The sequence below is a fragment of the Orbicella franksi genome, chromosome 5 (assembly GCF_964199315.1).
Source record: "Orbicella franksi chromosome 5, jaOrbFran1.1, whole genome shotgun sequence".
Lineage (NCBI taxonomy): Eukaryota > Metazoa > Cnidaria > Anthozoa > Scleractinia > Merulinidae > Orbicella > Orbicella franksi.
The window spans coordinates 23,310,319-23,382,407 of record NC_138149.1 but is presented as its reverse complement, the minus strand read 5'-3'; the positions used below and the strand labels follow the sequence as shown (position 1 = coordinate 23,382,407).

General features: G+C 39.6%; 2 protein-coding genes and 1 pseudogene across 2 annotated transcripts; 1 reads left to right on the top strand and 2 right to left on the bottom strand.

Moving 5' to 3' along the window:
* Positions 1-20,651: 20,651 nt before the first annotated feature.
* LOC145486875 (uncharacterized) lies at positions 20,652-39,201 on the bottom strand (annotated as a pseudogene).
* An 8,098-nt stretch (positions 39,202-47,299) lies between these two features.
* LOC145486874 (uncharacterized) lies at positions 47,300-51,485 on the bottom strand. The gene is made up of 5 exons (XM_081465588.1): positions 51,315-51,485; positions 50,261-50,344; positions 47,842-47,928; positions 47,590-47,677; positions 47,300-47,352 (listed from the first exon to the last, which is right to left on the bottom strand). The coding sequence occupies exons 1-5, from the start codon at positions 51,483-51,485 to the stop codon at positions 47,300-47,302; spliced, it is 483 nt and encodes a 160-aa protein (XP_081321714.1).
* An 807-nt stretch (positions 51,486-52,292) lies between these two features.
* LOC145487335 (uncharacterized) lies at positions 52,293-54,935 on the top strand. Its single transcript, XM_081466098.1, has 2 exons — positions 52,293-54,670; positions 54,786-54,935. The coding sequence occupies exon 1, from the start codon at positions 52,680-52,682 to the stop codon at positions 54,588-54,590; it is 1,911 nt and encodes a 636-aa protein (XP_081322224.1). The 5' UTR covers positions 52,293-52,679; the 3' UTR covers positions 54,591-54,670; positions 54,786-54,935.
* The last annotated feature ends 17,154 nt before the right edge of the window (positions 54,936-72,089 follow it).

Genomic DNA, 72,089 nt, shown 5'->3' with positions numbered 1-72,089 from the left:
GGTATCATTGTATGATCTAAATAAAGTAAGCAGATTAAAAGGACGGAATACAGTGACATTTTTGTCCAAGATAACGTTGAGTACTCGAGCTAAAAGTTTGAAATTTTCTTTTGTTTTTAACCTCCCGTAAGCGACCACTTGACAGATAATAGAGCGAAGATTGGATAAGGTGTTGTAACATTATCGCATTCCTGGGTAGCACAAGAGAGGGAAATTTCTCAGTGGGAAGTACCGGATTTTTTTCTCGTAATTGACTTTTAAAATGAATAAAACATTTAAAACATGGATAAAGTATATGCCGTTACCTTATGCTAATGAGACAAAATCTTGACACGCTCGTAAGGGACCACCTCCCGTAAGCGCTTGCGGGAGGTTCAACTGTGTGAGCTCACTTTTAAACATCGCAAGCGTTCACACGATACTATCTATCCAAATACATCTGGGACCTAAAGGACAGCAATACCGATTTCTAAATCAAGTGGTCCATCGTCCCGCCTGCGAGTTCCTACAGAGAAAACCTGTTACGCTACAATTTGTATCTCACAGAGAAGCCTTGCGTTCTATCCGCTGACAGATCTAAACTACTAAACAAGAGATCCAGCTGAGCTGAAAACAATGTGCAGACATGAAAACAAATTTTGTGCAGCCAAACTGAAGCACGATCGCACTACCTGCCCTCCACGAGTTAGTTTGGAATCTTTTTCCGACCGCCACTTACTCAGGGCACAGTCTGATGACCGCTTCTTGCGTGAAACTCGAGAAGCAGAGAGCGTACAACTTTCTATGTTAAATTAGTATAATATATAAGGTATACATAAAATACCTTTCAACCCCTATCATAACAACATCAGGAAGAGGAAATGCTGCTGGGTCAGTGGTAAGGTCAAAGTCGTCTACTGAGGAGAAGATGCTTGGGATGTGAACCTCGACAGGTGCCGGAGACTCCCCGAAACCAAATCCCTTGAAGTTAACCCCAGACTCCGGTGAAGACATGGGTATGGGTTTATTACAAATCTCCATGTGGAGCAGAGCTCCATCAACTACAGCAACATCTTCCATGGGAGCCACGCGCCTTCCTGGTCGTAAGTATAGAGCAAAATTCTCTGCAAACAAATTCAGTGATTCCACCCAGTCGTAAACGGCAACCATGCTCTCTCCAGCGCGGAAAAAACGAGACACATTTCCCTCCACGGAATGCTTAACCAACACCTTCACTCGTTCAGTATTTTCTGCTGGTTCTAAAGGTACTCTATTTTCTCGCGTCTTTCGAAGAGCTTCTAGTCGTTGGACGTCTTCAATTTCTTGCCGCAAGCATTTGTCTTTATCTTCCTTGTCGTCCAGGATTTCGACTTTGTATTCCTTTTTCTCCTTGTTGTCAACAGCGGCATATTTCTGTCTCCATAGTTTTCCCCTCTCATCTTGTCGTTGTGGGTTTGTTTTGGGCAAGGAGGAGGGGACGGGTTGCGTTGAAAGGTCTTCAGTTTCTTCATTGGCTAATGAAAAAGTTTACTTTCTTTTTGAGGCGAGATAGATTCTCGCTTGGGTCAGCTTGTGAACTTCAAAGTACTGTTGCACTGTGAAGGGATATTTCACACCCTGATCATCACTTAGTTGAGATATATTTTGGAGTTTAAAGTTAGCTAAATTGAACTGCATCTCGCTTGCAGGTCCATGGCTAGATTCGCCTCCAGGAAAAAAAAAGCTGTTTGGCACGAGCAATAACTTCGAATTTGTTCGCTGATGCCTTGATGTCAATCTGTCTGGTGCCACCGCCTTTAGCCGTGCGCACTGCCACATAGCGCGAGTCTTTGTAGCTGTAGTGTAACCAGCCAATTTGAACACGACGAGACTTATCGCTTTTTTCTTCTCTTTTTTTGATGGCGATCCCTCTTCACTCTCCTTGGTACTTTTATGCGAAGAGCTGCGCCTCTTTTTCTTATTTTCCTTCTCCTCTCGTAACCGCTCTACCAGTCTTCGTTTCTTTTCTTCAATATCGCCTTTTTGAGAAGACTCGTCACTAGTCTTGCCTAAACGACGCTTGCAAAACGCCTTGAGCGAGAATACGTCCCCTTTTGCTCTTAACCCCAAATCAACAAGCAGAGATTCAGGGCTATGAAAAGCAGCCATACAGTCCATCTAAAAATAAAGCACGATAGGGAAATAAGTATATAAAGGGCAGCTAACAAGAATACAAAACAAATCTTTTTTGAACTCTTTGTAAATTATTTTCTCTCTGGGATAAAGATTGCTTCTCATTAGCATTTTTTTAAAGTCTTCTGTTGACAGGAATTTTCGTACAACATTATTCGTTTATGTCTTTAAAATTTGAGTTCCATTGCATCCAAAACAGACGCGATATAAGCATTTTAAGATATGTAACGCGATATAAGCGTTTTAAAAGGTGTAGGACAAACGAAATTTTGCCTTATGAATTTAATGATAGCTAGGTGTCCCTCACGACCTTTACTATAGAGTTTGGATAGAAAGTAGTCCACGCCCTCCCTCCCTCCCTCCCTCCCTGGAAAGTAAGGGAAGTGCGTAAAGAGGGTAAAAAGGAAAATCAACATTTTGTGCTTACCTTTTCACGAGTAAATGCGTCAAGTACCTCTTGATCAACATCTCTACTTCTTAGAAATCCCAGCACCTAAATAATAAAATTTTAACATCTTGTCCAACAATAAGCAAAGCTTGTTGTCATTTTAAAGTATTACTTCACAGCTACTGAAGAGAGCTTCTCCTGGCTCAATAACATTGATGGTGGAAAGATGGACAGAGTTAGATCTTACCCTTGCGAGCCAGGGTCTGCTCCGGAATTTGGGGATGGGAAAAGAAACAGTAGGGAAGGGAGAGAAAGAAAGAAAGGGAAAAGGCAAAGACACGTATCTCTTAGATTTGCTCATGCTACCCTTCCTGATCTGGAGGAGTTAAGAGTACTATAGCAAGAAAACGATGATTTGACATAAAACTGACCCGCAAAAGAAACTCAGGCGTGCAGTGACCAGTCTTCTTTCTTGTCTTTCGTTCGACCTAGCCTGCGTGACAGGGACCGAAATGAGAGGAAGAGGAAAAATGCCCATCGAGATCTGCCTCCTACACAGGTTCTTTGAAAAATATTTCGCGCGAGCCAAGTCGCTGATGGGAAGGGCAAACAACTGGTTCACGCGAGCGAGGGTCGAGGCTGATGGGAAGCCAATAGAATTAATCTAAATTTATTTAATTACATTGTGCCCCAAATTTGAACTTTTTAGCTCGGTCTCATTAAGAACTTTCATTCCAAAAAATTCGACTGAAAAGGTTGATAGAGAGAGCAAACAGTGGAGCACCAACCGCTAGAAAACCCGAGTAATACACAATGGCTCGGGCAACCGGTGGCTAAATGTCAATATTTTTTTTTTTTTTTTGCTTTGATTGAAATTAAAAACAAACGTCAGTGATAGACATGATATAAAACCAACGCATTTTATTTAATAAACTTGAATTTTATGTTACCCCACATGCACGTTCAGCGCAGAAAATACAAAATCTTTTTTAAAACACGTTTACTACAGATTTTGTATCTGAATGCACTCTATCATTTGGCTTTGGTTTCATCAGAGAAAGATGTAAGCTTTTCGAGTTTTTAGCGTTTTCGTTTACAGATCATGTGGCTTTCCAAATATGGTCAAAACTGTCAAAAGTGAAAGCAGCCTAGCTTCAATACAACAAGCATGACAAAAAACTAACCTCAGAATTGACAGGGAACCCAAGATATGATGTTTAGAAGTCATCCACAGAAACTATTTGTGTTGTGCTTTTTCCTTTGTTTTGCATTTAGTTTGGTTAAAAGATCAAAATGCAACAAATTGAGATGCATGTGAAAATTCTTGTTTCTGACTTCGTGTTTTCAGCTCAAGAGTGTATTCTGCACTGGATTGATTTCCTGAACAGGAGCTACATTCCAGACTTCATTGTGCAAGTTCCATTGTTTAAGGCGTAATCATTTTCACACGTCTCGTTGCACCGGAAGAAAGCCCTAAGGGACATTTTCATAGATCGAAACCAAAATTTCGAAGAGTGAGGCTATAATATTGCCCATTAATTAGGCGACAAAACCATGCCGGGAAGTCTTTATTCTTTCCCATTTCAAAAGTTATGCCTATTTTAACAAAGAGGACGATTGTTCTATAAACGCGTACCGGACAAGTAATCATTTTTCCCGTCACGGTTTTTAGAGTTAGGTGTGAAGAAAACAGTGATGTTCATCGCTTTCTTGTGGACAAATCCAACCGGAAACGATTGGCGATTTACAAGCCTCGGTGCTCGGAGAGAATTATTTTCTTTTCTTCAAGTGTATATATTTGTGTAATCTACGACCCTTAAGCTTTCAGAGAATGTATAGCTTGCTGGCGTTTTCGGAAAACGCATGCAGTCTTACAACCACGCGCAGTAAAAACCGGCACTCAATCTGCAGGAAAACATCAAATTGATCGAGCAGTTTCAAACGGTTTTCTTCCAGACTGAAACTTTTTTTGGCACTGTGGACAACAGGTAATTCAACTTGTTTTCAAAAGCGTATACGATCACAGGAATTATCGATTGTTATCGATTTTTGCCAATCGAAAGCAATTGATAAAGAAATTTTTATGTGAGTTATCGACTAACTGTACTGTTATCGATTGCCGATATCAATCGGTAGCAATCGGCGATTAATTTCGATTGAATCGATTGATTTCAGATATCGATTTTTATCGATTGACTACGCCTGGTGTTGTTTGATACTAAAATCTCGCGCACAGTGTGAAGACAATGGAAGCTTTTTAAAGATTATTTTAAAGCAGGAGCCATGCATTACCCTGATGATGGTGATGGGCTCCTGGTTAAAGAAAAAATACGGCCAAGAATAATCCCCAGTTTAGATGATGACCGCAAAAAACACTTACAATAGTAGGTTATAAAGTGACATGTTACAACATGTTATCACTTATTGGACGAACACAACAGTGGAAGATGAACGCAGAAAAGCGATTGCGTGACATTGGTTAAGTTACAACATGACATGTTACCACGATTTGACGAAAAAACAGCTTTTATCCTCAGTCTGCGTTTTGTACCTAGTCTGCAGTCTGCAGTCTGCATTTTGAACCTAGTCTGCATTTTGTTCCCGGTCTGCAGTCTCTAGTCTGCAGTCTGCAGTCTGCAGTCTGCATTTTGTACTGACTGGTTGAAAATTAACCGCCTTTGAATCTGGATGACCGAACTTTGAATTTCTCTTATCTTGAAGAGCAAGACAAGATGAAGCCCTTGGACAACGAAAAAGCCTCACAAAGCTTTTTCAGTCTCTCCAGAGAAAGTAGCCTGCGACTGAACAAGCGCACGTTTGGGGTCAATACCAAAACCGTGAGAATTCGTACCGCTAAAAAGAAGCACGCCGTTCAGAACCGTTTCCCAGCTACTTGGACTGGAGACTAACTTTGACCAGAATACCTGTGTAGATGTTTATGTCCTTATCTTGACAGTGTAATAAAAAATAAAGGGTAAACACTTACAGCTGACAATCCGCGTCCGTCTGAATCTTCATCCATAGTCTGCTGATAGTGTGGAGCAACGTCTGATAAAACACTTCGCACCGGTCTCGCAAGTAAATTGATACATCTCTTTTTAAAATGGCCAGATCTCACGTTACAAGTCGCTTATTAACTCGAAAATTCGCATTATAAGTCAAGATCCCGTGTTATTAACTAGAGATCTCGTGTTGCAAGTCGAGATCTCGCGTTACTAAGTCAAGATCTCGCGTAACTAAGTCGAGATCTTGTGTTACTAAGTCGAGATCTCGTGTTATAAGTCGAGATCTCGTGTTATAAGTCGAGATCTCGCGTTACTAAGTCGAGATCTCGTGTTATAAGTCGAGATCTCGCGTTACTAAGTCGAGATCTCGTGTTATAAGTCGAGATCTCGCGTTACTAAGTCGAGATCTCCGGTTTTAAGCCGAGATCTCGCATTACTAAGTCAAGATCTCGTCTTGTAAGTCGAGATCTCGTGTTACTGAGACTCAAACGAAATCTACAGTAATATTTTGGCTATAAAAAAATTTACTCTGTCGAAATGGCCCTTACGGGCCACCCTACTTACGGGCCACCGTAGCTATCTCTGCAATTTTTTTATTTCCACTCCGGAAACCGCAAAAAAAAAAAAAAAAGTCAATTAATTTTCACCGGAAGAATGAACTTTGGCAGCTCAGATTTCTCGGGAAAATTGTAAATCTTTTTCATAATAACATGAAGGCGCGATATCCGTTGTTGATAAAGTTTCGCCGAAAAAAAAAACTGTCGAAGTTTATGTCTACTAAGGACACACACTCGATTCTAAGTGATCTTGCTTTGGCAATCTGGTCTTTGACGATGATGGTAAACGGGCAAACGCCTTCGTGTTGTTTCGCTGTCCGCTTCAATCAGAAACGTTTGTAATATTTAACTCTTCCCATATGCAGTCGGCGACACGACAAGTACGTCTTGATTCATTAACATACTTTCAACTGCTATTTCCTGCTCCCTCTTTAGTTTGAACTTTGTTAAAACATCAGTAACACGCGAACTCAACGCTCCCTCTGACTCTAAATGCGGACGACTTGTTTTTTATTGTGCGGTAAATTACCGACTCCATGGGGATATAATGGCTCCTCATCAAACATAATAGATTGACAGTTTTCTCGCCTTTCCCGCTTTTCGACCAATGGTATTTCACTTTGCTCAGACGAAGCAGAAATGAAAAAATTACAGAGATCAGGGTAGGCTCACTTTCTTGGCGCCTCTTCACCAGACTCCTTCTGCCGTATCGCTTTGCCCTTCGCCGCTCGCTCTTGTGAATCAAAGGGGAGCCTTCACGCAGGCTACATCTCAACGCACCACAGGGTCAGCAGACAGCCATGTGTTCTTTAGCTTTCTTCGCCCTTTTGCACGTTGGGGAGATTACCGTTAACGAAAGGGATCATACTAATCTTATTAGGCTTCCTCAACTGGAACGTTTAGTAAACGACAAAAGACAGGTGATAGCCCTGCAGCTCACGATTTTGAACAACAGACATAGTACCAAAGGGCGCCCCTTGACGATTTACAACTACAAAGAAGGCTCTTGTTGTCCGGTCCAAGCCATACTGGATTTCGTTTCTGCACGAGGATCGTTAAATGGTCCTCTCTTTTGCTGGCCGGACGGAGCGCCCATCTCTAGATCCTTTTTTGTACAACTTAATCGAGCACTAAGATTTTGCAATCTTGATCCTGCTGTGTACAAATCACACAGTTTCCGAATAGTCGCAGCGACTTGGGCCGCTGCCAAAGGTTTTTCAGACTAACAGATTCGCCAGTTGGGCCGATGGAAATCCAATGCATTTTTTCAGTATATTCGTGTACCTAGTCTCTCAACTCAAGTAGGATTTTCTTATTTTTGGACCACACGCAGGTGCTGTGGCTATTCATAAGTTTAACACTTAAGCACTGGTCTCTTTTTAGGGGGCGGGGAGGGGGGGGGGGTCAACAGTCTACGGGTTGGGCGGGGCCTCCATTCTGAAGGCTTGTGGCCTTTTTTCTCGTGCCCTCACCTTTGCAAGAGCTTAAGAAATAATAATTCGTTAATAATGTATTTCGTATTAGTTTTAATGAATAAATCGACCAATCTGCGTGGCCAAAATTTATCCCAACAAAGACTTGTCTGGTTTCCATTTCTTGCTCTAGCAAACAAAGCTCGACTGCTGACCTAAAAAATTTACATATGTGAAGCTTTATAGTTATAATTTTGGAAACAAGGAAAGAAGACATAAATGTAAAAATTAAACAATAATCATTATAAAAGTAATCGCAAAGAATAAAAGCCTAATCTAAACAAACTGAGCTAACTAACTATTTCAATAGAAATAAATGAAAGCAAAAGTACTGCCTTTAGGTACGCCGTGTCGTTCATTCACTCAAAACTGAAGTTACTTAGCCTTGTCTTAAATTCACCTAATGTTTTAGGTACTCTAATATCACTTGGAAGGTCATTCCACAACGAGGCATCGCTATAAGAGAAACTTTTACCAACATAATCGGTGCGAAGTTGAGGAAGAGCCAGCCTCATTTCACTATTTCTTAATCTATAACTAGTTATATCATTGCGAAAGATGAATTAATTTGATAAATAGTCAGGTGTCTCACCATTTAAAGTTTTGAACATCATAACGCCTCTGGCAAAAAGCCTCTGATTCCCTAAGTTTTTCCAATTAGGTCTGCGGAACAGGTCTGTAGCACTAGAATCATAAGGGGCGGACAATGCAACAATATACGAGCCGCACGGTTTTGCAGCTTCTGGAGTTTTTCGACGAGACTTGTAATGCAGCATCCCCATACTGGCTTTACCAAACCATTGAAGATGATCAAAAGAGTGTAGAATGGTACGAAATTTCTAATGCGCTTTATTAAGCCTAAAGCTGAAGAAATTTTCTTACAAACACTTTCAATGTGGATATTCCAGCTTAGGTTTTCATCGATGTATACACCGAGAGATTTTGTTGAACACACCTGCTCAATGAGGAAATATTAATAGTAAGAGACGGGCTGTCTGACAAGTAAACTCGCTTTTGCCTTGAGGTTAACATTGAGAATTCGGTCTTAATCAAGTTCAATGTGAGCTTACTAGAAGGCAGCCAGCTACTAACAGATTTTAAATCTTTCTTAAGACAATCATTAATTTCGTTTAAATCTTTGCCTGTGTAAGTAATGCTGGTATCGTCAGAATACATTCGAGGATCGGAAAAATTAAGGCACTGCGGTAAATCATTTATATAGAGTAAGAATATAAGCGAGCCTAGAATCGCGCCTTGAGGCATACCGCATTTAAGGAACTTTGGCGTCGATTTAGAACAATCGATTTGGCAGGTTTGTGTTCGGTCTTCTAAAAAGGAGCGAAACAAACGCAAAGCTAGTCCACGAATTCCGTCCGAACGAAGCTTGAATAAGAGAGCCTTGTCGCTGATGTAAACACTCGCATGTGGCTCGTGTTCGCACATTCTTCATCCCTTAAATTCTTAGTGTATAGTACCATGTTTGAAATAAAATATGTTTTTACACGTAAAAAGGTTCATTTTAAATTCATCAAACCATCAGACTGATTTAGTTAACTTATCGTGAACATTTACGGTTCGAACATTACGAAAGTCAGTACACCTTTAGAAACACATTGGACTCACCATGCATGACAGCAAAAAGAAAATGCATTAATTGCGTTCTAGATTTTTTTTTTTTTTTGTAACTGCTGGATTAATCTGTATATTCATCTGTTTGGTACATTGTATCTTCTATCATCTTTCTTCAACATTTCAGTATTCTTCAGGCCTTTTTCCCCCTCCCTGAATAGCAATTTTTGTCAATTCCTTGATCTCCGCTAGCAAGCTGAAGATGTCATCCGATGTTTCGTGATCACTCGGTTGCTTAGACTGTTCACCTTCCCGTCTAGTCGATTGTTTCGCCTGCTCGCCTTGAGGCTTCTTCTGTTGTCTATCTAAACCTGTGACGACTCTTCTCAACTCTTGGACTTCCGCTAGCAAGCTAAAAATGTCGTCTGGTGTATCCCGTTTACTCTGTTGCTCAGACTGTTCCTTTTCCTGTTCACTCAATTGCTTAGAGTGATTACCTTCCCATTCGGTCGGCTGCCCAGGCTGGTCACAGTGACTCGGTTGCTTAGATTGTTCACATTCCCGTTCAATCGGGCCAGATTGGTCACCTTGACTCGATTGTTCATACTGTTCGCCTTCCCGTCCACTCGGCTGCGTAGATTGATAATAGTCTAAGAAAAGAAAAAAAAAACAGTTTAACTTCACCAAATTGAAGTCCTTGCGTTCTGCATGCCTTATGCTTTCACAGGGATAAATATATCATCCATATTACCACGTGTCTACTCATGCATACAGACAATTGCATCAGCATAGGAAGTAAAAAGCAGTAAAAGTGAAACCTCAATCCTCTCAAGATATTACTATGAGTTTGCTCCGGAGTTTGCAATCAGTACAAACGTGAATGCAAGTCGAAAACTTTTAGATGTAAATGGTTTCCTATTACCTTGCATAAGGCTGGGGCGCCTGAAGTTTGAATTGACCAATCAGGATGCAGCAGGCGGGAAAAAATACGCTGTCCTGACGTCAATGTATGCCGAACAGGAGAGCCATTGCAGTCGGGCAACGTTTCTCGTTGAAGAAGGCATACAATATTCACGAAAAGGGATTTATAATTCTAGAAACCATATTAGATTTTAAAAAGTGAAACATAATTTACGAAACATTTTGTGTCTCCAAGCTTTTAATTTGGCGCTAAAAATGACCACACCCTTAGGCAACATTCTTATCGCTAGTTGACATCGCTGTAACACTGGTAAAGAAGGCTTGTGTCAATCGATTCCACCATCAAAATATTCACTTTAACATAGTTCAATAATACCAGCACAATGCTTAGCGGGACCGTGATTTCGTCTGATTCATTAGCAACCAGATGCACCTACGTACGACGGCAAATCTCGCGATTTTCTAAAATTATCCAGTTTATCAATCGGTGTCATAACTATAAACTCAAACTTGAATAATACGCAGTCGTGGTTTAATTTCCCTCTAGTAGAATAAAGTAGATTCTGGTCATTTGACGCTGTTGTTTGCAGAGGTTGGCTAAGAAATCTACCGAGGAGTAGAAGCAATGTAATAGAGCCGTTATACTGTTCATCTATTTCTGCATTTACATGCCAAGAGTAATTTGACACAGAAGTATACTCCCCTGAAGGAGAAAATCCTAATGCATCACAAAAACAGCTACATAACAACTGAGAAAGCAGTATCTGCCTTTTCTTTTTCGTTTTTTTTTTTTTACCTTTTTTTTTTTTTTTTTTTTTTTTTTGTAGAGTAAGGCTTTAGCGAGTTAATTACTTCGAATCTTTATTTCATGAAGAAAACACGTGAGCTGTAAATGCTATCGCATTAGTTTTAAATAGCAGTATCCCTGCTCACTATAGCTAGGCGTTAGTTTTCGCGCGGTAAAGGAGTCACGTGTTTAGGAAAAGGCAATGTGTTTTCCGTTCCGAACAAGGTCGAACTTCGGTTTATAGTCTCAGTTCAATGTTGTAGTTTCCTCGGTTGTCTTGAGAGTTAATTTTAAAAAAGTTAGTTTCTCCATTTTCCATTTCCAGTTGCTTTTGTTATTTAGAGCGGTTTTCAATTGAGTGTCGTAAAACCAAAACCAAACCAATTACTTACCAATTAGACTACTCGTCCAATCCCAAACCATAGTAAAAACCAAAACCGAAACCAAAGTAATTGCCCGATTACTTTCAACACTCAATTGAAAACCGCTCTATTTCCGAATTAAATTGAGTTCATCATTTGAATAGTTTGGTGGGAATAAGAAAAAATCTCATAGATAAGGATAGCGAACGCAAAACCGCCCTTGCTTCACTGAGAACTGGATGACACTTTAAGAAACATCCAAATGTCCTTGAATTACGTAAATTTGTATTCCTTGTTCAATTGAAAACTTGTTATCCTATTTTCATTAAAAAGCCATTTCTAAAAATAATATATCGTGAATTACAGCGTACCTCTATTAACTGGGTGATTCAGTACCAACTTTACCGTAGCAAAAAACTGCAAAGAGAAATCAATTCTATTAATCACCGGAGGAAGAATATTCACATACCAAGCAGCTTATCTGCAATCCTTTTATGTCCAATGTTAATAAGGGCACAGGCAAGACGTCCCACCGTAGCCTCTCCCCCGTTTTGTTCTTTCCATATTTCTAAGATATGATGAGCCCTTTCTCGACAGGTTCTGTAATCTTGCTCTACATAGTCAACTATTCCTGTTTTAATTCCAAGCTTTATTGCAAGATTGCGCCAGCAGGTTCCTACGTCGTCCTTTATGTTCACAATTTGGTCTGATGAAATCGGTTCCTTTGGTATCTTGAGGGGTTTAGCTGAAGAAATTAAGCATGTATATGTAAGAACGATTTCTCTCATTCTCCATCACATCCCACCAGCTAACTAACTGTTAATTACCCATTAGAAAATGGTGTACCACCGAGGCTTTCCAGTAAGGGACAAACCATTGGGGAAGACACAACTAAAAAAAATTCATACAAGTTTAGGTGCCTGAAAAAAAAAGTCGTGCAAAGAAGAAGTGGAGGTAAAAAAATTCCTCCAGAGTGAATCTCACTGTACTCGCCTGGAGGGCACCTTGGCAGCCACCTTTTACTTCAGTTTTCTGGGTCCTGGTGGAGTCCCTATTCACCAGATTTTCTCTACAATTAGGAAAACGGACGGCTGATACATTTTGGTGCGGCGACCTCATTATGGATACTGGTAGCCATGGCTTAAAAGTGATAGAAACATGTGCTATAAACAGCAATCCTGCTTGATTCATGTTTTGAAAGCCTCAACATATGGGAATGATTTCACAACTGAAATGTATAATTGAAGATGTGGACACAGACGTGCACATCAGTTTCAATCTATTTAAGATTTGATTGGCAAAGTTAAAGACGCATTATCATTCAAGTGCGATCGCTACATCCAATTTATCGGCTGAAAATCGTGTAAAATGCAACAAAGACGCGATGATTTAGCAAAATTACATTATTATACCCCCAGAACACCCTAGTGCAATGGAGCTTTCGGCTGCTAAAAGTGTATGGCTGCTCAATAACATTGATATTTCCTTAAACATCACATAAGAAATGCAATGCAGGACCATTTTAGCCAATAGCACTACATATCCGCAATTTTCAACTTGGATGTGTCTGATAGTTCGCTATGTTTCGCAAGAAGTTCAAATTTGGACAATAAAGCAAAAACACTCTGTGTAACAGTATATATTAAATATTGGTTTGAAGCCTGTTCCAAGCATTCAGATTGTTGAGAGCGTCAAGATTAAGATTGCGGCAGTGGAAAATCACCTCCCCCCACCCCCCCCCCCCAAAAAAAAAAAGAAAAAAAAATCGTGCAAGGGTCTTGACCCCGAAAAAAAATCCTGCAAAGGCAGGGGACGTGAAAAAAAAATTGTGCGGGCCGCAAAAGTCCCACCCCACCCATCACTTTTCTAATGGTCTGTCCCTAATTTATCTTACGCTCCCAAAACTAGAACCAACTATGACATGGCATTTTTAATATACGATTTCAGAGTGAAAAAATTTGGAATCATACTGGCGATGATGTTAAGCCCCTAGCTCTTAAGCAATTAAAAAATAAGTTAAAAACTAGTTATCTTGAAAATTATTAATTATTATTAAACGAGCTATTTGCCTGCAGTAAATATGGCTGCACGGAGACTATTGTTGACAACAGTAGTGTTAAAACTGTACTAAAATAATAAGTTTTGCTAGATTCGGACTAACTATGTAGCGAAATAAACAAATTCTCAGCCCAGCGAATGTATTGATAAAAGTCATTATATTTGTTACCAAGACAGAAATTATACGTAAGAAGTAAAACAATGACAGAAAACACCAATTGAGCTGTCTCTGTTTATGATGAGAAGCTGTATCTTTGTAAAAATGCTCAAACAACATTTACATGCGGTGTAGTAACGCTCGCCGGTTTGCTTACTAGCGATCTTCGGTCATCTTAGCAAAGTGAACCACAACAGTGTCGTATCAAGCTCACTAGACGAATGATCAGTGGAAAGCTTGCTCTGATATTCTCTCCCGCACTCGGAATAGAACCAGTGGAGTAGTCTAGTCTTTCCAAATTTGACGCTAGTTTGGGTAATCTTGCTGCAAGCGGCTGCAGACTGTAAATAACTGTAGCTCCTTTCAAATACAACTCAGCATTTCTCATTTTTATCCGCAAGCATTGAGCCCCTTTTTTTTCGTAATTTCCATTGGAAGAGTGCACGTTTTCATATGCCACAATGCGGCTGGATTCCTCTAGACTACAAACCTTTAGATCCTTATTTAAAAGATTAAACTAAAACGTGAAATTTGAAGGGATCGTTCTTCTCTCGAAAGCATCTCGAAACCGAAAGATTAGCTAAGTGAAGTTTAGTTTGTGATTGACAGCTGTTGTTTCGTTAGCCAATCAAATTATTTGAACAATTCTAACAAGGATTGTGATTGGCTTATTTTAGCGCGCTTTATCAGAGAACAAATGCACGCTGACGCCACTTTTCCTCCTTTGGAAAATAAAGTTTGGTTTGAAAATTCAGCAGAATGCGTGGGGAAATCATTGGATTTTTTATCATAAAACAAATAAAGAAGCCTCGACTGTGCTCTGTTCTGTTATAAAGCACTGAGGAAGCGGTAGAGCACGAGCGAAGTAGGGAGAAACACTCGACTATACGTCACGTGTTTCCCCCTAAACTTCTTTTTTGCGCTACCGCTTCCTGTATGCTTTACAGAGCACAGTCGAGACATTTATTAAATGTGTGTGTATGTGTACTTGTATGTGTTCCCGTGAATTTATTTGTACTATTTGCCTGACCTTAAAACTATTTCGATTACAGTCCTAAGAAAATACGCGCGCTGATTGGTAAGAAATCGTGTTTCTATTTAACAATTAGATTATGAGCTCGAAATTTCTATCGCGTGATAGCTGACGAGGGCGCAGCCCGAGTCAAGTATCACGCATAGAAATCGAGAGCGAATAATCTAATTGTTTTAGTTTAAATCTACTAGTCGTTCAAACCGTTATCTAAATACTCTTCACAGACACTTCGAAGACGCCAAGAAGCGGTCATCAGTTTGTTGACAAGGGCACACTGCTACGCTACTCACCATCTATCACAGAATAGATAGTGAGTAGCGTTGCTAATCAGAGAACGGCATTCGGGATAAGACATCAGTAGATTTATACTAAAACTCGAAAGAAACACAGAACTAGCACGAGCTGTTGACGTAATCATGGCGCGAGCAAAGAGAATTTACACTTTGATAATCAGTTAACAAGTTGTTTTCCTTTTTTTCACCGCGGTGTTTTCTGAAAGAAATAGAAAACATGTTCACCGTGTTTCTATCGAGTCATCGAAACATTCGTGAAAGTTTGGGAGAACTCGAAAACGCTGTGGAAACACTCACCTGCGGATCGTGTTTCCACAGCATTTCTCGTTCTCCCAAACTTCCACTCGTGTTTCTATAACTCGATAGAAACACGGTACATGTTTTCTATTTCTTAAAGATTATCTTAAGAGTGCCTGCGTGTAAAAATCAGACAAATTCTTAATTTCGCGGCAAGGGTCGAAAATTCGATTTCGCTTATATCCTTATGGTAGATAGGCTAGGGTATGACAAAAACTACTGGATAGTTTTTTTTGGTAAAATATCCTTTTATTTCAAAGAAATATGCAAATTACCAAATTCCGTTAACATCGTCATTTGACGCGCCATTTTATTAAACAAGTTTGAAAGCCTCGCATGCAAAACCAAATTATTCTTCCGTCTTTAAAACACTCAAATAGTTTTGTGCAATGTTTAAATGTGTACTGGGTTGATTTGAGGAAATGCTGCGTTATTTTTTGGATGCAAAATAATTAAATTTCGAAGACAAGTATTTCTTTCACTTAAAAGTACTTCGTGAATATAATTAATTTTCACTATGTGCGAAACCTTCAAATGGATTAAGCTTCTGGTGGTTGAATCGTAGAAGGATGGTCTACAGATTCCTGTAAAAATTTCTTTGGGCAAATGATTGTGAGCGACGCGGCAGCCTTTCAAAGTACGTTAAAAATGCAAATATTTCGCCTTCCGTCGTCAAATTTCAATTTACGGGTCAGACATATGTTTTAGCATGCGCCACATGTCTTGAACTATATTAAGTTGAAATAGACACAGAGCTGATAATTTCGAAATGTTCTAACCTTATTTGCTGTAAAAGGCAAGTCCAAAAGCCGATTTAATGTGTTTCTCTCACCATTCGTCGCATATAAAGCAGCAAAGTTTCCTTCTGTTTACACAATGTCCGATGAACATCACCAACTGTCATCGTATTTATGGCCGAATACCATGAATCTTTGACCATCTTTCGGCACATATGATCGCCACTGCATCTAAGTCAACAACGACTAAGTCATTTGTGGATAGTTGCTTACCTTGCGCTACAACAAAATAATATTACATTTGAACGATTGCTGCTTGAATCCTTGAATCCTCGCAGCGCTCCGTTATCTGTTCGTCACGCAATGCTGTCGTTCCATTTAAGGGGGTAGGGGTAGGGCAATTTCTATCCTGATGCGTAACCACTTTGGAGCACACAATCTTGTTGAGTAGGAAGAAAGTAAATAAAGGAATAAAAATAATGACTAGTTTACCTTTGTCTCCTGAGTTGTCTCCTGTTTTCATCTCTTACCTGCATTGCGTAACACTGAGGCGCTAAACTCGTACCTAGGTCTTTTCGCGCTGTGCAAATTTTTTTGGTTACTTTTCTCAAACATTTTGAGCACAATCCGAAAATTCACCCGAGTGTCTAAATTTCGCCGCTTCCACAAAACCAAACAATTCTCTATTTTCCAATTGCCCATAATCCACTCTGTTTGCCCCCCAAATTTTGCAAAAACTATTGTTGTGAAATGCTCTTGGGAGGTGTGCATATTCCCTAGTCTCCTCTGCAACCGTTTTATGGGATGTCACGCAACGCTCCCCCCAAAAAACGGCTGCAGAGGAAACTACATATTCCCAAGAGCATTTCACAACAATAGCTTATGCAAAATTTGGGGGGGCAAACAGAGTGGATTATGGGCAATTGGAAAATAGAGAATGCAAACACAAAACGTAGTCGTAAGATTTTTTTACATCTTGGCTGAATTTGTCTTCGAATACTTTAGCGACAGTCGGAGAATTTTATCGCCTTTGGCAAAGTTTTTTCTCAAATTGCTTTTCGCAACATGATCGTACCGTTACCCCGGTCTTACACGTGCTCGTGCTCCCCTCCCGCTCCCACACGTTTTTTTGACACGACAAATCTTTACAACCCCCCCCCCCCCCCCACTCCGGTTCGCGGTTTTTCTTGCACGTCCGATGTCGTCCGATCTTCGCACGGAAACATAATGTCGCAAACAGGTCGCAAATTAATGTCTGAACCGTTTTGTGAGATTCCGCCGTAACAACAAAGAGCTGAGGAAGGACAGCCACTGACGAAAGACAAAGGAGATATTGGACTAGACCGGGAAGAACTAGCGCGTTGTGGGACTACTTTGTGAGTGACGTGGTATTACGTGAACATTTATTTCACACATGCCCAATCCCATGTCCAACTCGTTTTTATCGTTTTCGAACGTTTTAGTTTGGACAGGCGAAAAAAATTGGAAAATTAAACACTAGTGTGGGCGAAAATAATTCGCTTCGTTTTGTTCGAGATAAAAATGCATTAGTGTGGCCTGTGCCTGAGTTACAGTTCTTTCGGGGGTCTTCGTCTCATTATCTAGGCAACTCTCTCCCGTATTAAACACAAAGGAGATTCTCTATTCCTGAGTGATAATAGGGGTTTCTCAAGGAAAACTTGTCGCTGCATCGTGGATGAGGCATGTAGGCCTCAACTGTTTATCTTAATTGAAGACAGTATTTGAGTTTGCGTTTCAAAGTGACGCGTTACAACTACAGCCACCAACTAATTTCGTCAGAAGATCTATGTAGGGCTTCTTTCGTTTAACGTTGATTGTTGAGATGTCAAGCTGATAAAAATTACATATGTCTTGAAGCATCTGCACAGAAAACTTTGCGAATTTAGAGCAAGCTGCGATTTCACAAACGTTATGCGTATCGTACATGATCGGATGCTGAGGTGATATTTCTGCCATGACTTCGTTACTCAAGTCTTGTATGTTCTGTTCGCGAATTTTATTCAGTTCTTCGGGCGTGTTCAGTCTTCATCGTCCTCAGATTCGTCAACTTGAACAACTTTCTTTGAAGCAAGGCGTGCGAAAAAACTTGCAACTTGCTGAGAAGTTAAATAACTTGAAGCATCAAATCTAGAAGAGCCATCTGCGTTTCTTAATTTTTTTCATTGACTTGGAAACATTGGAGGGATCAGCTTTCTTTCCAGTCTGTTCGCCGATTTTGAATACTTCTGTAAGGTATTGTTTCTGGTTTTCAGTCACTCGTGTTCTTTGAGTACCGGAGGATTTCAACGCCCAGCCCACTGACAACGATGAACGGAAATCCGCTGCCTTAGCTGTACCAGTATCCTCTACAGGATTATCAACAGTGGCCACACCCTGTTCTAGCATTGATGCATAGGACATCATTGCCTTGTCGAGAAGCGTTAGGCTCTCAAGAGCATACTTGTGCCTTCCAACGTCAAGATGATGTTCAAGGGACGAAAATCTTTGAAATGATTTTACGCATTCCTCTTCAGGACATGCAAACAGTTTACAGTGACACTCGACGTCGTCCCCACTTTGTTCATCCGAAGCTTCCCCAACACCAGATGCCAATTTTTCCTTTCCTTGCTGGGTTTGGGGTGATTTTCTCCTTGCTGTAATCACAGTAAATGTAGCCTTTGGATCTCTGGCCTCCTTTAATGTGGTTAGCATTGGTACAGAGTAGTGTTCTGGGAAATCAAACTGACTCCACGGCAGGAATTTACCTGGGCCAACCGCATATCACCTCCAAACTCTCATTCCCTCATTGCCATATTCAATGTTATTGATAAAGCTAACACCTTCCCATTTCACAGGGACTGACTTGGGAATATTCTGTGTGTCGCATAGCATAACCCTTACTTCAGGCATGCCACCCGAGGACTCTACGGCATTCTTCATTTGCTCTGGAGTCTCGACATCTTGGCCAGAATTTAGATATATTCTCATATGATTCTTAATTGCGGCTGCTTTGCGGTCGCAAGACCCTTTGCCCCCTTGTGGATCCGAGAAGTCTAGTCTGACGTGGATGTCGTACTTCTTAGCTACCTGCTGAATTGCCAGTAGTGTGAAAGCACTGTAGTAGCATCAGGCATTGTCCTCTCTGAAATAAACACTATTTACATTGGGCATTGTACTCTTGAGTTCTTTCAGGACGTCATCGATGATGGCCAAAACTGTGACGCTGTCTTGGTTACAGCTTTGAAAAACGTGAACAAATGACGGCATTTGAGGTTGACCTTCGACTATTCTCGTAGCAGTGGTTATGTGCCATGAAATACCTCGCTTTCCAAACCAATCAGTTTGACTTTCGCGATATTTTCTTGGGAGGTATTTCATGGCCCAATCTAAGACCAAAAGCACCGAATAAGCATATAGATTCTTTACGACATCCAGTCGCGCTTCATCTTGGTTGATTGATCTGAGTAAATGAGCCTTCCATTCTTCGATTCTTTTCTTAGCGAGAGAAACTACATATTTCATCTCACTTTCTCATCGCTTGAGATCTCAGCATTTTCCAAGGCAGACTCAACTTCGTGGACTACTTTGGAAACACCTCACATCGATCACATGCCAGGTCGTACTCATGATCACAGGGGCTGACGTAATCAGGATCAGCCTGACAGCTAAGGGCGTAGGCCCTACAATGATCTGGAACTCTGGAACTTGGCGATACATGCACCTAGAAACAAACCATATCAAAGGAATATTTATTCGACTTATTTCCACTGACAAAACAAGTATGTTTCTTTGTTTTTTGTTTTTTTCTTTTGAACTTACTAATATGTTGCAGCACAATATTGGCCAATTTCATTTACAGTACTTACAGGTATTAACCATCGAAGGAAATCGAAAAGAGGGATGATTATGAAACACATTTGGCTCTCCATTGTCACAAGACATGTCGAAACTATATCATGTCTTTGTAGCTTTACAAGATACAATGTTTATTTGTTGCTTGTGGCCTGAGGTCATGAAAAAAAAAAAAAACAGTCTTCAATCCTCCATTTTAATTTCACTTTAATTATTTCATGACGTCTAAATTGACTAATTCTTTGCGTCAAAACACGGTTATTTATGGCAGTATTAAGAATCACAGATTAACAGTGATGTCAAACTGTCCTTGGGTGACAAATGAAAGTTAAAGAAATTTTAAGCACCTCGTAATGATCTGTTCTTTTTAAAAATGTAGAAAAAAACCTTGGAAGAGTTTGTTCTGCACCGCCTCCATCTCCCATCCCGCCAGCCCCTTCTGCTTCTCCAAGGGTAAAAACTGGCGTCTTAGTCCTAAACGTTTGCTTTTAGTTAAACGTTGTATGTTGATATTATATGTTGATGTCATCCATAACATGTACAACCGAGAAGACTCATAAACTTTCGTTATATGCGATGTGTTTAGCTTAATAATGTATCATATTTTTAGCAGTCCTACCTTAAAATCGCCTTTAACTGAGATAGCGTTTTGTCTGCTTTAATTTTTCACATTGGCTTTTTGCCCAGGACAGACCTTTTCCATAGTCGCCCAGATTCTCAATGACAGCTGCCAATTCATCAAAAGCCTTTGCACCCTCAGCTGAGACATAGTCAAGTCCTTCCAAAGACTTGCGCACAGAAGCAGAACATACTTTAAGAATCCTACACAGCGTAGAGCGGCTCATCGGGACAAAGCCAGTCTCATGGCAGTAACTCTGGTACTGTTGGACAATCTGTTCCGGAATCATTGTTCTCACCACGTTTGGGATTTTTATCTCCGTGTTCGATGACAACTTTAGGGTTTTCTCACCGAATGGAAAATCTTGCATCACATATGAACTAGTGATGAATGCTAAGAAGTGGTTTCAGCTAGAGGAACGGTGGCGCCTCTACCATGAAGTAGGATATGATGCCGAGCGATGTTGAATCTGTATCTAGACAGATTTGGTAGCCACGTTTTCAGTACTTTGAAAGTGACCTTATCAGCCATAATCGACAATAACTGCCTGCGCGTACTCCAGGGCCCTGCGCTCTGATAGCATTCGACAAGGACCCCAAACAACGTCGAGTCAATGTCAATTGCGTCTTCGTTAGTCGATTTTAAGCAATCAAGTAACATCTCTGCGCTATTAGGCGCAATTTCTTCTAAAGCTGCAAACACGACCTGCCTCGCTTTGCGCCTGTGGAACCGTTTTGTTCTTTCTGCAGCTTCTTCCCAAGGTGTAACCATTACATGACGGATGGGACTAATGTCTCTGGAGGCCAAAAACAAATTAAGTTTCTCTCTTGATGTATTCGTCTCAAAATTATCTCTAGATGGAGTTGTAAAACTTTCAGACGGCTGATAGAAACTTTGTTGGTGTTTCAGCATCTCTTATTGCACCTTGAGGTGTATGTAATATTGGACTTACGTTCTCAGGGTTGCAGGTTACCTCATCATCATCCTACAAATAGAAAATAACTTACTTTTATTACCTTCACAATTACAGCAAGGGAGACATTGAGGCGTAGTTCGCAACCACAAAGCACAACGGGAACATGGTGCGAACTTAAGGGGCACGAACGCAAACAACATACCAGCAAGTATTATATATTATAGAAATAAAAAACGCGCCCGAGTGCATTGTTGAGTTATATAAGCACGCGGGAATTTTTAAGAACACGAGAGAAGTGCATAGAGAAGCACGAGGCGCAGCCGAGTGCTTCTCGCACTTCTCGAGTGTTCTTAAAAATTCCCAAGTGTTTATATAACTCAACAATGCACGAAGGGCAAGTTTTTTTATTTCTTTTATAAAATGTAAACCACCACATTAACATAAAGACATATTAAACAAGAAAAGGATTGCGAATTTTAATTAATCAAAATAAGTATTCTCCTTACATGTACATGCTTTCTTTTTATTGGCTTAAATGCTGAATGAAAAGTAAAACCGTTCCCTTTGTGGTAAGAAACAAACGTTTTCTAAAAAAAGTCAGAACGGTTCTAAAGAAATTATTACAGCAAAAAGAATCTTCCAAAGCTGAAGCAGTTCCCCAGTTCACTGACTTTTGCTCTGAGGAGGATAAAGATTGATTTGCATTGAACCGATTGTGCAAGAATTGAACATGCCGCCAAGCATCTCGCTGTGGATCGTTGTGGTGGATGATCGGCTGTGCGTTTCAACCACTCTGCCTGATACTTCTGCTGCTTTTGGCTGACTAAAAGGCTCATCGCATTGTGGAGATTTCTGTTTTGTCTGGTCGGCCCCTTGTAGAGCAGTAGACAAGACATCACTACATTTCCTGAGCTGGATAGACGACGGACGAGAATTGTAATGCTGAAGACTATTCGGGTTTCTGTGTCCCGAAATGTGGCAGATGTGGCGATCTGACAAACCGGCTTGAGACCACAAGGTTATCGCTGTCGCCCGAACACAGTGATTTGTGTAAACTTTGGAAAGCTTGGCCTTTGTACTTATTTCTTTCATCATGTTTCCAAGAGTGTTGACACCAAGCGGGCGGTTTTCGTACCAGATTTCGGGTGTGATGGCGGATTCATTCCAGTCGCGTCGAGGTTGCTGAAATAAGGCTTCGCATTTCGGATTCAGCTTGGAGATATACAAGCTCAGCGCTCGGTAGCCGTCGTTCTCACTCTCTGTTTCGTACATACGAGCCGTCTTCTCAAAGCTGGATCGGTCTTGAAGTCCACCGGGATAGTTTTTGGTGGTCTCGTCGTGGGTCATAGTAACGTAGCGCTTGCCTTGCTCGTCTACTTCAAATGCAAAACTCGTCGGCTTCAAATTTCTCTGCCCTTCACGACTTCTTCTACACCAGTAGAGAACAACATGGAACCACACGTTTCTCAGCAAAGACCATGGATTTGCAAGGCTTAATACTGGACCAGCTTTCAATTTCTGCAAGTCGTCAACTGATATGGCCTCTTTGTGCTGCACATTTTCCTTCCCTTGCCGTTTCAGGCTCTTAATTTTGGCGTTCAGCATACGGTTGGAATTTGAAAACGTTGAAGAATTTAGCTTCAAACTTCTGTTATAAGGTGGGTTGTTCAAATGCCTCTCTATTGCATTTCTGAACGTAATTAAGGACGACTTGCTGTACTCTTCACCCGTTTTGCTTCGTGCTTCTGTATAAAACTGTGACAGACTGTTGTCAAGTTGTTCGTCGCTCATTTCCTCTAGTTTTGGCAGCACAGGAACTTTTTGTGCACCCCATTCTAGGAAAAGAAAACATTTTTTCCAACTCAGCCTTTAAGTGTTGCAAGCGTATTTCGAGTGGTTAACTGTTAAATGATATACGCAACAGCTGCTAGAAAACATTTAATTGTATAAACAAGTGAAATGTTGCTTTTTGTTGACAAAGATGTAGATAAGCCAGTATAACTCATTATTTAGGAAGCATTGTAATATGCTTTTTTCGTCATTCTGCCTTTTAAATTAAAACAGGTTTTAAGTTTTAGTGTTTGAGATGTGTATTGGATTGTAGTCATGTTTACGTAAATTCATACCTTTGAAAGCGTTTACTGCCCAATTTGTCGAGCTCTACGTAGACTTTACTTGCGTTTCCACCAAAAGCCGGTTTCTCTCCGCTTCTGTCAGTTCTGCAAACCGTTTTTTCTTTGGAACAGGTGCCTCATTTTGAGACTCCTTAACGCTGCTACTTTTCTCGGCGTTCAGGAATTCGAACCCGAGTTGAAACCGTGGAAATTCTTCAGCCATAATGGCGGACGGACTAGCTGATTCTCAAATTTTGTCCAGGGCAAAATTTTCGTGACATAGCTTGCGTGCATATGTTGAGTTATAATGCACGCGCGTGACGTAAGCAGAGTGCTTTATGGAGCTATAATGAACTCGAACTGACCAATCACCGCGCGCAATTACTCGAACATTTTATAAATATATATATATATATAGAGAGAGAGAGAGAGAGAGAGAGAGAGAGAGAGAGAGAGAGAGAGAGAGAGAGAGAGAGAGATAGATAATAAACAATGGTAGCAAGACTTCAATTCATCGTTTTATTGCGACAACGCTGTTTCGTATGGTCAAAGGATGACCACACTCATCAGGCAATATCAACGAATGACCGTTAAATTTCACACACTGGCAATTAAAAGCTAACTTTAGGTTGCTATGAGATATAAAAACAATTGCTATGATATGGAAAAACAGATGCTATATAACATTGAAAAACTGGCAATAAAAAAATAATAATAATAATAAAATAAAATAAAATAATAATAAAATAAAAAAATAATAATAAAATAATAATAATAAAAAGTAAAATAAGAATAAAAACATGAAGCAGTTGCTATGGGATTTAAAATCTGAAATCTCGTGTTGCTAAAAGATTGCGTTACTTGCTCACAAAGTTCTTGAGTAGGTATCTGTTTCTGTGGGGGCACGCACTTGCTAGTTCGTTTCGCTTGTTCAAAGTACACAAACTCTTCTTACAGATGATGACGAATTTTTCAAAAAGACATAAATTACATTTGTTAGTAATGTTGTTATAAGGTCTGCACTGCTTAATGATTCTCCACTTGATGGTAAAAGGTTTGTTGTTGTCTTTGAGTGTCCAAATATGTTTAGATAGCTCAGTTTCGTTTCTCTTGTTTTGGTGTCGAAAGGATGCTGTGTGATTCCTGTAGCGCTCTTTAAAATTTGTGGCGAGGCCCACGTATGATTCTGATGACGTTTGTGTTGTGATTGTGGCTTGGTAAACTACATTTTGTGTGAGGCATTTTCCGTCCAGCGGGCATTTATCCTTTTTTCTGCAGTTGCATTCTTTGGCGTTTGTTTGTGTTTGCGACTGGTGGTAATCTGATAGTAGTGCTTTGTTGTGTGACGAGATGATACTCTTCATGTTAGGCACGCAGGAGTAGCTGAGCTTCAGTGTGTGCTTGTTGAAGATCTTGTGTAGGGGGTGTCCGTTAGGGAAGCATCTGTCAATGATGTTTAGGAACTTCCTTCCCAGGTTAGTTTTCACGTTAGCATTCCATGGGGGGGGGGGGGGGGGGGTTGTACCATACGATTTTTCTTTGGCGATTTCTGTTGCGCTTTGGCTGTGGTTTATACGTGAGCTTGTGATTGTAGCCGCTCTCGTCAAGCGCTTTCTGGTACGGCGGAATCGCTTCGTCGAAAACTTTCTGGCTAGATGAGATGCTGGTCAGTCGTTTGTTGATGTTTTCTGGAATGTTCTTCAGTAGTGCGGGTGGGTGATTACTTTGTCGGTGAACGTAGAGGATTTTGTTGTTGGGTTTCATGAAGGGTTTGTAAGATCCACTTGTAAGGTCTAGGGTTACGTCTAGGAAGTTTATGGTTTTTTTGTTTGCTTCGATGGTGATTTTGAGGCCATTTGACTTGAAAATTTCACTGACTTCTTGTTTCGTTTTCTCGATTTGTTTAGGTGTTGCTTTGCACACTGCCAGACCATCGTCACGGTAGAGACCAACTTGGCCTTTAAGTTTCGGTGTGATGAGGGACAACATGTAGGTGCCGACGAGTTCGCATGTCTCGGCTCCATCATATGAGCCCATCGTCACGTCAAATAAGTTGCTGGTGTTTTTCTTTTCCCATGCCGTGTTCTGGTGATACAACAGTGATTTTTTCGCGTGTGTGATGATGTGGCGGTCTTGCGGAGTGATGTGCGTGAATTGGGATGCATAGTCAAGTGCCTTTTTCAGAAGCTGCTCGGAAATGGATGGGTAGAAGTCACATACATCGAAAGTTATGAACGCGTGTTGGGATTTGTTTGGGATTGCTTGAAACCATTCGATGACATTTGAGGTACTTCTCCATAGATTCGCTTTTGTTACTTTGATTATTTCTTTGTTTATGTTGTCTAAAATGTGCTTGCTGATTATGCCGATCTCTGATTTTGTGGGATTTATGAGTCTGCATGTTGGGTTGTTTGTGAAATCATGCTTGTGGTCTTTTAATGTTATGGAATGCTAACGTGAAAACTAGCCTGGGAAGGAAGTTCCTAAAAATCATTGACAGATGCTTCCCTAACGGACACCCCCTACACAAGATCTTCAACAAGCACACACTGAAGCTCAGCTACTCCTGCGTGCCTAACATGAAGAGTATCATCTCGTCACACAACAAAGCACTACTATCAGATTACCACCAGTCGCAAACACAAACAAACGCCAAAGAATGCAACTGCAGAAAAAAGGATAAATGCCCGCTGGACGGAAAATGCCTCACACAAAATGTAGTTTACCAAGCCACAATCACAACACAAACGTCATCAGAATCATACGTGGGCCTCGCCACAAATTTTAAAGAGCGCTACAGGAATCACACAGCATCCTTTCGACACCAAAACAAGAGAAACGAAACTGAGCTATCTAAACATATTTGGACACTCAAAGACAACAACAAACCTTTTACCATCAAGTGGAGAATCATTAAGCAGTGCAGACCTTATAGCAACATTACTAACAAATGTAATTTATGTCTTTTTGAAAAATTCGTCATCATCTGTAAGAAGAGTTTGTGTACTTTGAACAAGCGAAACGAACTAGCAAGTGCGTGCCCCCACAGAAACAGATACCTACTCAAGAACTTTGTGAGCAAGTAACGCAATCTTTTAGCAACACGAGATTTCAGATTTTAAATCCCATAGCAACTGCTTCATGTTTTTATTCTTATTTTACTTTTTATTATTATTATTATTATTTTATTTTTTTTTAATTTTATTATTATTTTATTTTATTTTATTAGTATTTTTTTTTTTTATTGCCAGTTTTTCAATGTTATATAGCATCTGTTTTTCCATATCATAGCAACTGTTTTTATATCTCATAGCAACCTAAAGTTAGCTTTTAATTGCCAGTGTGTGAAATTTAACGGTCATTCGTTGATATTGCCTGATGAGTGTGGTCATCCTTTGACCATACGAAACAGCGTTGTCGCAATAAAACGATGAATTGAAGTCTTGCTACCATTGTTTATTATCTACACTGCTCCTCTCAGAGTCGAGCGCTCTATAAATTTATTCTGTTCAAGTTTAAGAAGTTTATATATATATATATATATATATATATATATATATATATATATATATATATAAAGTTAAGATGCTTCGAGCCAACAGGGATGCCACGCGCCAGAAGGATCCAAAAGGATTCGTAGTCCAAACCTCGAGTAATGAAATTTGTAGGCAATTGTGGAAAACGAGGACGGACAACTTCGAGCGAAAAAAATATATATATACAGTAAAAAATCTAAGAAATCTAAAAAAAAGTTTTAAAAATTTAATAAAAATAAACGTTTCGGTCAAAGACCTTCATCAGTTGCAGTGCAAGTGAATAATAAATTACAATAACCTTAAATAAGTTTACAGTATAAAAAATGACATCATATTACAAAGATGATTACATAACAGGGCGTGGTAACACATGAAAACGAAAAAATTAACCAATGATAAACAATCGGTGATTACTAAGCGAGATACTATGACAATGCGGTACAAAACTCAAAAGACACAAACCAAATAAGAATAAATAATCGAATATAATACAAATAAGATTAATATCAAAAAAGTAACGCGATTCGTCGAGTCAGCCGAAAGTGTGAAGGGACCCGCGTGTAAAATATTCAATGTTCAAAAAAGGCGGTCCCAAAATCCCCAAACAAAGCCCTTGAAACTATGCCGCGGCAAGGCACAACAGGCGCCCTAAACAGGGCCCTTAAACAACAATAATGTAATAAATTCCCCGATGGGGGCCCCTGAGAAAACCTAGCGCTAACAAAGCTAACAAGATCCAAGGTCAGGGCCTTTGAACACCTGAACTAAGATAACCGCCAAATTTGCAAGTTATTTTTGCGCTAATTGTAGTTTATTCATTTTTTCGAGTGGAATTCCTGACGCTTTGTTGAATCAAACTCTTTCCAAAGTTTTCAAACAGGCAAGAGCTATAAGATACGATTGAAACTTTCCTGTGATTCAAAAAATATCATTTATTTGGCTTCGTGTAAGAAATGTAACTTACAATACATTGGCTCTACAACAACAGATTTTAGAGTTAGATTTCGCAACCACAAGTCTGCTATGCTGACCAAGAAAAAGACTTGTGAGGTAGCGGTGCATTTCAACAGAACACCGCACGACTTAAACGACTTTTCCTTCCAGTGTATTGATCAAGTGCAGATAGATGCAAACAATACAAGTAACATCGAAAAGCTTTTAATCACTAAAGAGGCATATTGGAGTGCACAGTTGTTCTCTCTGGCACCTTTTGGCTTGAACAAGCGTCAGGAATTCCACTCGAAAAAAAAGAATAAACTACAATTAGCGCAAAAATAACTTGCAAATTTGGCGGTTATCTTAGTTCAGGTGTTCAAAGGCCCTGACCTTGGATCTTGTTAGCTTTGTTAGCGCTAGGTTTTCTCAGGGGCCCCCATCGGGGAATTTATTACATTATTGTTGTTTAAGGGCCCTGTTTAGGGCGCCTGTTGTGCCTTGCCGCGGCATAGTTTCAAGGGCTTTGTTTGGGGATTTTGGGACCGCCTTTTTTGAACATTGAATATTTTACACGCGGGTCCCTTCACACTTTCGGCTGACTCGACGAATCGCGTTACTTTTTTGATATTAATCTTATTTGTATTATATTCGATTATTTATTCTTATTTGGTTTGTGTCTTTTGAGTTTTGTACCGCATTGTCATAGTATCTCGCTTAGTAATCACCGATTGTTTATCATTGGTTAATTTTTTCGTTTTCATGTGTTACCACGCCCTGTTATGTAATCATCTTTGTAATATGATGTCATTTTTTATACTGTAAACTTATTTAAGGTTATTGTAATTTATTATTCACTTGCACTGCAACTGATGAAGGTCTTTGACCGAAACGTTTATTTTTATTAAATTTTTAAAACTTTTTTTTAGATTTCTTAGATTTTTTACTGTATATATATTTTTTTTTCGCTCGAAGTTGTCCGTCCTCGTTTTCCACAATTGCCTATATATATATATATATATATATATATATATATATATATATATATATATATATATATATATATATATATATATATATATATGTCTGGATTTATGAAAACGGTGTTAAAGACTGAATCAGGTGTTTTTTTATTTTTTTTTTTTCATTTCTTTGTTTTTTTTTCTGCTTTCGCTATGACAGCAGCTTGTAAATCTTACTTAGCATGAAATGTAGAAACTCCTTGCCGCATGTTTCATTTTCTTAGGTATTTTTTTCATTATTTATCGACCCCCCCCCCCCCTCCCCACCTTTTTCAATTTGCGTTAAGTTTAGCCCAGGCTACACTCGTCTGAATTCAGTTCGCGCGGTGACTCTGACAAGGAGCGACCGATTAGCGTTCTGTATTTGCTGTCTAAAGGAAGTCTGCCCGAGGACATCATTAAGTCCAGTGAAGGCCCAAGTCTAACGATTTGCTAGTAAGCGTCGTCCATTATCGTACCTGAGGCGGGCCTGAGGACATGTGTAAACTGTACGGGTCACATTTAGTCCCGTAACAGAAAGCCGTTTGCCCTGTGGCGATAATGTCGTGCTTGCTTTAGACAGCAAAAATCTATCGCCACATCAATTTGGGGCTTAGACGTGCAATGGACTAAACATTTCTAGCTGCTGTCGGCGTCATTTGCTTTGAACTTTGATGTAGCTAAAGACTTAGAAAAAAAATCTGTTGAAATCTGGATGTGCCATTCCGCGCACGACAAAATTGAAGTACATCCGGGACATTGCTATTTGCGAGCAAAACATGGCCACGAGGAGAGAGAAGAACATGAGTTCAAGCGCTGATCGTGAGTAGAATTTCCTTGTTTTATCAATTTTAGGCGTTCTCGGCTTAGCTAAGTATCAGAACTGTCTGTGATTCGCTAGCGCGGAAGAAATTTATTTGCGTGGCTTCCGGGCGATAATTGACGTAACGACAACATGTTGAGCGTTCGCTTACTGCTAACTATGGCCTAGTTTGTCTGAAGTTCAATCGATTCTCGATGTAGGAAGCTCTTGTTCAGTCCATTTAGGACGATGCAGGCCTTTAGAAAGCGATAGATTAGTTCTCCGCCGCGGTTTTGATATCTGTACGTTCGTGTTGATTTAGACTCCAATTTCATGTTAAAAGCACTCTTAATTAAATTGTACAAGTCATGATTCAACGAAAAGACGGTGAATTTAGTCTTCCTGGCCTCAAAAGGTATACAGGAGAGTTATTTGCTGCTATTTGAGCTACGATAAGCCTCGTGGAAAGCTAGCTCTAGGACAGAATTGTAGCAAGTTAGATTATCAGTGAGAAGTCAAATTCTATGGCTATGTTTTTGCGAATCCGGTCAGATATTGAAATGAAATGTCACGTAACGGCTACTTTTTGGCTGAAATATAGAGGTAAATAACCGATTCCACTGCTTACCATGCTCTTGTTAGCGTGACTGGCTAATTTAACCCACAGTAAAGACATAGTGAGGTCATTTAGGTGAAATCGCAGAGGTTAAGCCTGTCTAAATTAGTGCCGCGGCGAACCAAATGATCAATTTAAGCTCTAATTTAGTTTTGTTTGGCTCGTTCGACTCATTTGCAGCGACTTTAAAGGCTTGTATAGGCATGGTATGGACTCTATTAAGAGTACACGAGATAGATAGCACTCTCGGTGCGACATGGCCATATTTATGCACATTTTCTAACCATTTTTTCAAAAACATGCTCGCTATTTTGGTGCAAAGTCTTTAACACGGTTTTCATAAATTCAGACATAAAATACAGCAGCAAGATGGTGTTAATTGTAGCGAATCCTATTCCTGGAATTAAACTCGCACCTTTTGTTGAGTCCATGAGGTGTGAGGGTGCATAATTGAGCACACCAAAAGGCCTCTCTTGTGAGCAAACGGTCATCAAGACTATTATTATTGACACTAAGATTACACAACTGTTCAATAATTAAAAATTCGAAATCTGCCAGAGCATGAGGCTCTTTGTTAAAATGAATAGCAACTTCACAAGTACGTTTTTTGGTGATCATAGAAGACTTGTGGTTGCGGAAACGAATTTTAAATTCGTTACTTGTGGAACCAACATATTACACATTGCATTTCTTGCACGTAACCAAGTAGATGACATTTTTAGATTTACAATTAAGAATCTGCGTAATAGGATACGTCCTGCTAGTACTAGTGCTAGTAAAGCAATTAGATTCCTTTAAATAATTGCGACATAGATCACATTTGGCTGTGCATTTAAAGCAACCCCGTTGATTATCGGGCGTGCGATGTTGCTCACGAGGCTTACTGCTCAAGATTTCTTTGATGTTTTTAGTTCTACGAAAAGCAGGAATGATGGATCCTACCGGAAAAATCTTTTTAAGAGATGGTGAATCATAAATAAGGTGCTTGTGTTTCCTAATATTCTACCAATACTGGGTAAGCGAGGGTTGAAATCAAGCACAAGTGGAAAAATTTGTTTGGACTCCTTAGGCTGGGGTTGAAGCAATGTTTGTCTAGGAATAGACTGGGCTTTCCCAAACTGTTGTGAAACCAAATTAGGGTTATAATCCCGGTTATATAGATAACCCTTATACTCAGAAGAGCGTTTACTAAATGCCTCATCAGTAGAACAATACCTTCGGATCCTGGTAGCTACTCCATAGGGAATGGCCCTGGTAACATGGGCAGGGTGTGCGCTATTCCGTAGCAAGTAAATATGATTATCCGTGGGTTTGGAGTAGATATCAGTCTGGATGAAACCGTCCACCAGATTGAGAGTAAGATCTAGTACGTTAAGTGAAGTGGGAGAAGAAACTAGAGTAAATTTAATGGTGGAGTACAAAGAATTAATATAATGCGTGAACTCATCGAGTTTAGCAGGCCCTTGGGTCCAAAGATCAAAAATGTACCTCCACCATAGGTTGGGTCAGGAGCCATAATCGGGGACGAAGACCGTAAGCGCGCGCCATTTCTAGTATTGGGGTCGTCCCCATGATATGGGACAATAATTCTATTTTTAGAACAAATTGCGCCATCGCCTGCGGCACACGCGCGTACATGCTGCGAGAATTGTTGCGGATGTCGCGCGGGGGAAATGGCGTCCGAAATTCCCGAAATTTTTTATGTTTTTGGCTCACAACTCAACGCATTTACGTCTGTTGGAATTTTGCTAAAGTATTTTCGTCGTAAGCTGCTCCAGTTTGAGTGAAGTAAGACAGTGTCGAATTTAGGTATGTTCGGCTGTAAGCTTATATATATCGCTGACCAAGTTGTGTTCCGACGGATGCTTCTTTTACATGAGCTGCATATTACTCCACTTTAAATTTCACATATGTTGAAGGTTAATCGCTTTTCCATTACACAGCAAAAAACTAGCTGGATATATTTAGATGTAGTAAAGCTCCAGGACTTCATAGTTTCCTAGTTTCTCTTGCCACACGCTTGCGAGGAATTTGTCAGTCTATCGCGACCGAAAAGTAAAACAAAATAATTGCTAGTTTGAGTTTCGCTTGAATTGTAAGCGACGCTTGATGTTTCATCAAGGCCCAATAACTTTACGTCCGTAGATACTGCTCAGTTTTATTCGTGTAAAAATCCAGTAAATTCTCTGTTGTCGATGAATGAGAGCGCCCGCCGATGCGTGTTTTGAACAGACAGTAAACATGACAAATTGTACTTCCGCCGCACTTTAGTGTGAAAGCGTACATCGAACTCAAATAATAACTCTACAGTTTTTAAATATGTTTAAGATTGATAAATGTTTGAGAACATATTAAAAGCTAAGCTGAAAATATGTGAATAAAGTAGAAATAATCAGCAAAGTTACGATGACGCTTTCTTTAATCAACTTCGAATAACGATTTCGATTTGGTTGATCGAGTTATCAAAACTCCTTGTCTATTTTCATTTTCGCAGTGTAAAACTTCACTATGCTTATGTTGAAGAAACACACATGATATTAGTAGCCTTTTTTGCGTTCGTGAAATTTGTTACAGCATCTCAGCACAAAAGATAATGAACGAAATCTTGGTCAAGATTTGTTGACAATTGAAAACACCGACTCGGACTTGAAAGTGCAGGAGCTGAATGCACTATGCAAATGAGCTAATTGTACGCGTCAGACTTTCCTTTCAAAAACTTTTGCAAACTCACCAAACAAGCAGAGACAATAAGAAACCATCAAAACAGGTTTTGGTTATGATTAAACATTGTCTGAGAAACCCACAAATTAACTCGATACCAGAGTAGAGAGTTTTCTTGCTATATTCTTAAGCATACGCGTAAGCTTACGACTAGCGTGAGCAGATCTTATTATTCATTCCCAGCGCGAGATTGAAGTCTTGTTTTCAACCCCGAAAAATCCACCTTTTCCGTTAGCTCAGAGCATAAAACTACATATAAGCGCCCTGGTTCGCATTCCCTGCCTTATTCCCTGCCATCGCTGTGAAAAATACGCAAGAGAATCTCTCAACTCTCACCATTTGATCACGCAACGTGACAACATCCACGCGAAAGCCCCTGACATGTGCGTGAATCCGCGCGGATATATGATGTCAGGATGGCGCAATTTGTTCTAAAAATAGAACAATTGTCCCATATCATGGGTGCGCGCGAATCCCGAGACTTTCGGTCTCCGTCCCCGATTATGGCTCCTGGTTGGGTTTAATTTTCCCTGATTTGGCTTTCTTATCAAAAATTCCCATGGCTAGATCAGCGTAACTGCATGCGTTTTGGGACCCATAGCCGTACCACGAATATGAAGAAAGTTGTCATCTTCAAAAAACGAATTGTTGTGCTTAAGACAAATTTGTACGGCCTCAACTATACAATCAGTAGACGGAAATTTGACTAGCCTAGCCTCTAAGGCTTCTACAACAGCATTAATTCCCAAATTGTTGTCAATGTTGGGAAACATAGCAACCACGTTCCATGAAACTAAATTCTTAATTGTAAATCTAAAAATGTCATCTATGCAATGTGCAATATGTTGGTTCCACAAGTAACGAATTTAAAATTCGTTTCCGCAACCACAAGTCTTCTATGATCACCAAAAAACGTACTTGTGAAGTTGCTATTCATTTTAACAAAGAGCCTCATGCTCTGGCAGATTTTGAATTTTTAATTATTGAACAGTTCTGTAATCTTAGTGTCAATAATAATAGTCTTGATGACCGTTTGCTCACAAGAGAGACCTTTTGGTGTGTTCAATTATGCACCCTCACACCTCATGGACTCAACAAAAGGTGCGAGTTTAATTCCAGGAATAGGATTCGCTACAATTAACACCATCTTGCTGCTGTATTTTATTTGTTTTTATTTGCTTTTTAGCGGGCGTTTTGCTATTTTTATTATTACGTAATTCTTATGTAATCTTATGTGAAAAAAAATTTATTTCTTTGTTCTCTTTGTAAGTTATTGTTTTGTAACTTATTTAAGGCTTTTTCACTTTTTGTAAATTTTATTCCGAGTATTGATATTCTTAGTGTTGAAGAAGCCCGAATGGGCGAAACGTCCACTTGAATTAAAGACCTCCTACGAGAAAAGTTCGCATCTTCTTCTGTTTATTCAACCTATATATAAACGTTTGATAAAGCAAGGACGGACAACTTCTGACGGTAAAAAAAGTTAAAAAGTTAAAAATTTAATAGAAAAACGTTTCGGTCTGAGACCTTCATCAGTTACAAGAGAAAAAGGACGAAAACTAAGTTTAAATACGGTTACAGTGTGGGAGATTACGTAACGAAATGAAAAATACAATATTGTGCTATTAGTACAACGTGATTAATACAATACAGGAAGAAAATGCAAAACGAGAAATACAATGCTGTACTATAAATTGCGTCATACAGGGTGATAATTAATAGACCAAACGAAAACAATACAATACTGTGCATGAATTACATTATAAAGCGTGATAATTGCAGAACTAGGTTAAATTCAACCTAAACACTAAAATAGTTCAAATAGATAAAACGGACTCTCGCAATGCGGTAAATATAACGGGAAAAAAAAAAAAAAAAGAAAGAAACCTACGTTTACGCTGGACAAGGTTAATAACAAAATCCCAAATCGAGGCCTTTGGAGCATTAAAGGGTTGACAAACAACAAAATCCCTGGAGAGGCCCTTAAACAATAAGCTGTAATAAGATCCCAGGCAGGGCCTTTGAGCATACCTAACACCCAAAAAGCTGACAAAATCCAAGGAAGGGCCTTTGAACTGCCTTATGGCGCGAACGCAGATTTACACAAGAGAAAGTTAATTATAACAAATTCTGTTTTTGGAGTGAAATTCTTTTCTTTTATTTAAGCCATGGGGAGCCAAAGAGAACAGTTGAGCACTCCAATAAGCCTCTTTCGTAATTAAAAACCTATCGATCTCGTCTGAGTCATTAGGGGCCTGCACCTGATCAATGCATTGGAATTCAAAATCATCCAAGGAGTGTGGAATTTTATTGAAATGTACTGCTACCTCACAAGTGGTTTTGTTTGTGAGCATAGCAGACTTGTGGTTACGAAACCTAACCCGAAAATCGGTGGTAGTTGATCCTATGTACTGTAAACGACATTTCTTGCAAGAAACTAAATAGATCACGTTTTTAGAATCACAAGAAAGCCTTGAATAAATGGTGTATTTTCTGCCCGTTTTAAAACTTAGAAATGATTTAGATTCAACAAAGAAATTTCGACAGAGATCGCATCTATTTCTTTCACATTTAAAGCAGCCATTGTTTGGCTGAATTGTTTGTCCCTCATCGGCGGTTTTAAAACGAGATGGTGCTAATAATTCTTTCAGGTTTTTTGTTCTACGAAAAGATGGTATGATAGAGCCTTGAGGGAAAAGTTCTTTCAATTTAGGGTTGGATTGCAAAATCAACAAATGCTTTCTAATTATGCTACTCACATTAGGCAAATTAGGATTAAATGTGAGAACAAATGGAAATAATTTCTTCGATTGTTTTCCGCGTTGCCGTAGTAAATCATTCCTAGAAATGGTGGAGGCTTTGGAGAATTGATCGTCAACTAATTTGGAGGGATAACCCTGATTAACAAGATAACCCTTGTACTCAACTGTTCTCTCGGCAAGAAAAGTTTCTTCAGAGCAATTTCTCTTCAATCTAGTCGCTACTCCAAAAGGAATAGACTTGAAGACATGCTTGGGATGGCAGCTAGAAGGTGGAAGATATAAATGACTATCTGTAGGTTTAGAATAAACATCAGTTCTAATAAACCCATCCACAAGATATAAAGTAAGATCAAGTACGTGAAGCTCACGTTCAGAAAAAACTAACTCGAATTTAATAGTAGGGTATAGAGAATTAATGTAATCAGTAAATTGATGTAAGGCAGGAAGGCCTTGCTGCCAAAGATCAAAGACATCGTCACGATAACGCCACCACAAGGACGGCTTTATCGGACCGGAAAACTTAGCTTTAAGATCAATTTCACCCATGGCTAGATCGGCATAACTACATGCATTTTTTGGACCCATGGCCGTGCCATGAATCTGAAGAAAGAAATACTCCTTAAAAACAGAATGGTTGCTTTTCAAACAGATTTTTACGGCTTCTAATATGCAAGATGTAGACGGAATTTTGTTTTCCCTAGCATTCAAAGCTTTCCTAACTGCAGTAAGACCAAGTTTGTTATCGATGTTGGGGAACATTGAAACCACATCCCACGAAACCAGTAAGGTGCCAGTTGGAAAAGGGCCACTCGTGTTAAGATCTCCTATTTTGTTAAGCAAATCCGTGTTGTCCTTAATAAATGATGGTAATTTACGAGCAAGTGGTTGCAAATAGAATTCGGTAAAGGCCGACAAGTTCTCAATTGCCGTACCACAACAAGAGGTAATGAGTCTTAACGGGTTGCCCGTTTTGTGCGTTTTAATGTTCCCAAAGGCAACTCCTGGTTTCGCTTCCTTATTTAAAACCCACTTAGCTATTTCGGGGGAAATCTCACCCTTTCCAAGCCATTTGGAACACCAACTACTTACTAATGCTAAATGCTTCGAGGTAGGATCTGATTGCAAAGATTTGCAGTGCAGCTGATTGTTGAGCTGACCAAGCATTTTTTCGTCGTACTCTTTATCATCAATTAAAACAAAACGGGGACCTTTGTCCTGTATCCGAATCACTGCATTAGAGTTTCTAAGTTCCTTAAGGGCAACACGTTCTTTTCGTGAAAGATTATCTCTAGGTTGCTTAATGTTCTCAGGATTGATAAGATCACGCCTTACATTAGCTAAAAAAAGCTTTCTTGTGATTCTAAAAACGTGATCTATTTAGTTTCCTGCAAGAAATGTCGTTTACAGTACATAGGATCAACTACCACCGATTTTCGGGTTAGGTTTCGTAACCACAAGTCTGCTATGCTCACAAACAAAACCACTTGTGAGGTAGCAGTACATTTCAATAAAATTCCACACTCCTTGGATGATTTTGAATTCCAATGCATTGATCAGGTGCAGGCCCCTAATGACTCAGACGAGATTGATAGGTTTTTAATTACGAAAGAGGCTTATTGGAGTGCTCAACTGTTCTCTTTGGCTCCCCATGGCTTAAATAAAAGAAAAGAATTTCACTCCAAAAACAGAATTTGTTATAATTAACTTTCTCTTGTGTAAATCTGCGTTCGCGCCATAAGGCAGTTCAAAGGCCCTTCCTTGGATTTTGTCAGCTTTTTGGGTGTTAGGTATGCTCAAAGGCCCTGCCTGGGATCTTATTACAGCTTATTGTTTAAGGGCCCCTCCAGGGATTTTGTTGTTTGTCAACCCTTTAATGCTCCAAAGGCCTCGATTTGGGATTTTGTTATTAACCTTGTCCAGCGTAAACGTAGGTTTCTTTTTTTTTTTTTTTTTTTCCCCGTTATATTTACCGCATTGCAAGAGTCCGTTTTATCTATTTGAACTATTTTAGTGTTTAGGTTGAATTTAACCTAGTTCTGCAATTATCACGCTTTATAATGTAATTCATGCACAGTATTGTATTGTTTTCGTTTGGTCTATTAATTATCACCCTGTATGACGCAATTTATAGTACAGCATTGTATTTCTCGTTTTGCATTTTCTTCCTGTATTGTATTAATCACGTTGTACTAATAGCACAATATTGTATTTTTCATTTCGTTACGTAATCTCCCACACTGTAACCGTATTTAAACTTAGTTTTCGTCCTTTTTCTCTTGTAACTGATGAAGGTCTCAGACCGAAACGTTTTTCTATTAAATTTTTAACTTTTTAACTTTTTTTACCGTCAGAAGTTGTCCGTCCTTGCTTTATCAAACGTTTTTAAATTCATTTTTGCGGTGAGGCTTGGACTGTGAATCTTCATTGATCCTCCTGACGCAGTGGCATTCTTTGTTGGCTTGAGGCATTTTATAACCGTTTTATATATATATATATATATATAAAGTATATGACACAAACCTTGCGCTGCGATTGGCTAACAGAGTGGGCAAGCTAGGGTTATCTTACCCGATCAGCCCGGGATTACCCGCTGTGTCCCGCAATAAAACGTTGGTCTTAGCGAGGAAAACAAAGGGTTCAGCCAAAAAAATACTGAATATTTCTAAATATCCCCGCCTAAATTTTCGTAATTCCTAAATATCTCGAAAACTTATAAATATCCCCAAAAATATCGCGATATTTGTGGGAAGGCTCATTCGGATGGCTGGATATTGGCTTTGTTTTTTTCGTTTTTTGCTTGTTTGTAGACCTCGACTCCGTCTCGGTCCATAAATACTAAAAAAAAAAAAAAGAAAAAAAGAAGTTGGCCATCATCCAGCCATCTTGAAGTCTGGTCTCGCTCTAGCCGTATACATAAATGTTTCAGTCATTTCGGCCATGTACCAGTGATTAACATAAGGAAAATTAAAACAACACGGAGACCCCTTTTAGACATGCGACGTGTGCAGTGTCACGTGATGTATGCACTATCGTTAAAAGGTCCTTATAAAAAGGAGAGACGACAGATCTATCACACAGCAAGTAGCCAATTAATGCTAATGCTAAGTAGTTGACAATTTAACTCACGAGAAGCGTGGTATACTCACTAAAGTCATTCTTTCCATTTGGTCAGTTATGGTGGAATCAACTCCCATTTCTGCAAAGACTGGAGGATCATGCATTTCGGTGTCTGTTATCTCTTTTAATCTCTGTCGACATGTTCTGCACACACCTGAATTAAGAAGTCGAAGAAACACAGTTAGGCTGGGATGCAACCTATTATTAACTCACAAAATGAAAACCAAGACTTACCTGACCCAACTTGTACGAATAAACCAGTTTTGCGTAGGACTGCCTCTGACTCATTCTTTCCCAACCCTCTTTCACCTTTTGGCCACGTTTCTTTGCCTTTACCATGGCCGGAAATTTCTTGCGGAACCCTGCATCTGGTGCTCGATCCTCTGCTCCAGCCCAACCCAAGTTTTGTGCGATGGTTAGGACATATTGTCATGGTGCGGCACGGCAGAAAAACCGCTGATTGGCTGAAAAATCCGTTGTCTTGGATGCGCTCGCCGCTGACAATTTGCGGCTGCAAACGAGTTTCGAAAATGTCTGAACATTTTGCAAGCGAGAGCATCGAACAGCAAGAAATATTGTGGATTTTTACCCAGTTAGAACCTCTACTTGTCACAGAGTATGCGGATTAAGCAAAAGTGAGTATGTTGCAAATGTTAGCCTGGTTTTGTCGCTTTCTTTGAGTGTTATTCTTTGTGTTGTGATTTCTTTTGTCCGTTGGTGTCGTGTTCATTTTGTGCCAAGCGGAAGCACGTGCTTAGTTTATTTACAATACTCTTCTGCTGCAGATATTGGTGTACAGATGACTTAACACAATAAACACAGCATAAGGGAAAGCTATGTTAAAAGGTAAGCCAAGTTTTCCTTCGTTTCCTTCCGTAAATGGTTGATTTTTGCTAGTGGCAACATTTGCTAGTTCGTGTGTGGCTTGGGAAACTTTTTGGCTCGATGAGTCTACATTTTAAAAGTTGAAGATTTTGTTCGCTATCATTTGAATTACCCATCATATCTTGACTTGCCTCTGGGAGGAGACCCGTTAGGTTTTTTGTCTGCCATATTCATATAAATAAGTGACGAAAACCGTTGACACTGTACTGTAAATGAGCTTAATTTTGTAGATTTAAGGATATAAATCTTACAAGCAATGAATGTTTTAAAAGCGTAGCCAACTTATGTTCAGTCCGGATATCAGCATACTATTCAAGGTGACACATTTCTTTCTACGTTTGGATATATCCTCTAGCTTGTGCTGTCTATAATTTAAAAGTTCCTGCAGCGGTGCAAGAATCTGACATGACAGATGTACACTAAGTTTTTTGTTTTGTTGTTATTGAATGGACTAATTGCGTGGTTTTGAAAGAGTTTGTAAAATTATTTTTTGACCTGAAGGCAGACTTTTTTGGGTTTAGTTAGTCTGATGATGATGAGGTTAATGAAATGTTTTTATTTATTTATTTTCTATTGAGTGAAACCTCAAGAAGTAACACTCCTTTTGTTGTACTTCATGATTATGTTGTACTACATGATTTAAACTTCCCAGTTACAAAGCTAGCAAAATGACTGAGGTATTCACAATATAGGTTGAAAGGAGTTGCATAGTCTTTAATGCTCTGCGCAGTATTGTATAATGTATGAACAGTGCAGATACTAAGTTAATGACATTTCTTCTTGCAATGTAATAAGCATTCAAAGGATGAAGCCAAAGTATAGCTTAATGTAATTTTATATTTTTTCCTCTTTTTTTACAGTTAGACCTCAGATTTTCACACTCTCCTCCTCTCTTTCAATTACTTGATTCTCTGGTTGGAGACAGTGTGACGTGGCCATGTACATCAACTTGAAGAAGTTTTTTTCATGGATGAAATGAATGCCATCTTCCTTGGAGAGGATACTAAATGATATGTCCCCTTTCATAAAAAGATTAAGGAATAATAAAAGGGATAATTAAGGAACCAAATGCATGGAACAAGTATTTCAAGATTCCCCAGTAATTAATAAAGAAAAATGTTTGAAGACAGAAAAATTATAGTTTGGTAAACAACTTGGTTGGGATTTGACTTCTTAAAAATTTGTAGATCATAATATTTTGGTGTGGAAGTTTATGCGATATTTAACATTATTATTCTTTGCAATCGAGGTGAATAGTGGCTGTTATTCACTGAGATTGACAAGTTTTCAGTATATGTACAAAGTGATCTCAACAACAGATGAAAAGGAAACCATTAAAAGATAATTTAATTGACCTCTCAATTCGTGCATGGAAAACATGCAAGCGGTATGAAGACGTGCACAATTCTTCACAGAATCTTCTAATATGGCAAGTCTAGTTAACCTGCGATAAAATCCTTGTTGATCACAATCTAGCAAAATGGTCTTTTAACACTGTTCAAATCAGCAATCTAAATGAAAAGTCTGTTTGCAAAACAATTTCATTGTTCAATCAAAGTTTTCATTTTCACTTGAAATGAAAATTCAAAATTCAAAACTTTGAAGACTTTTTTGTATTTTGTGGTACAGTATCTACTTGTATTCTCAGGATTTCCGTTTCAGAAACACTGGCGGAACATAAGTTTTCGCCGGCCATTTTGTTATTGTTTGGATCACGCATCATTCACTCGTTAGGGAGTGAATAATCATCAATTATTCCACGAGAGCGTGTTGGATATGAGATAATAGAAAGCCAACAAGGCGCATAGCACTGAGTTGGCTTTAATCTTCTCATACCCAACCAGCACGAGTGGAATAATTGTTTTATTAAAAAGGCCCCCAAAATATAGAAAACTAGACTTAAATAACGATAAAAATGCTCAAAAAATGATGCATACGCTCTCCATATTTGTAGAGCATGGTATAATGACTCATAAACCCTGATGGCTAAAACAATGAAAACTCTCAAATTGAATTATCCAATGATCCAGTTTTTTAATGATGCTCATTCCTTGTGCTTGTGTGTTTGTGTTGGATTTTATTTTTATTTCAGTTTAGTTTTCTATATTTGGGCGGTGTTTTTAATGAAACAATTCTAGTCACGCTTGTTTGGTCTCTTTGTTTGGGAATGGGAGAGGTTAACTTAACAGTACTTTTTACATGTGGTTATTTTGGAATTGCGAATCTCTAAGTTGCATTTTAATCAGATAAACATTTTGCTGAGACATCATTTGCCTGATCTGATTAATTTACCAAAAAGTGAATTGCGGTGCCAGAAGACAACCATATCCACCTCAAGGGAGGTCAATGGAAATTCTGAGGAGTTGAGAAGGGGGGGGGGGGGGAGAATTCGAAACTTAACATTTTGAAAAGGAAAGTATGAAGGTGAACTGGCATTTTCAGTGGGGTGTTCAGAGGAAGGGGTTTGCTCCAAATGCATGTGTTATGATAAGAGCCCTTGTTGCTTCACTGATGTTGATAGAGATTTGAATATCTTCTGTATCTGCTATAGTCTTATTTTCTACAGTAGTGGGTTATCAGCCCTCAGCCCAACACCCAACCTAGAAAGCCAGGTGATCACAATTTGTCTGGTCCCTATCCTTCAACCTACCAGAAGTACAGGACTCCAGCTGACATAGCTCACAGGGTCTTAGATACAAAAACCATCCCTCCACAATAAGGTGGTGATCCCTTAAGATGGTTGGAAGTTGGGCGAGAGAGTAAACAAAATTTGGTGGCAGGGTCGGCAAGGGTATGGAATTTATCTGGAACACAATAATAATTATTATATGAAACAGTAGAATTTTGTTGCAGTGTAGGCTACTGAACCTTCTCCCTAAAAGTATCTAGGAGAGATGTCATATGGTATTTGCTTGGAACAAGACTTAAACTTACTACTGGGGGAGGAGGGATGGTGCAGTTTTCATGTGTTTCCTCACAATGGTGCTTTTTGCAAAAAGGCATGCTTTCCAATGTGGTCAGTGTAAGACGCAGACTTTGGACTGCAGGCTAGGTGTTAACATGCAGACTGTAGACTTTTTAAGTGTTACTGTCTGTTAACAGTAAACAGACCAACCTTATTGAAGCTAAAAGAAGTGAGAGTTTAGCCTAAATAGTCCTAGGGTTAGACTGAATATCACTCGGGTTAGCTGGGAAGGATCCAGGGGGCTTTGGCTGGTTCGGTCGAACCCCCTAGATTAAAAAAAAAAAAAAGAAATAAAACATAACATGCTAACTTGGCCTCAGAATAACAGAAATCCTATTTCCAAGTCAAGGACCACAATTTCAAAAATTTCCAGCATGAAAGCCACTGGTCCCCCTACAGGGGACCGCCTTTTGGCAGTTCGTATCTCGAAACCCCTGCTCTGTATCCGCCCCAGGGTTAGCCTGATCATTTTCTCCAGTTAACCTGTTTACGGTTAGCTCTCGATAAAACACGATTCAGTTATAATAATGTCTGCAGTATGTATTTCCCCCTCACTCTGCAGTCTCCAGCGCACAGTCTGCGTTTTACACTGACTGAATTTCGATGTAACTACAAGCCTTCACATAAACGAATGTTCCCCCAGTATAAAGTGGAACAAGAACTCCTTTTGGCGGATTGCTTTTTTCGTTAACACAATGGAGAAATGTTTGCAATAACGAAGCCCGCAGCTGCGGGGAAAGCTGCGTAGCCAAGGAACAAGAATCGTAGTAAGTGCGAAGTAGCATAAGCCATAATATCAAACACAGGCTAACATAAACAAAGAGCAATTCATTTTATCCTTCAAGCTGTGTTACATATACAATATAACTTTCTACAATGCCATACTAAACCTCTATAAGCTTACTACAAGTTTTCAGCTCATGGCAGTACATGGCATCCACTGACGCGGCAAAACAAAGCACGAATGAATAGCACACAAGTGAAAAACACAACAAAATTAGTCATTAGTGGGTATTACTTACGAATTCGTGCTCCACTTTTCTTTCTTCAGGCAACGATACAAAAGTTCATGAACAAATAGCATTTAAGAATTTTTATTAGCACGAAAGAAAAGTCATATTTTATATGTTCCGTAAAATTGAACAAGCTACAAGAAATTGCGGTTCAAAACCTTAAAGAACTTGATACGACCTTAAGAAAAGGAAAAACGGTACCTCGGGTGAATTTGGAAAAGCTGAAAGTTTCCTTTCGGAAGAGCTGTCTTTATCGCCTGAGAAAACTGACAACACCGTTTCGATCCTCTCGATCACAGTCAACACATTAGCACGGATCATTGTCCAAAGTAGCCGAGCTCTTTGTAACTGCCTTGAGCGAGCAAGATGTTGCCAAAAGCCATGACAATGACGTGTTCGTTTTTGATTCGTCGTCCGCCATTTTGAAAATGGAAAGGCGGGAAGACGAACCGAAATCTACTGCGCATGAGCAGCGGTTTTTCCGCCGTGCGTCATGGTGCACAAACTTTCGCTTTTGCTGAATTTCGCTGCTCGGCATAAAATCAGCTCCACTTCATCTTCAGGGGCCTGTTTCTCGAAAGACCCGGTAAATTATCGGGCCTGGTAAGTCACCCGTTAAGTACCCGTAAACTTTTCGGGTGTTTCTCGAAGCTCCCGTTATTTTCGATCCCGTTAATTTTCCCAGTAACTTGCCCGGTAATTTACGGGAAGTCGTGACCTCCCGTGAAGTTACCGGGGAGTCAAAAATGTTGCAAAACCAAACAAAATGGCGGCCAGGGCGGACTTCTTTGTTTAGTGCGAAGACCACGGTCTTATCAGAGCCGCCCCTTTCTAGCCGATATGACTGACTGCGAAGTCATAGAACGATTTTGGCTCTCACGAGCAAGAATAGAGTGGCTCGTCGAAGAGCTAAAGGAGGAATTGGAGAGAAACACGGCGAGGAGTCGCCCGCTGGCTCCGGAAACCCAGGTAAATATAATTTACAGTTTAAAGGCGTTTGCATGGAAGCGCAACGTAACTGCGAAGTTCTATTTTATTGTTTTCCAAAACCAACAAACAGCGGGAAAAAAGTTAATGAAGAGATAAACACTTTGTCATGTAAACGCCGTTCACTCGCCGCGTGTTATGACTTCAAAAGGGCTTCTCTGTATGAACATCAAAATGGGTTCCTGTCACGCAAACCTAATCTTACTGCAAGCCAAACCTGTTTCCTGTGTTTTAATTGCAGATTTTTTTTTTTTTTTTGACTTTTTTCGGAGGAGGAAATTAAAAAACAGACATTCTACAGATAAAAGTAAACATAATGGAGCGACCGCGAAGACTCCATTATGCGCGGTGCACAAATGCTGACAAATGTTATGTTATAGCATTTCTAGCTAGATGAAACACGAAGAAGCGTACTATACTCACGATAGATAAACCAGAGTAAAGAACGTTAAAATTATTCTCCCCAGTCACACAATTGTTTCAGTCGCATTTCTACTGATCTTAGTTTGCTTTATGCCAGAACAGTCGATTTGGGATCAGTGAAAATTACGCTTGATGTTTGCCGGAGAAAACGATTGAATCACGCCAAAAAAAATTATGAAGATCCTTCCTTATTCCAATTATTCTGTACACTTACTTAAGCAAAATTTGTATCAGTGCAAACTGCTGAAATAAGTGTTTGTAGCTAAATTTCAAGTTCTCAAGTTCACACTGTTTCCTCGGCGGTCCGCAGATCGTGTTTGATTACTCTCTGAACATTTTGAATGAAGATGTAGATCCTGTTTGATGCCCATCGCAAGATTTTTGTTTTGATGACATTTATTTACAAAGCATTTCAGGTTCTCAAAGCACTCCGCTATTACGCTTCGGGGAGTTTTCTCAAAGTTATAGCTGATACTATGGGTGTATCAAAGGCAAGTGCCAGCAAATCTTTGCTTGCTGTCACCCAGTGCCTTGAGAGAATGTCAGAGGACTGGATAGTGTTTCCAACAAGAAATACTGATTTGAATGTAAGTACCAGGTGAAGATAAACTAAAAATTGCGAAATAGTCAAAGTATGGAAAGGTTTGCAAAATTTCGGCATAAATTTCTGTGCAAATGTGATTTTCCAAATCATAAATTTTTTATAACTAAAGCAAAGCAGATGCACTTGGAAGGTTTGTAAAGCACTCAAGAAGCTAGAGTCGCACTTTGCTATTGCCTCGTGCGACTCTTACGCTTCTTTGGGGCTTAGCAACCTCCTGCATGCATCCATAACTCAATAATGTAAGCTGTGGCGTTTACCATTTTGTTAATTTGGTTTAGGAATTCAATGGGTGAATCTAGAAACAAAAACAGTTACAACAAGGGTTACTTTCTGGAATTTCAATGGCAGATTTCTTTGTGATAGCATAGGGAATGGGAGACGTTTAATCCTTGAAGTCTAAAGGAATTAGATGAAAGTATGTTGCTTGAAATTTTTGGAATTGAATATTTTGTCCTTTTCCTACAGGCAACAATGGCTTACTTTTACAAAATAGCAGGGATGCCTCGGGTGATTGGTACTGTGGATGGCTCATTGATCCCTGTCAGGGCACCACATGATCAGGAACATTTGTATGTGTGCCATAAAGGCTTTCATGCCATAAACACCATGGCAGTGTGCAATGCACAACTTTTGTTCACAAACTTTGTGTGCAGATGGCATGGCAGTGTCCATGACTCAGCCATTTTTAATACCAGCATGCTGCATGCACACCTGGAAGGTGGTGGTGGAAGAAATGGTTGGCTGCTGGGGGATCGTGGATATGGCATCCAGCCATATTTAGTGACCCCCTTCAGGCCTGATAGTGTGTCAACTCAGCCCCAAAGGAGGTATCAGAAGGCTCACACTAAAACACGAAACACCATTGAGAGGGCCTTTGGCCTATGGAAGGCTAGGTTTCGTTGCCTCGATGTTTCTGGTGGGGCACTACAGTTCGAACCAAGTCGTTGCTGCACTATCATTACTGCAACTGCTGTGCTTCACAACATGTGTATTTTCGACAACACACCACTCCCCGGTTATGAGGAACCACCACCTCATGAACCAGACTTGGTGACTGAGGTGCCAGGTCACCTTCAAAGTAATGCTGGGGTATTGGCGAGAGATCGCCTCATAAATAATGTATTCAATTAACTGGCTATATCACCCATTTAAAGAACATCCAAATTACTTTTTGCATCCACAAGCATCCTAAGCTCACAATAACATAAGTTTTATTTTCTTGTTTTTGCTTTTACTTGTTTTCTTTTTGGTCTTTCTTTAAGCAAAATGTTGAATGAAATGCAACAAGCGTACGTACAATATTACATACCAACTGTTTTCTGAATATGCGAAACATGACTCTCGCCGTGCAGCATATGGTGGCATTGTTCGAATATAATTATAAAGGTAAGTATGGGAAAAATGGAATCGAAGTTATAGGTAGATACCTTGATATTTTGACAATAAAGTAAAGTAACTCATTGCCTTGTTGTATTGTATGTTCTCTTTTTGTGTTTCGAGCTGTTTTCAAGCCATTTTGGTGAGTTATGAATGTAAACTTGAAAACCCATAACTCACCAAAACAGCTTCAAAATGGCCTGAGACATCAAAAAGAAGACATAAAATACAATAAGGCAATGAGGTATGTTGATTTATTGTCAAAAATATCAAAGTATCTTTCCACTTTCATCTTCCCCACTGTCAGCAAATGGAGTTTTTACTGGAAAAACAATGGTAAAAGATAAGTATAAGGTGTCAGTAAAACAAAACAGTTTCATTACAGTGTTTTAAGTGAATTAATAGTGTCAGTATTTGCATTTTTTTAATCTCAGACTTCTAATGTAGACATAGAGGTTTAATAAATGTTTAGAGCTAGAATAATATCGGTCTTTAAATGTCTGCCTCAGAGATCAGTGTTGTAATGAAATTTACATTTTAGTTCAGAGGATAGTCATACCTTCTCTCTTCTGTTCTTTCAGGAGGTCGATCTTTAATGAAACCTTCTTCATCTTCAATTTATAATGTGCAGTTACAGTTTCAAAGTACTAAAGGAAAAAATAATTCAGTGAATTAATATGGACTTAATTCTGGAAAAATCGAAATCAACATTTAGCTGCAGTGTATATAACATTGAGAACTAATTATTAAATAATTATTAAACATGACTGGACCTGAGATTTGATAATTGCATTGCATTGAAGTATCTTACTTCCAGCTGTGCCTGGGCAAGTGATTTTGGAGGAGGTCTTTTCCTTTGCCCAAGTTGGTAATTTGCCTGCTCACCACTTTTAGAATCCTACAAGGTGGAATCATATTAGCCCTGTTAGTAGCTATTGTTGTCATAGACACTGCATGTCCTCAGTGTTCATCATCACAAGGGACAACTGTCATCCAATACTGTTGCTTGATCCTGGTAGAACAGTCATACTGTAATAATAATTATTCGTATACTCCCACTGTCATTACTTTCACATTAGCATCTACCTTCCATGTCCCTTCCCCCTTCCTCATACCATGCATGGCTGCTTTTGGAATTATTTTCATGTTGGCACCAAAAATTTGCATGGTATTTTCGAATGAGTTATTTGGATGGCAAGCGTTATTCACTTTTAACAAATATATACACATTACCTTGGTAAAAACTGAAGCAGTGCGGCTGGTTTCAGCTGCCAGACTGACTTCCTGTATTCAGTTATAATAAAATATTAACTGAATCATAATAATATTACTGGAATATAATCACAATCAACAAATTTATAAATCTGTTATTTACATTCTTGGGGTTGGCCTGTATAAAGAAAAGTTTTCCCTCTACAGACTGGTCAAACCCAAGGCAGTAAATGAGTCAATTCTTTTTCCAGGAACCGAAACACATGGACAAAAACTAGCAAAAGTGTTATTGCACCCAATGTAGTGGGAATGTAGCAGTCAAGTAAACGTACCTAAAATAGAGCTAACAACTAATGTTCAAGTACACAAATCTTAGCCTTGACTCACAAGAATGGACTCTTTACTGGATTTCTTGTGGGTACTTGATACAACTGAAGAATTCTTTCTCCTTATTCTTGAGGTAAATATTTTTAAACAAGTTTAATTTTTTCATATTATGAGTACAAGGCATGGGAAAATTCTTCTTGTTTGAAAAATTTTAAACCAAGTGAACATCTACATCAACATGATAAGTAGGGTGAGAATGTACTAACTTTGTTTTCAATCATTGTTCAATAAAAAAAAAAATTTGAAGTATGGTACAAATGTAAATGCCATGTAAACAAGACAAACATCTTTCAAATGATAATATTGCAGTTGTGTACATTGTATGACACCCTACTTCGAAAATAACAAAAATTATTATTCCTCTAAGTCAACTTCCACATTTTCTTCAGAAATGTTTCCTTTGCTTGACTGCCCTTAATTTATGAAAAATAAAAGCTAACGAAGTGAACAACAAGGGCGGCAAATGGTTTTCCAAAGGGTTATACTGCAACTGGCTGTTGGGGAAAATATCCATACTTCTCTACCTTTACCCCCATATTAATATTGTACCCCACCTTACTCCCATTCATTTGATAAATTTCAATGTAGCTTTACAGAAGTATTATGTCAATAACACTTCATAATGTTCATGCTCTTGGGATTTCTAATGACCTTTCACAACAAATATGGATATTTCCTTAGTGTAACCACAAATTTTGTTGGTGTAGATTAAGATGCAAATATAATGATAACAATAATAACAATAATAATAATAATATTCAAACAGGCTAACCTTGTTGGAGTAGATTAAGACACAAAAATAATTCTCACCAAATGTCTCCATGGAATCATGTCCACCAGGAATCCCAGTGAAAGTCTGTGGCTCTAAAATTCGTGCAATTTCCTTCTCAGAAAGAGTGAGACTCTCTGTGCAGGGCTGAGAGAGTCTGGCTGCATTTTCATCATCCTTGAACAAGCAATTTCATTCATGATTAAATAACTCTGTGATATGGGAGATGATCAAAGTGTAGCACACATTTAAAAGCTAGCCTACCTCATCTTCTAAATGTCCATTTCCCGTCACCATTAACCTTTTCAGTTCTTTATTTCTGGCCTCCCTCTCCTTCTTCTTCACATTCCCTGCCGTGTCTTCCCATCTCCTTTTTATCTGACAATATTTGAAAGTTTGAAGAAACAATTTGATGGAAAAAAAGAAATTAAGTGACTCACTTTTACAAACAGAAACCTTTCTTCACTGATAACAAAACAATTTTGAGTTACACAATCTTGATGATGCGTCTGCTATTTTCTACCTGTTCAACATTTTTTTTCTCCCCACTGTTCACTGCATTTAAGGCATCAGCAACGTAGCCCCAAGCCTCTTTTTTCTTTTCCAATGACACTACCTCTGAGAATTTAACCTGAAGGATAAACTAGGAGAAAATAAAACACATATCTAAGGACTTTTTAATACATTCACTATGTAAGCTTATATATATACAGCATAGTTTAACTGTTGCCCACTTTTAAAGTTGTTTTAATCATTTGATTTACTAGGTGCTGCAACATGAATTTCATCAAAGGTTATTTTCACATCATAACTACTTAATATACTTAATGTCAAGATGATTCTATAACGGAACTTAGCTTACTTGATGTTTTCGGTAGGCCTGAACAAGTGCCTTGCTCATGGCTGGAGTGAATCTGGAGCTTCGGCATTTTTTCTCCGAAGACCTCTATATATTTACAAAATTTAGATAACAATAAATTATCACTAACGTAACTGTGTGATTTTAAAGTTCAGTCACATATTTAGAATTTTTTTCTTTTTTTATCGTTTTGCGTTATGCGTGCTTTCTTTCTTTCTTTTTTTTTTTTTTTTTTGAAAAACCGAGAAGCGCTTCGAGATATGTTTCAACCAAGAAAAGAAAAGAAAAGAATTGATTTAAACAATAAATAATAACAAGCATGGATTAGGGACACGTAATAATAATTAAAAGGAAAGTAAACATACCTTTAAAGGCCACAAAAACGTTTGTTGCAAAACAACAGCCCACTTGACTGGCAGACGTGCACTACACGGTAATAAATTTTTTTCCCGCGCAAACTGAACGAAGCTTACCAACATGGCCGCAAAGAACTCCACAATACGTAAAGAAAAGCAATTGAAATATTTTAAATGCATCACATAGAACTTACCTGAAATTTCAATACACCTACCTTTCACACTATCGCGTTCTAAAATAATGTAAACATGTCATCTTCAATCGGGTAGTATGACAATGAATCACGGAAAATGACAACACTCCTAGAACAGAGCAAGATTGTCGATCGAAATCTTCGAATCGAGCTACAAAAGGCAATTGATCATCACTTTCAAATAATATGACCATGCAAAATGACGATCTCTCTCAGTTGCTGTCCTTTGACACAACAATAACTTCGAAGTTAAACTTCGCAGTGTTCTTCAAGAACCATCACAGTCACAACGACAACAATCGAATGTGTCGAATACGTTATAGTCCCAAGTCTTTCTCCTTCTCTCGCGGACGAGCGTGAAGCGCGCGCTAGAGATTGGTAACAACCCGCTATTTTATCGGGCCCGTAAGTACCGGGAAAATTTACGGGTACTTGGAGAAACGCTATTTCGGGCCCGGTAAAGTTTCCCGTAAACCGGCCCGGTAAGTTAACGGACCCGGTATTTACCGGGTCTTTCGAGAAACAGGCCCCAGGTCCGGTAAATTTATAAGTAGACTTATGACTGTCGATATTCTTCTTGCACGAAAGTAACGGAACAATTTCAGAATTACGCTTTCGGTCTTTAGGGTTATAACCACAAACTCCACCAACAATAGCTTTAAAAGAACAACCCTCCATTTTTTGTTACAAAACTAAACTAAGAAACATACGAATACCCCGAAACTAAGCAAACAAAAGAAGCCGAATATTGTGGAAAGGCCAGGGTTTGTTTACTCAGGTAACTACTAATTAAATTAAGCTTTTTTCCCACGAACTAGTCACGTAGTGATTTCGTATTTTTATTTCAGGTAGGTCTTGTTTCTTTGATCTATAATTTGTTCATAGCGATTTTTTAAAATTGTAGTGAGTACAGGCAATTTATCAGCTATTGTATAAAAACCTCATAAAGTGCTACGAACGTGTTCTTGCCACATATATCTATTAGTCAGGGAGCATATGTCTTAAAATAAATTTCCGTGGGATTTTTATGGTGAAAGCAAACCACCTACCTAAATGTGTTAAGGGAAACCTGAGGAACACAAAAAATGTTGTCGGCAATTTTGCAACCTGCACCGGCGGCTGCTATGGGGGGGTCTATTTTTAGACCTATATGGCTCAACATGGAATTGAGGCTCGAACATAAAATGGCGTGGAAATACAATTAACTACAATAAATTTCCACAAAATTACCAGAAATATTTAATTTAGTTTATCTAATACATATCCATAGACTTAAGTAGTAAATACTGATCACATGATCAACACTGCACGAAAGCGAGGCTGGTCGTTTGTTGTTTTCAAATAAGCATCAAAGGCATGAAGGTATATATTTTGCTACTGAAAATTCATCAGAGAGTTAAATTTATTAAAGGGATTGTATTCAAATCAATAGCTCACTGAAATCAGGAAAAAACAATGATTTTGGTCAGTGGTCATTTTCATCATTTTAGAGGTCCGCCATGTTGGATTTACAGTCCATCTAGAGCGGCATGTTTTTTGGTGTTTAATAAGATATGGAAACGGATTCTGGTTCAAAAACAAACGAAACTGAGGCCAAAGGGTTGGATTTACACTTATGTATAATTTGTCAAAGAAAAAAAAAACGAAAATCTAGTTGAAAAGCCCGAAGCTCACGAAAAAGTTCTGGTATCGATCGAGGAATGGAGTAAGTACGGTAATCTTGAGTACACAGAAGCGTGGAGTAAGTTGAGGTTTGCTTCTGTCCAAGAGCTCGAGGATGGGCGGGCATCATGGCATAGATCATGTTATAAAGAAGAAGACAATCAGCCCCCTAGTACCAACATCCCAGTATGGTCTGGCTATAACTCCACTATGAGTAGTTCCATGCCGTTGACACGAGTTGGCACCCCTCCCCTGATCGCTGCACCAGCACACGAGTGGCAGACTCTGCTTACCATTCTGATGCAAGCACAGAATATTAACACGGCGGTTGTAGGGCAGAACAGGAGGACTGTGATATCACTTGATATGGGACTGTATCAACCGGCAAAGAAGTTACAGATGACCCGTCAAGATCTTGGGCATATAATACTTCGTCCTGGTGAGCTACACATCGTGATGGCCCAACTTCGCACAATCGGTGCATTCATCGAGAACAGCGGGCTGGACATGTGCTGGGTAGAGTCGGATCTCTATGGGCCTTCCACTGTGAAGCAGATTCTCGGTGGGAACCACGTAAAGAGAGGAGAGGCAGCGCACATGGTTACATTACAAGCTCTATTCAGCCTCTACCAGGAAGCCTTCTTCGTGAGACACCCAGCTGTACGCACGATTGTGGAGAAGTCGGCTAACCAGTTAAGCGATGCGTGTAAAAAAGGCGAAAACCAAGATATTACAGCAAAGCACGAAGAACTGGCACAGACCATCAATTCAACAGAGCTTGCTGCAAAGATGGGGCAGTTTGATGCAGACCATGAGGATAGTCCACTGTTCAAGTTCACCCGAGGGTACATGGCAATGGTTTTGGAGATGATGACGTTCATCAGAGCCGTGCGGACTGGAGACTGGGATCTTCATCTACAAGCCCTAAAGTTGTTTGTGAAGTACTTCTTTGCGCATGACATGTTAAACTACGCTCATATGATTCCTGTTTACTTGGCAGAGATGGAGATAATAAAGGAGACCGATCCTGAAATCTACCATGAGTTCCAGAATGGCAACTGGGTGGTGAACAAGAACGCGAACGTAGCATTCTGTGCCGTTGGCGCTGACAACGCGCTTGAACACGTCAACAGATCAATGAAAGTCTCAGGTGGATTGATTGGCATCACGCTGAACCCTACTGCACGCACAAAGTATTTTTTGATTGCACCTGAGTTAGCAAGACTGGCAGAACAAGCCAAGCTGATGGCAGGTACTTCTTCTAAGACACAGACTAGCCATCACAACCTCACCACTGCTGTCAGGTTACGTGAAGAAAGGAACGTCCAGCAGCTGACCACTAGTATTCAACGGTTCACCAACCCCTTCACAGTAGAAGGCCCTGATCTGTTCAACCTAGTGACGAAAGTGCGCATGCCCGAGAAAGTGAAGAAAGGTCTCTGCGATCAAAGCGTCATTGGTAACAAGCTGTTCGGAACATTCGTTAAGGAACGGATACAGACAGCCGAGAAGAGCATCTGGGACGTGATGAAGAAGCGCAAGCTCCTAACGTGGAAGACTACTGGGAAAACAGTTAGGGTGGCTACAAAGGATAAGATCATCGAGCTAAAGGAAGATCGATGTCTCTTCGCGCGGATGATGGTAATCTGCAAGTCCCGTCCAGAGATAGACATCAAAGAGGCAGTGGGAGCGTACGAGTTCTCGGTAGTTCCACGATCAATGTTTGCCGCCGATGGCAATATGCTGCACTGTTCCGCAAAGAGCGCCTTGATGAGTATTCTAGAGAAGCTGCCAAGTGACAGATCAGTTGCGCAGGCTGAACCCACTGACCAGTTCGCTAATGCAGATGTGCAGATCAAGGTTTCCATTGTAGATGGTATGGCCGAAGTACAAGCACTGGAAAAACCGGATTGGATCAAGACCTGCTCGGATCTGGCCAATCATTTCACTGTGACGATCTTCGACAAGTACAAGGAGGCAGATGAAATTCGTCTTATTTTCGACAGGTTTGTCACTCCCGCTGATATTTACCTTGTAACCTTTGTGTTTATATTAGATATAATTACTTACATTAGTGGGCACGTTATTCTGCTTTTAGGTATGATGTACCATTGTCTTTAAAGACCGCAACTCGCGAATTTCGTCAGGGATGCTTGGAACCTATCAGCTACAAGATTACTGACACCACTCAGATTTCCAAGGTATACTATTAACGGTTTTTCATACAAAAGCAATGATCCTATATATAATGTACTAAAGAATAGGGCCAGATATAGAGGTAAAGACACTAAAACTAGTACACCCTTTCTTATGCAGGTACCGAGGAAGAGACTTTTGGCACATGTCAGCACCAAGGATGAACTGACGCAATATCTTGCCAGCAAGACTCTAGAGAAGGGGCGTCAGAATGGTTTGCACGTGGTGGTTGCATGGAGCAGTAAGTGTAGGGCAACACACAAGGATATGGCGTACCTCGCTAGCGACCAAGAGGAGGCGATACCAAAATACTGCTACATGCAGTAGATGCCACCACATCAGGAGCTACGAGTATCAAGATCCTTTCACCGGACACTGACGTGTTTGTACTGGCCCTTAGACGTTACCCGGAGCTATGTGCGGACACTTCATTCGTCACTGGAAGAGGACAGCGCCACCGAACTATCCAGCTTTGTCCAATTGTCCGCGCTTTAGGAGCAGCTAGAACGGCAGCACTACCTGGCTTTCATGCCTGGAGCGGAGCTGATGTCACTGGAAACTTTGCATTTAAAGGAAAGCTGGAATGCTGGAAAGCGTTTCTTGAAGCTGATGAAGAATGTGTCACTGCACTTGCAGATCTCGGCTCTACCGTCGTTCCCACAGTGGGCATGTTCTATGCAATAGAGAAGCTAGTGTGCCAACTTTACCTGCCCAAGACTAAGATATCCAGCCTGAAAGATCTAAGGTGGCTCCTCTTTCGAAGAAAACAGGCCGAGTCAGAACGACTACCGCCAACACAAGCTGCTCTCCGAGAGGCCATTAAGCGAGCGCATTACCAAGCCATGATCTGGGCCAATGACAAAGTCCCTAATCCAGACCTTCCATCACCAGAGAACTATGGATGGAAAAAGGACAAAGGTTATTATAAATTAACAGTTGATATAGTAATAGACTCTCAAGTTCGACACTGCAGATCGAGATGACTTTAATGCATTGCCTTATTCTTTTATATTTCAGACAAATGGATGCCGATGACGACGAAACTGCAGCCGGCACCCGATGCTGTTCTTTATCTTGTCAAGTGTGGCTGTGGGAAGGACAAATGCAGAAACAACAGGTGCAGCTGTCGAAGGGCGGGTCTCACTTGCACAGATCTATGCAGCTGCAGCAATGACGAGACAGGGGAAGCGTGTGACAATGTCGATATGATTGAGAATGATAGCTGTGATGATGAAACATCGGATGAGCAGGACGATGACAACAAGGAAGACGAGGATGATGAATGATTCTTACCTGACATCTATGTTCTGTAGACTGCAATGCATTATGGGCTCAGTTGTGTTATTTTTAAAGCAGTTATTATCGCCAAAAGCCAGACTAGGTTCTGGGTAGTAATAATTATATATACCTGTAAACCTGCTATGGTTAACATTACGCCCTCGGAGCAACCTTAATTATCGCTAACATATCGAATAGCTGATATAAGGCCTGGTCTAAACGTCGAGCCAACGTCGTGCCGAACCTAATTCCATTTGGTTTTATGATAGCGCGACGCTAGCACGGCAGTGGTTCTAAACGCCAATTTGGTTAGTTCTGTTTTCATCTAGTTGTATTTCTTCTTCGCACCGAAAGCCCTAATTTTCGGAAAGGAATTTGGTTCAGCACGACGTTGGCTCGACGCTTAGAACAGGCCTAACAAGTGCCGAGGAGCTCAGCCTCACTTTCATGTCGTCTTACGTGAACAAAACCTATTCAAATGTAGTTTAATTCACGTGAACAAAAAATATCATGTAGTTCACTTGTTGTAGTCATTTTTCTCAACAACTCGAGAAAAAGAAATATGCTTTTAATGCTTATTTGAAGACAACAAACGACCAGCCTCGCTTTCGTGCAGTGTTGATCACGTGATCAGTATTTACTACTTAAGTCTATGAATGTGTATTAGATAGACTATATTAAAAATTCCTGGTAATTTTGTGGAAATTTATTGTAGTTAATTGTATTTACACGCCATTTTATGTTCGAGCCTCGATTCCATGTTGAGCCATATGGGTCTAAAAATAGACCCCCCCATAGCAGCCGCCGGTGCAGGTTACAAAATTGCCGACAACATTTTTTGTGTTCCTTAGGGTCCCCTTAAAACATCTGGGTAGGTGGTTTGCTTTCACCATAAAAATCCCACGGGATTACATATGCTCCCTGACTATATGTTTATATTATATTATCAGATATATTTGAGCGATTTCATATACATAGATATAAATATATCATATATGTATATCTGAGCGATTTCGCAAAAACATGCCCGCTCGGTTTTCTCCTGGACCCAGGCCTAGTCAGTGGCTCTAAACCTATGATGGTGGGGAGGGAGAGGCTCCGTCAGGGTCGGGCTGGGGTCATGGCCCAGGCACTGGTCTATCTGCTGGTGGTTTGCTGGCGGCCAGCTTTGGAAGGGAGGGTGTCTTTTACTGACACGTTCACTTAGCTAGACTTTGAGTTTCCAGTGCCAAATAACCTTGATATTGACTGTTTTGCTGTGGGTTCTGCGTTGACATGGCGCCCTGCTGGGGAGGCCTATGCCACGTGGATGGGTGACGGGCCAATCTGCTAGTTAGGGGGTGGTCAGAACACTTCTGGCCGCTGGGTCTGTCTTTGAGCTGTCTGCGGGCATGGTTTTTGCGAATATGGTCAGATATATAAACGGATAAACATTGAATAAATTGTTTTACTTATCCTAAGATTGCTCTATACAAAATATGCGGAGTAAAATACGAGTATAACAACAAATATTTATATTTGTTTAATATAAAAATCATTATCATTATCATTATCATTATCATGATTATCATTATTATTATTATTATTATTATTATTATTATTATTATTATTTATTCATGTTTTTTTTTTATTATATACCCCTACCCGCTTGAATGAGATGCCATGACAGCATTGCGTGACGAGCAAATGACGTAGACAGTAAGCTTGTGCTGCGAGCGCCGACACGCTTGGAAGCAATGGTCAGCAACCAAATGTAATATTTTGGTGTAGTACGTACAAAGCAAGCAACTATCCACAAATGACAGCCGTGGTTGACTTAGGTAGATGCAGTGATCATCATATGCGCCGAAAGATGATCACAGAGTCATGGTATTCGACCATTGAATACGTTGACAGTTGGCAATATACATCGGACGTTGTGTAAACAGAAGCAAACTTGACCGTTTAAAATGCGACGAATGGTGAGAGAAACACATTAAATCGGCTTTTGGACCTGCCTCTTCCAGCAAATAAGGTTAGAACATTTCGAAATTATTAGCTCTGTGTCTATTTCAACTTGATATAGTTTACGACATGTGGCGCGTGCTAAAATATATGTCTGACCCGTAAATTGAAATTTGACGACGGAAGGTGAAATATTTGCACTTTTAACGTACTTTGAAAGGCTGTCGCGTCGCTCACAATCACTTGCCCAAAGAAATTTTTACAGGAATCTGTAGACCATCCTTCTACGATTCAACCACCAGAAGCTTAATCCATTTGAAGGTTTCGCACATAGTGAAAATTAATTATATTCACGAAGTACTTTAAAGTGAAAGAAATACTTGTCTTCGAAATTTAATTATTTTGCATCCAAAAAATAACGCACCATTCCCCCAAATCTACCCAATACACATTTAAACATTGCACAAAACTATTTGAGTGTTTTAAAGACGGAAGAATGATTTGCTTTTGCATGCGAGGCTTTCAAACTTGTTTAATAAAATGGCGCATCAAATGACGATTTTAACGGACTTTGGTAATTTGCATTTTTCTTTGAAATAAAAAGGATATTTCGCCGAAAAAACTATCCAATGACATTTGCCATGCCCTAGCCTATCTACCATAAAAATATAAGCGAAATCGAATTTTTGACCCTTGCCGAGTTATGTTTCATTTTTATGGGCAGGGACTCTTAAGTATGACTGCTCTTTTTTTTTAATTTCTAGTCCCTTATTGTTATTTAAGGCAGCCAGTATCCTCTTTATTTTTTTGTAAATTATTATTAGCTTAACTAAACTGCTAAATGCTGGGTACAAATAAAATGTCTACAGAATACCCTGCCACTATTGTTCTCGATTTTACTTGCGCACATATTTTTTAAGAACGAGAAATGCGCACGCATGAGTTAACTCAAGTGGCAGGGTATTCTACAGTTGAGCCAATAAAGTTGTTGTTGTTGTTGTTGTGAATATCAAGTACCACGAAATAACGGACTAAAACAATGAACTGCGGACGCAATTGTTTGTTTGCGTACATGCATGCAGCCGTATTTTTATTAATAAGTCTAAATGTGCATGAATCAATTTGGACATTGAGTTAGGATGTAAAACAAACAAGCGAAACACTACGAAGGTGATAAATTCTTCCGGTACCTTTTCATCGTTTTTGACTTCAGTCACAATTACTCATCGGCTGAGGATGAGTAGCTCCAGCTCAGACACTCGATCTGACCGCTTGCCAGCTGAGAGAGAACTCCCATATGAAGATGTTGAGGATGCTCGTCGGACAATTTAAATTGAACCCTCAATGGAGACCAATATGGGCGTAGGTACATTTATTTATTTATTTATTTATTTATTTATTTATTTATTTATTTATTTTTGTATTTAACCCCTAAAAGATACCAATAAAACGGAATAGGCTCGATTACCAGTGGGTGTTCGGGAAAGGAGCCGCCCTAGTAGACCGGACTCGAGAGACTGGCGAAAATTGAGTGCACCCTTAAAGATACTTTGACAGCTAAAACTAGTGGCGTTTAGTCATCAACACCCTAAGTGAGACCAGTATCCCTGATTTATGCCCCTAGGCGAGACGACGGACACCCTGGATCTTTTAATGTGGGCGTCCTCCCTTCGGATCTGCTGGCAATTGAACCACTGCATTTACGATGCTCTGAATACAGTGAAACCTGTATTAAGCGGACACCCTCTAAGCGAACACCAGCTTGAGTCCCAATATTTTCTTCTAACACTTACTGTAAAATAAACCTGCATTCAGCGGACACTTCTGTTAAGCGGACGTGGACATCAATATTAACCCATTTTGTTGCACAGAACCTGCAATATGCAGACACTTTAAGGGCTTTTTACTTATAGAAGCTCATCTCAGACTCCTTTAACATTATTCAGCGATGTCGTTTTAAAACTGAGTAGATTGCTCCAGATTGATGCATTGACTGACTGGACATTGTGCTATGAGCCGTCTTTGATCTTACACTGTGTTACACTGTGTTACAAAAGGGTTAATAATTATCTATTATTGCACAATATATTAGAACTTGCTTAGAGTGGACACCCTGTATTAGGCGGACACTAGTAAGGGTCGCAAGGGTGTCCGCTTAATACAGGTTTCACTTTACGAGTTCGTGAAAACATTTTTGGTTCAAGGGCGACAGTAGTCGCTTTGAAAATTTCTCCTGCTTTCAAATATATTCTGGACGTGAAGTGATGTTTGGGAAATGAAAATTTCATTCAGCAACTGACCGCCATTTTACTTAGCTGGGCGGCAAAGGTCGCAAGCTTAGTAACCAAGCTTAGAAATGTAATATTCATCGCCTAGCGCGGTAAATATAGTGTCATAAGCCGAGCTTTTCGACCAATCAGACTGTCCAGTTCTTATTTTCACCTTTGGAAATAGAAAATTGGTTCATGCTTAGCGTGCGTATATAGAGTTATGATGCACGTGGAAAGTTTAGAGAGCATGAGAGAAGCGCAAGAGGTGCTCGAGGCGCAGCTTTTTGAGTGCTTTCCAAACTTCTCAATTGCATCCAGAACTCGATATACAAACAGCTAAAAGCATGGACCAATTCTTTCAAAACTTAGTGACAATAACTGAAACAAGCTTTATTTGTGATTGCCTACAAAGTTTTCACAATACAAGGTGCGCGCGCCATGTTATATCTTTTATAAAATAACTGAGATACTAAGCACGCTCTGATTAGTCAAAAACATATCGTTTGTTGTACCGCTAAATACATGGTTTCCAATACGCAGCACTACGTGAGAACTAGAGTACTCAGAACACTAGCGAAAACATAACCTTTAAGCATATTTTCGGCTTTCACTGGCTGAGATAAGAGAACACGAATATCTTTTATTTCAACATATCCATAGAAATCAGGACCAGAATTTGGTCGCGATCAGTACTGCTTGATATTTTTTGGTTTTTTTGAGAACTCTATTGATTGCTCTCACTATCCATGTTAGAATAATGTGTATTTGGTTTTGCCCCGGCCATTGCAGATATTTCTCATCAATTAAAGGGCATTCACAACACTACGAATTATGCACCTTACTTAACATAAAGCCACGGAGAAAAATGGAATTCCTCAGTTGAAATGAACATCTGTGCGTTTAGACTGATAGTTTTACAATATGATCCAGTGGATTTAAGAGCATGTCCACTAGAGGACCAGGCAGAGGTGATACATGCCATTTCGCCAATTTCAGTGAAACTTGGCCACATTGAAGGGTATACCCAATAACTCAAAAAGCCAAAACGGTTTCAAAATTGCAATTTTCCGGGGGGAGTTACACCACCCCCCTTCTTTTTTCACATAAATTTCTTTAAATACTACACTAAATGAGGGTAAAAGTAGGGGGCTCTTAAACCTGTGCAATTCATCCAATTCAATTGTGGCTATACATGAGTGTAGATTAGTCCTACATGAGTTATGTACGGGAGTTTCATGTAATTTGATTGATTACCTGTCAATCAATGTAAGCTAATAACTACCCATGTAAAATGGCATAGCAAAGTATGGTGATTTTGAGGCCAAATATCTCCTGTGGCCAAGTCCCTCCCAAAGAGATATCTATACCACGGTTCAGTTCCACCTTTGGTCTGTACGAATTATCAAAAACATTTTTGGGACCTGCCATTTTTTGTTCGCAGTTCGAGCTCAAACCCTGCACATCTTGCACAAGATTTTAGTTTAATGACTGACATCGTAAAAGTTCCTGCATAAACCGCACCCGTAGATTAGCCATAACCCCAAGATGGAAGCTCAAATATTGAAAAGCAACGTAAAGACAATAAAGTTTGAAGTTCCAGTGAAGTTCTAATCGGTATAAAAACAAAAACAACCAAGTGCGTTTTCAGAACACTGATACAGCGGCTGTTGCGAGCCTTCAAATGCATTTAAAAGTCTTTAGATAACAAATTTTCACTTGTTATACCTTCTCGTCTTCCTAATTCACTCTTCTTAAACTTGAGATTTTCTCTTGATAACATTATCGCTTCGCCGGAACACTCCATGACATTAAACTTCGTACACCATATCGAAACGATACGAATTAGTGCTTAGTAGCCAAGCTTTGAAATGTGGAGAGGAGTCTGGGCATCACAACACACAAGAGGACACCTATTTACTATAGAGGGATACTACGTACCATCAAGATCTTTGAACGACTACAGCAGGAGAAAAAATTCACACAGACGAGTAGTTGGATAATCCAATGGATAAATGTTGCTGTAAAAGTCATAGCAGTCGCAGCTAAACTAGAAGAACTAATAATGATAATTATTTACAATGCCAATAATTTTATCAAAAAGGATCAACAGTGCATTATAATTCTCAAATATTAAATATTTTAACGCGAATTGGGCATATACTCATCTCTTCTGCAGTTAATGAGCTGTGTAACCAAAGGCATGTATTCCTCATCTGCCTCTTCAAAACTCTCCTTTCAAAAATCGACTCGAAAATCTCTTGGAACCGTATCTACGTATAAAATACTCTTGTGTTACCATAACAAACTAATAGATAACTGAGTACACATGTGTAATACCTCACCTGATGGTTCTTCCGGTGGTAACAAGAATCGCACGTGCGCTTGTGGATCAACAATGGTGCTGTCAGCCTTCTCCTTGGGTAGGACTGCTGAACTTTGTTCCTCTCTCTGCTCCTGAGGCGGTGAAGCATTTGCTACGAATTTCATGGCAGCTTGATGTTTCCCACGACAAATTCTACAAATACCTGTGTTCATAGAATATGACATCATTTATTTGTAAGGCCAGATTTTCTCCGCTTTCTCGAACACCGACTGGTAATCGAGCTCATAATTCTTGAAAACAAATCAAGGTAGGAATTCGTACTTTAGCTGGATTCGAAGATAAAGAGACAAAGCAGTTTACCTGCTCCAACGGGGACAACAACATTCCATTTATTCTTGATTTCCTTTGACATTCGCAGGTTAACACCCCTCTCCCTCTTACCCTTACGATTTCCATGGAGTGGATGCTGACATTTTATCGAGACCTTGAACTTGACGCCTAACTGATCCTGGTGTTTTGGACAAATTGTGAAGTCCCGGCCGCCTTCATCAAACAACCCCACGCTTGCAAGAATTAGTTCTTTCTCAGAAGAGACACTTGTTTGGAATACAGAGATTTGTCGAAGATGAGCACTTATATCTCTAGCAAGAGCTCAGAGGAAGAAGCTCGTTTCCTTGGGATGAAATATCGCAGTGAGAGTCACAGTGCGAGGCAAAGGAACAGGAAAGATTAGACATTGTTTTCACAACGGAAAGGTCACGAAGAAAATGACTTTGTTGTGCGAAGGTCCCACTTACAATCGCAGACAAAGTTGTTTACTTTTCAGTGTAGACGTAATCATTTGGCGCACGAAACATCACAGTTCATGTTTCGCTGAAGTTTTTAAACAATAAGTTCAAGAACAATTTCACAAAAATATATTTAATAATAGTCGTTAAGAAATGCTGTTAAAAAGAAAAAGGAAAGGTACTTTGAAATAAACAAGGCGAGGAAGTGTTTTATTTAAGCTGAAAATGGGCAGTAACTATGAATGTCCGTAATTTTCTGTCTCGGCTTATTGGAGTAATAGTTTTTTGAATTTTTTCAGGGATTGTCGGGTTAATTTCTTTTTTCCAAGTTCAGGGTCACGAAATTGTTCTTGAACTTACTATTCAAAAACCTCGGCGAAACATGAACTGGGATATTTCGTGACGCCAGATAATTATCTTTGCGCCAAGAAGTAAACAAAGCAAGAAACCTCGGCGCATCAGTGAAAATGTTTACAGTAGGAATAGTAATTTATTTCCCCCTCTCAATCAATTTTTTTGCCCGTCAGAAACGCAAATGTTTTGGGGAAATGCTAACATTTTTTTTCGTTTTATGCTGTGATGTTCTCAAGTCTCTCAGTGAACCTGCAAACGATATAACGCACGTGAAAATTATCGCTCGGCTCATACACGTTATGTATGCGTACAGGAGTCATAATCGGGGACGGAGACCGTAAGTCTTGGGATCCGCGCGCACCTATGATATGGACAATTTTTCTATTTTTAGAATAAATTGCGCCATCCTGACGTCATATATTCGCGCGAATCCACGCACATGTCTGGGCCTCTCGCGTGGATGCTGTCACGTTGCATGATCAAATGGTGAGAGTTGAGAGATTCTCTTGCGTATTTTTCACAGCGATGGCAGGGAATAAGGCAGGGACTAAGAACCAGGGCGCTTACATGTAGTTTTATGCTCCGAGCCACTGGAAAAGGTGGGTTTTTCAGGGTCGAAAACAAGACTTCAATCTCGCGCTGGGAATGAACAATAAGATCTGCTCGCGCTAGTTGTAAGCTTACACGTATGTTTTTGCCTTTGTTCTGACTTAAGAATATAGCAAGGAAACTCTCCACTCTGGTATCGAGTTAATTTGTGAGTTTCTCGGACAATAGTTAATCATAACCAAAACCTGTTTTTATGGTTTCTTATTGCTTCTGCTTGTTTGGTGAGTTTGCAAAAGTTTCTGAAAGGAAAGTCTGACGCGAACAATTAGCTCATTTGCATAGTGCAGCTCGTACACTTTCAAGTGCGAGTCGGTGTTTTCAATTGTCAGCAAATCTTGACAAAGATTTCTTTCGTCAGTTATCGTTTGTGCGGAGATGCTGCAACAAATTTCACGAACGCAAAAAAGGCTACTAACATCTTGTGTGTTTCTTCAACATAAGCATAGTGAAGTTTTACACTGCGAAAACAAAAATAGACAAGGAGTTTTGATATTTTAAACTCGATCAACAAAATCGAAATCGTTATTCGAAGTTGATTAAAGAAAGCGTCATCGTAACTTTGCTGATTATTTCTGTTTTATTCGCATATTTTCAGCTTAGCTTTTAATATGTTCTCAAACATTTATCAATCTTACACATATTTAAGAACTATAGAGTTATTGTTAGAGTTCGATGTACGTTTTCACACGAAAGTGCGGCGGAAGTACAATTTGTCATGTTTACTGACTGTACAAAACACGTATCGGCGGGGATCGGCGGGCGCTCTCATTCATCGACAACAGAGAATTTACTGGAATTTTACACGAATAAAACTGAGCAGTATCTACGGACGTAAAGTTATTGGGCCTCGATGAAACATCAAGCGTTGCTTACAATTCAGGCGAAACTCAAACTAGCAATTATTTTGTTTTACTTTTCGGTCGCGATGGACTGACAAATTCCTCGCAAGCGTGTGGCAAGAGGAGCTAGGAAACTATGAAGTCCTGAAGCTCTGCTATATCTAAATATATCCAGCTAGTGCTTTGCTGTGTTATTGAAAAGCTGTTAATCCTCAACATATGTGAAATTTAAAGTGGAGTAATGTACAACTCATGTAAAAGAAGAATCCGTCGGAACACAACTTGGTCAGCGATACATATCTTAGCTTAAAGCGGAACATACCTAAACTCGACACTGTCTTACTTCACTCAAACTGGAGCAGCTTACGACGAAAATACTTAAGCAAAATTCCAACAGACGTAAACGCGTTGAGTTGTGAGCCAAAAACATGAAAAATTTCGGGAATTTCGGACGCCATTTCCCCCGCGCGACATCCGCAAAAATCCTCGCACCATGTACGCGCCTGTGCCGCAGGTGATTGCGCAATTTGTTTTAAAAATAGAATTATTGTCCCATATCATGGGGACAACCCCAATACTAAAAATGGCGCGCGCTTACGGTCTCCGTCCCCGATTATGGCTCCTGATGCGTAATAACACTGTGCGGTATTGAAAAATATTTTTTTCCTTGGGTAAGTCGGCCTTAATGTATATTTTTCTTTAATTATAATTTCCAGTGAATTTTAGAGGGGGTCGGTAAGGGGGTTAAGTAGGGGGTCAGTTGACCAGGGGTCAGTGTTTTGTCGTAGCCCCTCTATTACGCGTTGTGATGCCCAGACTCCTCTCCACATTTCAAAGCTTGGCTACTAAGCACTAATTCGTATCGTTTCGATATGGTGTACGAAGTTTAATGTCATGGAGTGTTCCGGCGAAGCGATAATGTTATCAAGAGAAAATCTCAAGTTTAAGAAGAGTGAATTAGGAAGACGAGAAGGTATAACAAGTGAAAATTTGTTATCTAAAGACTTTTAAATGCATTTGAAGGCTCGCAACAGCCGCTGTATCAGTGTTCTGAAAACGCACTTGGTTGTTTTTGTTTTTATACCGATTAGAACTTCACTGGAGCTTCAAACTTTATTGTCTTTACGTTGCTTTTCAATATTTGAGCTTCCATCTTGGGGTTATGGCTAATCTACGGGTGCGGTTTATGCAGGAACTTTTACGATGTCAGTCATTAAACTAAAATCTTGTGCAAGATGTGCAGGGTTTGAGCTCGAACTGCGAACAAAAAATGGCAGGTCCCAAAAATGTTTTTGATAATTCGTACAGACCAAAGGTGGAACTGAACCGTGGTATAGATATCTCTTTGGGAGGGACTTGGCCACAGGAGATATTTGGCCTCAAAATCACCATACTTTGCTATGCCATTTTACATGGGTAGTTATTAGCTTACATTGATTGACAGGTAATCAATCAAATTACATGAAACTCCCGTACATAACTCATGTAGGACTAATCTACACTCATGTATAGCCACAATTGAATTGGATGAATTGCTCAGGTTTAAGAGCCCCCTACTTTTACCCTCATTTAGTGTAGTATTTAAAGAAATTTATGTGAAAAAAGTAGGGGGGTGGTGTAACTCCCCCCGGAAAATTGCAATTTTGAAACCGTTTTGGCTTTTTGAGTTATTGGGTATGCCCTTCAATCTGGCCAAGTTTCACTGAAATCGGTGAGATGGCATGTATCACCTCTGCCTGGTCCTCTGGTGGACATGCTCTTAATTTTCAAGTCGCTTTTCTTATTGTAGAAATACTAAACCAAAGATGGCTAATTAAGTATGCATAAATTAGTGTCAAATGGCCATTTTTGCAGGGTGCCCCTAACTTGAAGAAGATAAAATATTTTGACCTACTGCTTTGCCACAATCATGTTCTTACCAAACCCAGTATTTGTACCAAGTTTGATCGAAATCGGTGATTTGAGCTGTATCGCCTCCTGCCTGGTCCTGCCTGGTTTTCTCCTGGACACACTCCTAATTAATACACTCTTTGTCTTTCAGCGATAACCTTTTCCTTTCTTTTCCTAGAATATTTATGGCACTAAATGGTTTCGTCGCTTTGCTCTACGGATGTTTTTGTCCGGCGCTGTTCATTCTTTCAGCTTCTGTGATTGGTTTCCCTGCGTCATCTGAAGAATTTGTTCAGAATAAGCAACTTGATCACGAAAGTAAAATAAATTTTCTTTTCTTTGACAATAGTTTCCATAGTTATTTCATAAAAACAATAAACCACTCTTTCTATGGGTTTACCGGCGCTATAAACCACTTCGGATGTTGGGAGAACACTCGAAAAGCTTGTAAATCACTCTCCTAACGGCTCGTGATTTACAAGCTTTTCGAGTGTTATCCCAACATTCCGCGTGGTTTACTGGACCGGTAAACCCATAGAAAAAGTGGTTTATTCCTCAATTAACAATCTGATTAACCATGATCAATCAACAGAGATCAATACTTATAGACCCGTAAATGGAGTACTGTCAACGTCAACTGTCAACGTCATAACTAACCTTCATCGGCTGAGGTATTGCCATCTGCCATCTTTGATTTCTATTCGATCTTCTTGAAATCACGGACTTTTCCCAAGCCTGTAAAGTAACATAAAACGATTCACTAAATTCGGGTTGTTGCTTGAGATATACAGTTAGTATGTGCTATGTGTATGCATTTTTTTTTTTTTCGCTTCGCCTAAGAAAATAGATAAGAGTGAAAGTTACTGTTAACTAAGGCCCTTTTTAACTCAGATGATGAATCCGAGATGTAGGTATGGATGGAATACGGCACTCCTTCCTTCCTTCCTTCCTTCGGTTCCTGTTAACTTTTTCTAAATCCGCTAGCCAGTATATAAAGCAATGACAGTCGCACAAGTCGAAAAAGATTTACTCACTGAGCGATTTGTTTCAGTGGCAATGTTTCTTATTCATGGATCGTTATTCGTGGATCTTTTCTCACTGTTAAACCAATTCAATAATGTTCAATGGAAGTAGTGCCCTGTATGACTGACCTGTGCGTAACACCAGGACACAAGTCGCATTTAAAGGAGAAGGTCACTCCAAAAAGGTTACTTTTTTTGTCTTCGCCTATAGCAAGTAAACATTCCGCTTTTCCGCTCACCGAAGTTTCGGCCTCTGAAGTACCCGCTATCCTGAAGAAATTCATCTCGAAAGAGGCGACTTCGGAGGCCGCCATTTTGAAACTTTCGTGGCAGCCAGGCTGTGTTTACGTGACGTCCTTCCGTCCGACTCGAAATTGGCGGGAAGGAGAAAAACCTGCAACTGACTTGGCATCCTTCACAAGGTCAGCAAAATCTATTTCTTCCAAGCGATTATCCATTTCACTATCTTCAATGTTATCATTTCGGAGTTTGGTGCATGTTTGGTTCAAAAGAATGTGGCTCAAGAGCAGCCATAAGCCATAGTGCTAGTTAAAAGGTTTGTCGGAAGCCATTTGGACAAAATCTCTCGGACGGAATGAAGTCACGAAAACGAGACCTGGCTGTTGGGTACCGTTCAAAATGGCGGCAACGATGTTCGAATTTTGGGCTTCTTTGGAGACGAATTTCATAAGGAAAACCTGCACTTTAGAGGCTGAAATTCCAGTGAAGGCTAAACTTAGTGCAAGGCTTTTATTAGCATTGACAAAAAGTATACGTTTTTGAAGTGACCTTCTCCTTTAAGCTTTTTTACGGTGTAAGGGAAAGAATTCAAGGTTCTTCTTCCTCGATTCGATTTTAAGGGAAAATCTTCATCGTTTTTCCTTCGCAATCCTATCTGACACTTTTGATAACTTAGGGCTCGACAAAAGCTAGCACAGTTTGAGTTCGAAATCGATCGATGTGCTGGACGAATTCTCGAATGAGATGATCTTTGAAACACGAGCATCGGAAAAGCAAACGCTGTGTTTCAGTAAATACATAAATACATACATATAAATATATTGAAAATAGAAAAAAACTACACTTTCATCCCGACAAGCCTGTTTCGTGATCGCTCAATCTTCAGGGGATTTTAATGATAAGAATATTCAAAACCATCGGTTAAAGACCCTAAAAGTTACATAATTACTGTTGCAGAAAATTCAAATGTTTAAATGTTTAGTTGTCACGTAGTAACGCTTTGTTTCTGTGGCGGCAAGACGATACAAGTTCGCTATGTTTGTTTTAACAGATCAGGTCGACAGATGATTAAAAATTTCTCTTTGAAACAGAGATTAAGGGCCTGTTCGCACTACGCGAAATTTTGTTTGATTTGCCAAAAAATCTGTCAAAACGCAGCCATTTCTAGTGCGAACGATTTTTTGAACCCACCAAAATTTTTGCAAACGCAACGAAACTTCAAAGATTCCGTCAACTAGCTTTGGAGGCTGTAAAACTTTTATCAGGCGAGAAAATCCTTTGTTCCTTGACATCCATCCGTCATTGGGTCATCAAATTTCGTAACATATGAATTACGAAGCGAACGTGACCGTATGACTTCCCGCCATTTTAATTGATTTAGATGGATCCGCACAGAAGCAACATCGATCGATGGTACTTCAATTAATATGGCTCGCAATGCTACCAAGATCAAGATCAGGGTAATCAAAGTTATTACGATTCCCAAATCGCTACCCAACATCAGCACTTCTTGCAGTTTCCATCGCAGCAAATTCGCGGATTCACAATGCATCCACATCCGCTGAACACAGCATCCACATCCGTAACATCCACTGAAGATCAGACGACTGCTGCAGCTAGTGGAAGCACAGAAAACACGAAAAAGGGAACAAAGAGAAAAAAAGCCAAGTATGAAACCTTCTCCTTTAAGACATGTCGCGACATCTTGATGGTAAATTGATCAAATTACTAACTGACATCCGTCACTAAAAAAATTTCGCATCTTCATGTACGAACAGGATTACGAAAATACAAAATTGGTGATTACAAAATTTTCAGTTTTTTTGCGAACGCTAAATTCAAATTTTCGTCTTAGTGCGAACAGGGCCTAAATCTTTTACTTGAGCTGTTGTAGGACGTGCTAGATGAAATGATACGCCATGAAATAGAGTGGTCAATGTTGCTGTCTTTAAGAGTCCAGACGTGTTTGCTGAGTTCGGTAGAGTTCCTGTGTTTTCCGTGACGGAGTGATGCAGTGTGGTTCTGTATCTTGTCTTGAAGTCGTTTTCTGTTAGCCCGATGTTCGGATGTATGTTTCTAAAGTGTTTTTGTCGTTGCGTGTGTGGGTGGCTTGGTAGATGACTGATGATTGAAGGCAGTTTCCGTTAAGTGGGCATGTGATCTTTTGTCGGCAGTTGCACGATTTCTTGTCAACAGGGTTGTCGGCGGTTTCATCAGCGTGCTTGGATGAATTCAAAATACACTTGTTGTGGTTGTCGATAATTTGCTTAGTATTATTCATACAACTGTAGCTAATCCTGATGGTATTGCGATTGAAGATGTGAGGAATCTGTGACCGCTATTGGTGTTGACGTTTTTGCTGAATGGAGGGTTGTACCAGAGGATGTTGTTCCGCCGATAACCCCGTTAATTGACAAGAAATCGTGCAATTGCCGACAAAAGATCACATGCCCACTTAACGGAAACTGCCTTCAATCATCAGTCATCTACCAAGCCACCGTCACACGCAACGACAGAAACACTTCAGAAACATACATCGGGCTAACAGAAAACGACTTCAAGATAAGATACAGAAACCACACTGAATCATTCCGTCGCGCAAAACACAGGAACTCTACCGAGCTCAGCAAACACGTCTGGACTCTTAAAGACAGCAACATTGACCACTCTGTTTCGTGCCGCGTCATTTCATCTAGCTCGTCCTACAACAGCTCAAGTAAAAGATGTAATCTCTGTCTCAAAGAGAAGTTTTTAATCATCTGTCGACCTAATCTGTCATCACTTAACAAACGTAACGAACTTGCATCGTCTTGCCGCCACAGAAACAAAGCGTTACTACGTGACAACTAAACATTTAAACATTTGAATTTTCTGCAACAGTAATTATGTAACTTTTAGGGTATTTAACCGATGGTTTTGAATATTCTTATCATTAAAACCCACTGAAGAGTGAGCGATCACGAAACAGGATGAAAGTGTAGTTTTTTTTCTATTTTCGATACATGTATATATCTTGCGCTCTACTTTAATGTATCGAGCACTGTACTACGAAAAAATCGAAACACAGAATTCCTAAATACATACATATATACTTTATTGACTTTTGCCTACGAGGCTTTTCCGACAATAACTTGAATTTAAATAAATAAAACAATAAAAATAAGTTGGCAACAATAAAAATCTACTTTAAGGACCCTAAAAAATTATTTACACTAATATTTAAGAATTTTTATAATGTAGATAGGACCCTGCGCGCGCTCTGATTAGTCAGAAACCCGTGTTTTATCAGAGTTTATAAGGTAACTGAGATACTACGCACGCCCTAATTGGTCAGTAGAGCTGCTAAACCTATGTTCCATTGTACCGGTCAACCACGGTTCCCGATCTAATGGCAGCTCCACGCGGGAACTAGGGAACTCTGAACTCTAGCGATAGCAAATGTTATATACAGTTTTGGCTTTCACTGGCTTAGATATCAATAATGCGAATATCTTTTCATTCAGCATATACATGGAAATTTGCAAAGAAAACAGGACCAGAAGTTGGTCGTCATATAAAGCTTTATCTTATTTTCCAAGGTAAAAATTGTACGCCGACTCCGGTTACCACAGCATGAAAATCCAGATTTACGGAGACTTAAAGGTTGCGTAAATCTGCGTAAAGTTACGTTACAAGCTTTACGTCAATTTTACGTACTACGTAAAGGTATGTAAAGATAGCTTTACGCGAAAGTAGCGTAAAACCAGTGTAAAGCTTGTGTATAGTTTCTGAGTCGACTTTAAGTTTATTAACGCATGGTGTAAAGGGTACTTAAAGTTGTTTATTTATCCCCAAATCAAACATAAATGAGATAATTCGTTAAGATGC

Bases quoted from the DNA above. Each gene is read 5' to 3' on its own strand.
- LOC145486874 (XM_081465588.1), bottom strand. From the start codon at position 51,485: ATGGAGGGTTGTTCTTTTAAAGCTATTGTTGGTGGAGTTTGTGGTTAT. The intron at 47,678-47,841 runs GTAAGATACTTC...TTTTTCCTTTAG, and splicing joins TTGCCCAGGCACAGCTGGAA to TACTTTGAAACTGTAACTGC. The intron at 47,353-47,589 runs GTATGACTATCC...TTGTTTTTCCAG, and splicing joins GAAAGAACAGAAGAGAGAAG to TAAAAACTCCATTTGCTGAC.
- LOC145487335 (XM_081466098.1), top strand. From the start codon at position 52,680: ATGAGTAGTTCCATGCCGTTGACACGAGTTGGCACCCCTCCCCTGATC.